General features: G+C 43.3%; 1 protein-coding gene across 1 annotated transcript; it reads right to left on the bottom strand.

Annotated features, from left to right (window-relative positions):
• Positions 1-10333: 10333 nt before the first annotated feature.
• Positions 10334-66609, bottom strand: WIPF1 (WAS/WASL interacting protein family member 1). The gene is given in 11 exon segments (XM_032114464.1): positions 10334-15164; positions 16457-16570; positions 18201-18413; positions 21147-21372; positions 21374-21909; positions 23134-23310; positions 25519-25648; positions 27097-27185; positions 45892-46003; positions 64011-64121; positions 66484-66609. Coding segments are annotated over 8 exon segments (1503 nt in total). The 5' UTR covers positions 27148-27185; positions 45892-46003; positions 64011-64121; positions 66484-66609; the 3' UTR covers positions 10334-15108.
• Positions 66610-66833: the final 224 nt, after the last annotated feature.

The raw sequence follows: 66833 nt of genomic DNA, 5'->3' as shown, positions 1-66833 counted from the left end.
GCGAGAGGAACGAGCTCCTGCCGCCTCCGGGGCGCCCCGGGCGGCTGCCGCCACCTGCCCGCAGCCGGCGCTGCGCCCCGCGGGGCTGGAGGCCGGGCACAGCCGCCGCTCGCCCCGTGGCTCGGCAAGGCCGGCGCGGGGTCGCCCCCGTTATCTGCCCGAGCCAGCGTCACGCTGCAGCTCGGCGGGGCCGATAGCGGCGCTGGCTCCCGGCAGCAGCCCGTCCCTGAACCTGCTACACTCATTCCAGCTTTGCTAGCAGCCAGAGCGCTTAGGAACAAAACGCCGTGTTCTCCATGTGCCATCGGTTCCACAAATTTGGTCCGTCAGTGATTTCCCCAGTAAAAACTGGTAACGACCAAAGATTCTCTTGGAAAAAACGAGGATACAGCTTTCTCAAGGCTTCCCCTTTGTAATGCAATTGAGGGCACAGCAGTTGCAGCTGCCCTTTTCGTAAGAACCGAGACAGATACCGCTGCTGCAAAGAGAACCGATGTGAATTCCGTGTACTGTATTCTCCTCTCCACAGCGGATCAGACGCAAACCAGCTTGCCTTACTTGTTAAGCGTGGCAGACACATGGCTACAGGTGTCCCAGCCGGAGTAAGGCACTTTTCCCGACTGCTAGAATGTGATCCAGACTGTGTGCTCAGTAGTTTCCCATTCCAAACAGGGAACCTCCGGGGCGGGGGGGGGGGGAGAAAAGGACCATTCCTCTTTCCCTTTCAGATAACACCCAAAAAAGACCAAAACAGAGCAGAATGGAGAATTATCTCAACCAAAAAAGATGTACGTGCTTGACAACTTATGAAGCACTGTGTCAGGCATGAATTTTGCCCATAGTCAGTTCTGTTCACAAGGCCTACTGTTGAAATTCTTACCAGAAACAAAAATGATATTATATAGTAAGAGCAGCAATGTAACAGAAATAACACTTAAGGGAATTAATTGTAAGTCCAGAAAGGGTTAAGAAAATCCCATAAAAAATGCAGACAGGGATAGAAACTTGGGATAAACATGGCTGTTAGAAACTTCTGGAAGGTACTATGTTGTTGATATCATATGTCTGCTTTAAATTTAATTAAAAGGTACTGATGCTTAAATTTTATGTTTCTGCACTAAAACTGTGTACACTTAATAGAACCTCAACTGACATGAAGCAGCAGTGTCAGTGCTTGACTCCTCACTGCCTCTCATTCCTGTCCACATCCTGTCCCAACTCTGGGCCAACACAGCCCAAGCAAAAGATCAAGAAGGGATTGTTCCAAAGCTGTGCCAAGGTTTATATGTATGTTTATTGCTGGAAGGTGGTGCACCCTGTTGGGTAACACTCACCCACTGTAACGTTAGGGTAAGCTTTTGTTTTGATGCAAAAACTAATAAAGAAGACTCTTTTGTTAATTTTTTCACTGTCAAAGGTTCTCTTTGGAAGCTGACAAAGACCCCTTTGAGACTGATTTGGATTTGTTTTTGGAAATACAGTACAAAAAGGTCTTTCCAATTTTTTGGCTTTCTGTCTTTCATTCTTTCCTATAGAAATGACACACCTTAGAGGAGCATGCTCTCGGCAGTAGCAAGGGAGGTGTACCAGACCATAATAAGAACTCTTGGTAAAAACATATGCCTACCCTTCTCTTGAACTGATTTTTTTCCCCTTGAAAAGATAGCTAGTGATTTAGCATTTAATGAAGTATTTAAAATACGAGAATCCTTCAGTTGTTTTCAAAGAGCATACATTTGGCAGGATAGGCTGCTCATTGACTGCTATCGATATCCACCAACCACCACCAGGATTTCCCAGGCGATCAGCAGTAACAGGAGAGGGCTGTGTTTCCATCTCAGGTCTAGCATGCACAGTATACTAAATCAGGTAAGCACACTTGACCCGAGCCTTGTGTCTTCTTTTGGGGAAAACAGAAAGTGTAATACTCAAAAAAAGTAAATAGTAAAGAACCCCAAAACCCTGAAAAAGTAAAATACTCAAAAGTATGAAAATGTAGTATGAAAGGCACGTGATAAGAAAAAAATACAATGAAATTATTATAGCTGCTGTCTAAATAAAGGAAGTGAAAGTGATATAAATAGGAGTCAATATAGCATATTTCCTCTTGCAGATTTTAATCTTTTTAAACATAAGCAGCCCAGCAACTCTCATTGACATGTAGCCTCTTCTGAGATGAACAGAGAAGAACACTAGGGTCTGACCCCTTGCCCTGTTAAGAAACATGAAATCATTATTAACCAGACCGTACCACCAGAACAGCACTGTGAATAACTCAAACACTGGATTACAGGAGCAGTTCTCCACTTGGCTGGGAAAGGTTAGGAACACAGTTTTCTGGCATTTTTCAGTCTGGATAATTAGCAATGATAACAATGTTGGAGTCAAAAAGTCTTTCTAATGCAGTATTCAATATACAAGATACTCCTGTCCATTTCCAAAGACCATACAAAGTCCTGCTTCCCAGAACAGCAAAGGACAGTATTTTCTCACTGCTTGACACCTCCTCTCTGCTCCCTCAATGCTTAATCAAAGCTCCACAGGCTCTTTTTATGAGCCACATGTTCTCTGGCCTTGAACATACCCTTGTGCTCCATGGAGCATCTTTATGTTCCAACATCCTAGCTTTATAATACAGTTTAATTTCTTTTTCCTTTTAAGATCTCTGTAAGCAAAGGGTGACAGCCATGGACATCAATTCTCGTGAAGTCTCACCCAACCCACAGAAGTATCAAAAAGCCCCCATGAATTAATTAAACACGCAAACATAGCAATGCCCATAGCTGTAATAGTGTAACTAATTCATGGAAAAGGCAAGTTTTTTGTAACAAACTCGTGAGAGGACAGGTTTATAGAGTCCATCAGCTCTTGATCACAGCTATCCTCTACCACTGGCAACTCAGCTCTGGCACTTGAGCTGTAGATCACAGAAAAATACAATTACTGGCATTGCAAAGCCAAGCTTTCCAAAAGCCACTAAACAAACATAAAACTGAAAGCTGTCCCCAAAATTTTAATTCAATCCTCTTGAGCATTCCCTTAACACTACGTAACATTGTATAATCATGAACTACTGTCCCCCTTGATTTTTGTTCTGTTTTTCACTCAAATTGGATGTTTCCATCCACTTATGTGCCCCCAAAGTAGTCAACAGATTGTATGACAGACAATTTCTGCTTTCTGATCTGGGCAGCAGCTTAACCAATGAAAAGCAGCTGGAGCAGCCATTACATAAGTCGTCCTGTGGCTTTCATCATACTCATTTACCTGCAACAATTACACGTACACAGGCTGGCCCCACACAGGAACTGCAAGAGGTTTACTTTCTCAGTGAGAGCAGGTTTCAGACAACGTGGCTTTTGAGACCTGGCAGTAACCACACAGAAACATTTTACAAAGGCATACAACTGAGCAAATGTGGAAAGGTTTTCTGGAAAGTCACGAACGTATCTTTGTACTTAGTGTGAAGGCTACTTCACTGGTAAACATAGCAAGGTGTTAAGGCTACCAGTAACCTCAAGCACTTGTTTTAAAACCTGAAATGCTGGAGTATTCTGAAGAAAAGCACTCAAGAATTTACTGTAAGCAAGTATATTTCTCCAGTTTGTTTCTGAAAATAGTAAAATTGGCTTTTTTTTTTTTTTTCCTAGCGAGCTAGAATGGAAGTTGTAGTCAAATTGTTAGGGTATGGTGATAACTGAAAGACAACATTACCTTACAATAGGAAGTGTCAGGTGAGCTTCAAAGCAGCATTATTGATTAAAAATGTGCAAAATTTCTCTAAATATAATAAAAACATACCTTTTCTAAGAATAGACACAAAAAAAAAAAAGAATACAGAATATGAGCAGACAGGAAGAACATTGGCAAATGCATCAGGATGAAATCTGTCTGGAAATTTACAGGTATAATCTCAGTGCAATTTCCAGACAGCTGCACACCTAGTTTTCAACAGCATGGAAAAATCCAAGTATCTTACCAACACAGTAATTGCAACAATGGGTAGAGACACTAGCACTTCTTAGGTAATCTCCTTATATTCAATTACAGGAAAAATACTTCCTCAATGATCCTTGGTTATTGACAGTGAGCTGAACCTTATATGAAAATTGGATTTATACCTACAGACAATGTGGCCTTGTAACTCCAGTACTGGAAAAAAATAGCCTTCTCATACTGCTCATTGTTTAATAAGTAAATGGATTATATAATGCACAAGGCAGGGACTCATGCTCAACTTCTGTTAAATTTCCTTAGCTGATTCCATCCAAAAATGCATGTCTAACTTTGGTTACCTAAAACTGTAGTTCAGGGTTCAGAAAGTTTGTTGGTTTGTGGTGTCTGCTCTCTTACAGTTGTGCGTAGGGCATTCAGGAAGAATGTGAAGTGCTTATCTATACCTAGATGTGTCTGGTCACTTACACTGACTCACATGGTTACTGGCAAATAAACTATAGCATACAATACACAGATGTTTGATGAAGTGGTTAAGCAACAAGGGAAACCTGAGGAAAATTAATCTGTAAACAGGAAATAGGCCCCTGGATTTTCTCTCTGGAGGGTGGTGTCAAATGAAAAGTGCTTGTTCCATGAAAGAATTTCCCAAACTTCTGAAGTTTAAGTACCATAAAAAAATCCAACACCTGAGAGGAATTCTGAGTGTCATGAAAGCAATATAACACAGAAACCAGGAGAATGTCACATACTGTTACCCATAAGCTCGAAGCTTGTTAACACAAATTATGAGGGATGCCCTGGATGTTTACATTTGTCTCAGTTACCTTGGAACACTTTTGTAAAAGGTCTTCCTTCTTAAGAAAGCAATTTATCAGCTCATCTATAATTTCGCAGTAGTCCACCTCATTATCTGCGTTGGTTACGGGAACTTAATTGGTATTTTTCATATAGCATCTTTTGTAAGACAGTGTGTATGTTCAAGCTGGTTTTGAAACCATGTTTACTGTACTGCACTCATTCACTTCCACCTTGTTCTGTGGCCGAGACAAGGGCATGTGTTACTGGTATGCCACAGAACTCTAGGTACAATTATAGGCTTCAAAATACTCTATCTGGAAAAAGAAAATACATGAAGCTAGTACAGTCAGCTTGCAGAAAGTCGAACTAACACTTCAGCAATAATTACATATGTTCAGGTCTGTTGAAACAGACTGCTCAAGAAATTAAGCCCAGTAAACATTGTGCATGGTGAAATTCACCTCTCTAAAGCAAAAAATAAAGAAAAGTTCAAATTAAATTACATTGAATTCAATAAAGTTCAGAATAACCCAATGTGATTTTAGTACTAGAAGTTTTTTTCTGGAATTGCTTTCAAGGGAGACAAAACAATGTTGAAGAGACCTCCTAAATGTACAAATTCCATCCTTAGTGCTAGGGCATCAGCCTTTTACTTGGCTCAGCAAGAAGGTAAGTGTGCTAAACTCAAATGCAAGTATTCAAAAATTAGTTACATAGTTAACCAGTCTGACTGGGGGAAAAAATATGCAAAAGTCAAACAAAGAAATCAGTATTTTAACTTACAGATTACAAATGCTTTATCTGGGAAATCATTATCAAGTCTTGTCTGTTTGCCTCATATTATGGTTTGAGCTGTATCTACTGTGTGTAGACATTTAAAATATTAAGTATTTTTATAATACTATAATAATATATTATTTTCACGTACTAACAGTATGTGGTCAAATTATTAAGAATAGGGCATAAGAGTTAGCTCTTGCTCGACCTACGAAAACCTATTCACTCATTTTGGGCTAGGCAGTTTATTACTTACACGTTCTCAGTATTCTGAGTGCTCAGTCACTGGAAGACTACTCAAATTTGGCATGAATCTTCAAAAAAAGCCAAAAACTTGAAGCCCCAACCAAAAAACCCAGCAGAACCAGAAGATCTATCAGTGCTACACACAAGTTAGCAGATGCTGCTTTGCTCAGGAAAACCATATTAAAGCAAGCTGCAGTGCTTAAATAAGCTGTTTCTGCTGTGTGACCTGCTGCAGCTGTTGCTTATTCAGCAAGCAACTGATTAGTAAAGAAATCCCACCAAATATACCACTCCCCTTAAAAAACCCCAGCAAACAAACAACCCATAAAAACAATTTTGGTATCACAAATTAAAAGCTTTGGAAATATTTTCAGAATATGACCCAAATCTCCATAAACTCTCTCCCCACACTAAGTTTCTATTTGTGGTCACACCATATCCCACCATTCCACATGCCACTATTTATTGCTTACACAAATATGGTTTAAATGTTGTCCATCAAATATATTGACTGCAGTGTATTGTCTTTTGCGATAGAAGTCCAATTGTTTTTTGTTTATTTATTTCTTATTCATTTCACCACTGCTACACCACTCAGTCCTTTCTGCTCCTGGGTCACAGGACTGAATTAACAAACCCTCTTATTCCTGAATTCTCCTGCAGAAAGCTATGGTACCTTTTTCTCATTATGTTCAGCAATTTGTCATTACATTTAAATTCATGGCCAATAACAAGACAAATTTCTTTCTTCTCTTAACTCTTTGAGTAAGCGTTGATTTTAAGACTGCAAAATTGACAGAGTAACTTTCTTACAGCTCCCTGTTACTTCTACTTGGCATTTTCAATTAAAAAAGGTATTTTATTTTATTTCTTATCTCCTTCTCCAGCTGCAGTTAAACTTTATTAGCTAAAGACTTTATTTATTTATGTCTCGTAGCATGCTGCTTTCTGATGAACTGGAGTAGAGCCAGGTGTATTATTCTGTTGCGTCATTTTAATGCCAATACTGGAATTTGCCTTGCCCAAGAACTGTGTAACTGCATGAAGAGTCAGGCCGGATGCACCTGGAGTAAAATCACTGTGGTGAAACAGCGCGTAGTATTCCTAAAATGCTGAAATGCGCCTAGCCTCACAGAAGGGTTTGGGTGCGAAGGGACCTGAAAGGCCATGCAGTTCCAGCCCCGCCGCCGTGGGCAGGGACACCTTCCCCTAGAGCGGGCGGCTCAGCTGTGGGTGCTTACGCAGGAGCAGCAGGGCTGAGAGCCGCGGCTCACGCACGCCGTGGAACGGCTGGACACCGCCGCTGCCCCGTGCCCCGGTGCCCGCAGCCGCCGGGGAGCCTCGCCCCGCGGGCCGGCCGGGACGCACCGCGCGGCCACGGCGACACCGCGCGGCCGCGGCACCCGAGCGGCCGCAGCCCCGGGCTTCGGGAGCGAGCATCCGCTGCACAAAGAGAATTGCCAGGCTGGGGGCGCATCACACCTGTTCCCACCTGCTTGGTTAAAAGCAAACACGAACACACAAGGCTTCTCATTTTCTGAGGCATGCTCGCACTCGGACGTAGATTAGACACGTTTGCAGCTAAAAAATGTATGTACAGTTCCTCCCCTTGCTCACAAGTGGCCAGATGTATAAGAGAGGGAGGAATGAAGGTTCTGGCACAGGGAGTAATTCTCTTACAGCACACAGCAGGGCACTGTTTTTAAATCAGCAATAATCTGGAGTAAACACACCAGTCCCACAGTTGATTGGCATTTGGATGAAAGCACAGCAGCAGTCCTGCAGGCACAGTTCAGGAGATGAAAGTATGCATTTAGAGGAAAGGAACACGTATCTCTGTGTTTTCAACCAAAGGTTCCCAGGTTTCATAAGTTACCAAAGCTCCTGGTCAAATAGCAGAAGTGAAAGTTTCTGTTTTAAGTAAGGAGAGGAAAAACTTTAACAGAAGGATTTCAGCAGTTTGCAGTGAGAGCTGGTTTTGAGACAGCACAGAAAGTACTGATGGGCTCTGCAGTCTCTGACAAACAGCACAATGATGTTATCTACGCTAGTTTCAATATCAAAATACCTATGGACAGAGGCTGGGGTATCAGCCTGGACTTGTACACACAACCTTTACCTTGTTCTCTTCACAAGTGCTCTGACTGCTTCAGCTGCCTTTTGCTCTCATGGCTTGGTAGTGCTCAGCCTTCAGATGCAGGGGCTCTGCTGCTCCACAGGGCATGCAGGGGCTCACCAGTAACTCTGAATTTACTAAAATTTCTGCTAGAAAGGAGAAGGACAGGAATGACTCATTTTCACAGCCCTGTATACACGAATGCTTCCTTCAAGTCGGGTAACAAGCAACACCCACTGCCTAAACATCCATCTTTGCATGAATACAAAAACATTTTCAGAATGGAACTGGTTACAGGCCTTATCAGGTACATTGTTCACACAAGCTTGGAGCCAAAAAATACATGCACACAGGCACATGCAAAAGGTAGCCAAAGTGGTCCCCCTTGGGAAGGGCACTGCACAGGGATAAAGCCCTGCCCCAAATGCAGAGAGAGATAACCAGTTCCTGTTTTGGAGAGAGAAAGGATGGACAGCAACCAACAGCCCCTCCATCTGCCTTTAACTTAGAAGTGCTTAGGTAGAGGTATCTCCTGTATTCCAGGGGGGAAAAAAAACAAATCAAAAAAAACCCTAAGAAGAATCCCATTTTGATTTTGAAAATGAGAAATGTATTTATGTAGGCTAAATCTCAGCATTCTTGAAGAAATAACTTTTTTATTTGCAGAAAAAGAAAGAGTGGAAATAACAAAGAGGAAAAATTATGGGAATGAGAAGAGCCTTATTGCACTATCATACAGACAGCTTTCATGATAGATTGCTATTTTACATTTTGAATGTAGCTTTTGCAGAAGTCATCTATCTTAAGCCACAAATATGTTTTAAGATTAAAGAAGATATTATCTGAACTCATGTTGTTGTTTGGTAGACAGACATACTGAACACAATGTTAGCAGCAACCACCCAATTTATTTTCTGTGTTTAATCAAAGTATTTTTGTGTCATCCTTTGCTGTTGAAATTTTTAGATATGTTAAGAGCTTGATTGCCAATGATCTATTTCATTAGTTAGCCTAAATAATACATTAAGTGTTGTACAGAGATGTATGTGCCAATATTTGGTTCCCAAATCAGTAATTTGCTGGGACTAATTTACTATGTTCAGTGTAAAACGGAGTCAGACTGGGTGAGAGGGCAGAGGGGAGCAGCCTGTGCATAGGAGGCAGGAAGGTCACTGGACATTATTGAACCATGATCAAAGGAGTTGCATATTTCTGTGTGTGCTGTGTGCAACAAACACATGAGCCTTCCTACAACTGCAGGGAGCAGTCAGAACTGTTTTACAGGGTAGTCCATGGGTTTCTTTTAAATCAACAGCATTTTTTGAGTTAAGTGAAGGAAGAACTATGTTGTGGTTATGCGAAGGTCACAGCATGCTCAGTTCAGTTCCCTCTTCCTGAAGCCAAGCAAGTAATTTGATTTCTTGAAAATCAGAAAAAAACATGTTTTCTTTGGTAAAACATGCGATAGACAGTCCTACTAGCTGATCATTAGATTCACACCTCTGTGTTCTCATTCAAGGCTATTGCCACTGAGATCTGCAAACAAAGGTCTCACAGCCTGCTGAGCCAGCTCCTTTACAGCTCACAACCTTCCCCCGCCCCACTCTCCACCATGGTTTCTCTGTTCCTGTAGCCCAGGCACCAGGACTGCTGGGTCTCCAGGCTACATGAGTGTTGGTGGCCTTCTAAGAAAGTGCTCTGTCTCAGCCAGTCTGTAAAATGAAGGTATCAACAAGCAGTCCCCAGAGATGTCAAAAGATCCACAGCCTGTGTAAGAGTAAACCTGATGTTAAAGTCTTTGCAAGACAGATGAGTTATAGTACAGAGCTTTTTAGCTCAGGGTTTTAAATGACTCTTGTAAGGAGAAGCTGGAAGTGTAGTCTGAATTTGAACCTCCTCTGGACTTTTATCAAAGGTCTTTGATGAGCCTGGTCCAAATTATCTGAAAAGCTTAACACCTATGATCAAGAACAGAGCTCCAAAGTCAAAAGGAGGGTTTAGTCTATTTCATATTCCCTGTCAGCCTTCTGCCTTGTGAGTGGAGACACAACAAACCTAAAAAATCTACACTTAACTACAGTGATTTTCCTTGTCATCTCCCCCAGCAAGTGCCTAGCTTGCCCTGTCAAGAGCCAATGGCCACAGCTCACCCAACAGCCACACACAAGTACAGCATCTCTAACCACTGCTTTTCAATCATTCTTTATCCTAAAGTAAACTCATTATTTCTCCTTATCTGCAGATGTCCTTCCTTGTATGTAGGACCAAAGTCCTCTGAGCATTAGTGCTGTGCTGCTGTGCAATGGCAGACAGGAGAGGAAGAGAACAGCTCACCCCAGCTCCTGCCAGGCTCGCTGCTACACTCCTGCTAAAGCCAACACGTGCTTTTGTCAAAGAAGTAACTGTGGTTGTCCTCAATGTAACAGTCTGCACCACCAATTAAATAAAAGTAAAATTTATTTGGTATAGGACAGAAAAATAAGGAGAACAAAATCACTTACAAAATACATGTTAAGCAAAAAATTTCACAGAACCAGATTAATATTTTATAAAAAGCTCAAACTTTAAGCATCTGATAGAAATGTTACTTTCTGCTCAGCCTGTTTTATGTTTCCCTCTCTCTTGTGTGGCTTTGGAAGTCCAAATTTAGATGTCTTCCTCTGCACGCATTAGTTTACACTAAGGAATATTTATCACAGACACCGTATTTCAAAATGGCAACACACAGAAACGGTTACTCCCTTTTTTAAGATATGTAGTTTCCATTTTTTCTTTTTTAGTCAGCACGCCCACCTGCTGCATACTCACTGAGACCATATACACATGCCCTGCTTCTGCCTGAGTTACTCCAATACTCCCCTCTTTGCCAATGCTCCAGTTTACCTTTTAACTGAATGGTCCAAACACATCCATCCTACAGGCTACAAGGTCCCTGTTTTCTTCCAATGTACATGAAGAACCATTCCATGAATTTGCACTTAATGTGCTCCTGGATATCTTAGGTGAGAGATTCTCCTTATTTTCTGGTGAATACTGTTTGAAAGATTAAAGCTCGCACAATCTGTGTTACATGGAGTCAATGTACCGCTGTAACAGGTTGTTTGCACCCAGCTGTGAGACAAAGCTGTTGACACCACTGTGATGTGGAACTACAACATGCACATTTTATACCATAATTTTTACTCTAGTACTGGTAACAACATTCAGCCAATTGGTTTTTATTTCCTTGAGCAATCTTCTCTTTTCCAGCGTCCTGTGGCCAAGGGGCCCTCTCTAGGTCTCTCAACATTTGACATTCTGCTTACAATAATCTTGGTTTGATCACTTAACTCCATTCTTTTCTTCCAAGGCAAAAAGTACCCTTTCTATTTCCATACTTCTGCACAGAAAATTGTTTTGTTACAATACATGTGAGGCATGATAGCAGTTTGGCTCCTTTATCCTCTGCTCCATGACAGATCTGCTTCTACAAGTGTCCTGTAAACAGTTGATGCTGCAAGGAGAAACTACCAGTTTTTAAAATGACAATAAAAGGAACTTCTTTCACAGTTCTGTCTTGCAGAAAAAAAAAATCCTTATGATTCTTTTAGTGTTGGGAAACGCTGGCTTTTAAACAAGAACTTTGCAATGTTATTTATTTCATTTACAGAAATATACACTTCCTGAATCACAAGCTGAGTTTCCTTTAACAACTCTGAACATTCATCACTGTGACCTCTTCACACAACAGCTGGTGCAGAAAGTCATAACAAACATAACATGTGCTTTTCTTCCAAAAATATAGAGCAGAAATTATTTTTACATGGTACAAAATTATTCTCATTTTATTTACGGAGTTGAATTAAACAAAAATGAACATCCGTGGCTGTTGTCACGCAGTCTGAGCCTTAGCAATAACATTAGAAGATGAGGTGTGAAGGTTTGTAATACAATGCCATTGAAACAAACCCAGCAAATCTGATATGCAAGCAGTGAACCAAATTTAGTTCTGTAACCTATGCAACCACACTGAAATCAGCTGGGCTGTGTGGGCAGCAGTGTCAGACACTGGTTTTGGGACAGGTCTAAATTTTCAGAGCAATCCCAGCAATTGCTTGTGAAGCCAACCAGGGCCCACATACACCTCACCAACACACACTGATCCAGTGGTCTCTCCATACACTGAGCTCCACCTGGAGTTAGCAGATCAAGCACATAACAACAGCAGGGCTTGGCTCAAACACTGTAAAATGCTACTGTCGGCACTGTTTATGTTAGGACCTGGAAGAGCAACATCTATTAATTCTTCTATTGAGACACAGAAAAGTTGACTAAAAAAGTCATAAGGCACCATTGATTCAATCTGTTTTGTATTATTCTTTTTTAACACTTCATAGTGAAATAAATATTTTAATACTGATCATATTGTAAATAGCTACTGCTACATGAAGCAATATATTGAATGATAAAAGGCTGCATTGTTCTGGAATATATCTAAGGACTTTTACAGCAAAACATATAAATGGAAACGCTGTTGTTATGTGAACAAAAATGCCTCTTTCTGCAGTGTTAAGATATTTTACATGTATGCCAAACATCTCTAAAAAAAAAAAAGAATTGCTAAAACCTAAGCAGCTCAAGATTCTTGGCTTGTTAACTGGGGGCCTTTTACATGGCACATTTTAAAGTGAAACTGAAGCTGGTTTTCCAAGTCTTTGGTAGTGGTCCAGATTTCTGGTCAGAAAACCTTGCTGAAAAGATCAAATACAGGATAATTTCTATGATACAGAGAGTTGGCAGAACACTGGGCAGCATTTTCATTGACTTATCAAAATAAAACAGTCATGTTGGAAGCAGCTAAGTTATAAAAAAGATATAATTTCTGGAGGGCTGGGGTTTTTTTTTGGCTGCATAGCTATTTGGATATTAACAAGGATTTGGCAGGTCAAGGTATTGAAAATACTGTATTCTTGAATTCAAAATATTTTTCCTTAGAAAGTTATTCTGTACTTCGGTTTTAAAATATGAATACAATAATTTATCCTTTAAGTTATTATCCTAAAAATCTTATTTGGACTTCTATTCACAAAATAATATCCAAAAGAGATAGGCACTTTGTTTAAGTGACATCCATAAAATACATATACAAATTCAGCATTGTGCCAGGTTTGATCCCAAGGTGCACCTGTCACATGGAGGTCCCACCAATATCTGTTTAAGAAACTCTTACAGCCACGATCCTGCAACTGGATGTAGATACATCCCTGCGCCTGCGCATTTAATTGCAGGTTCAAGACCATAAACAGTAACTTAAAATCGGTCATTAGATATAAAACTGTAAAAAACAGGTACATGATCAAATGCTATCACAGCTAACAAGATTTTGTAAACAAACACTGAAAAGACCAAATTAAATTTGATCTGGCCAAATCTGACTCTGGTCTCATCCCCTTCAATGCGATGTCCAGGCTGCCAGGCAGAAAGTGGATCTGCCCCTCCCCACTCACAAACAGAGCAAAAGCCCTATGCACAGACATTTCAGTAGGGTCCAGACTCTCTGGCTAAATTCCCTAGATTTTCAAGGACTGACCTCATTCTAGCCACAGAGTGTACTTAGGATCATGTCTCCCATGCTAGAGAAACATTTTCTTAACCTACATGACTAGTTTTTATGTTTTATTTTGGGTTTTTTTGAGCAACACCCATGCATGGCTGCTGACACAGGCTTGGCAGGGATCCCAAGGAGCACACTGAAGAAACATACTGCTGATGAGACTGAGGGGTAATTTTTCAGGGCTAAACTTCAGAGGTCCAATTAACAAAGAACTATCATTCACCAATATTTCAAATCCAGAATGATAATCTTCCTTAATTTCCAAAGGCATTTTATACACACTTAGATCCACTTGTAAAATTCACTCATACAATGAGCTCTTTTCTCATACACAAATTCAAAAGCCATTAAACATATTAACCACTTGTCACAATGTTAGAATACTTTACTCTGTCTTCTATTAATGTAAGCCTTGCAGTTCTCTGTAGAGACTCCTTTCAGCAAAGTTTGAAAGGACAGGCTTCGTGGCCAACTCAGAAGACCAAATCTTTCCATTTCTCTTGAACCAGTGCAGACACCAAATTTTGGATGCTCCCACTTGAATGCACAAACCTCGGACCCCCTTCAGAACATCAAAGGGCTTTCACTTAGGAACATTTTTCACCTTGGCTGCTCTACCATAATGTAAGTCAAATACAAGCTCTCTGTTACCTAAGTGCCAAGAAGCTTTATAAATCAAACCCCATCATTTAGTTGTACCAAAGAAACAACTGGAAAGCAGTCTGTGGAGCACTGGCATTAGTGATGCTTTACAGGAGGAGCCTGAAACTACAGGCTGCGTTTGCACCCAGACTACTTTCTGAGGACTCTTCACATGCAGTATCAGGCAGAGGGCATTACAGTAATCCAGGGTACAGATGACATGATGTGCGTTGGTCCACGTAAGAGTAGGAAAGAATTAGGTCACAGAACACATAACACTACTAAAAAAATAGGAAAGAGGGGATAAAACAATATACATATTTTTATGCTGATGAATTCTTCACTTGTGCTTTTCTTTGGAAGATTCTCTGCAGATAAAAACAAGGCCAGAGACACTCCATCCTTGAGGCAGGATGTGCTGTGCATTGCTTAAGATTTGCTTGACTAAGCTTAAGTGAAAAAGTTAAAGATGAACTCTATATCACCATGTAGTAGGTCTATGGCTTGCAGAAGCAGATGGGCTGAGTTAGGCATGCAAAGAAGGATCCAGGGGACTCCTGGCTATGCTTTTTACCCAGCAACTGTTTTTTTAAACATCAAATACTTTATCATTAAAATAACACAGCTACTGTACCCAAAGTGAATGAAACAGCTTCGTTCAAGCTCTATCAAATTCAAAGCCAGACCTCCCATGGAGCTCTCCAGGGGACAGGGTTGGATGCGGTAAGCATGACGCACGTACGTTGTGTAAGGTCCACAAAATGCCTGCAGTATAAGCGAATAAAACTCATAGCTTTGAGCAACTATAGTCCATAAGCCACACCTATTACTTCTGTAATAGAGACTGAAGTTTGTTCCAGCTGACAAGCCAAAAGTGGAAATCAATCAAGACAGACAACTTTCCAGTCATGTGGACAGGAGAGCTGACCCGAAGGAAACTTGAGAACAGATGTCACCCAAAGATGGGCCAGAACCCATTTCACCTTGGTATCGGTGGGAGCGGGGGGGCACCTCTTTCTTTTCGGACAGACCCACCTAAAAGAGAAAGAAGGTTTTTTTGTGTTACTCTTCCTGGAATGCTCCTTCTTTTGAAGGAGGAGTTTACATCCAAGCAATTAAGTAAAGCAACTGGTGAAGATCTACTAATTTTCATGCCTGGCCATTAAAAAAAACCAACTTTGTAGAGTTTCTGGTTAGTTTATTAAACAACATCAGAACTTCAAACACTGTAAAATAACGTTTTTAACCAATGCTGTCCCTAATGTATGGAAAACACATGTATTTTGGTCCATTGTCCCCTTCTCTAAACAGACTGATAGTTCTTGTTAGCCCTACTAACTTATGTGAACACACAACTTCTCAGTGCTACTTGCAATACATGCAAATCTCAATGAAAAGTGGCAAACTCTAAACACAGTAAAATTTCAAAGCTCTTAATGTTTTTCCCTGTATGAAGATTTTCATAGCAAACTCATAAAAGGAAACACAAAAAAATGCATATGTTACTTTGCCTTCATTTGTGGACCAGTACAAATGGGATGAAAGGTAAAAGGGCAAAGTGAAGGGTCAGAGACTAACAGGAGTCTCTGCTTCAAACCAAACCTTCATCATCTGGAAACAGGAGAGAAACATCTGAGTGTACAGATGATTACAGGATAACTATGAGCCACCAATGTCACTGGTTGTGAAAGAAGTCATTGATCCTTGGGTGTATCAGGCAAAATACCACTAATGAAGATAGGAAACATTCATGCTGCTGGAGAAGATGTTTGAAATCTGAACTGGAACAGCATGTAACACCAATTGGAAAAGAAAAAATCAAACTGAAATGTATACCTAAGCAGCTCTGATGATCAGAGACGATGGCTTGGAAGCAGAGTGTAGTACATCCGGACTGAATCAGCCCATCAAAACAAGAACTGAGAGGACTGTTGTCTTAAAAAACATGAGGAGTTTAACACACAAGAAGAGAGGGAAACTAAACTCAAGGATGATGCTGGCATGAAAATAAATGAGTTGTGCATGAATTTAGATGGGAAATGAGGAGAAAGTCCTGAGGGATTTTGTGGTTCTGGCTACCTAGAGCAGAAGGGCTGACTATAATGGCAGAGCTGGTCACTTACAGTACGTTTCAACTTCGAAACCAAACAATTCCCCACTCAAATACAAGTTTAAGAGGGCTTGTACCTGTGAAACTGCATTTAGCTTTTCCTGTGTGGTGAGGAAGAATGACCAGACTGTTAGTCGGAGAAGTCTGGAAACTTCAGCATCCAGACTCTTTCCCATCCACATTGGTTTTAGGACAATACACTGAAATTCCAACTTACCTCTACTTTCATTTCTTGCTAGTTTACTGGGATAACTTCTATTCATGGGTACATATGGCTCTGGAGGTGGCAAATCAGATATCGGATGAAAAGAAAATCTGCTTTCCCATTCATCTGAAAAAATCCCATGCAATTCAATCATTAGTTTTCTGACATAGCTTAAGAAAGTAAATTGACATTAACATCATGTTTGATGCATGTTCTATGTTGCAAAATGCTTACACAGGTGAGAATGGAACCAGCATTCTCTTAGGAAGCCAGGGAAGATGATGCTTTAGGTTAGTTTGGGAATGAAAAATTTTTAAACTTTGATTGATCAATTTGCCAATTTAATGCAAAATCTTGTATCAGGAAATCAGCCATAACTCCAACTAAAATAAGTGTTACTCTCCCTTTCATGTGTAACAGATCTGCTTTTATATATATATATGTATATGTATATATTCTACCAGAACTGCCTAGTTTCTCCTGCTTCAGAACAGTATTTTGGTCCTGGTACAGAACTTCCTGATACTCATGTGCCATTGATATATAGAGCTCAAAAGCATCATTAAAAGCACACTCCTATAAGCATGGGGTTTTCTCTCTTAATATTTATACTGGAAGAAGAAAATTTGGGGCCATTATGCTAAAGTTTATGACAGAAAATCCTATATATAATTACTGTCAAAAATGGAAAAATATGTGACTTGAAGCTGTATCTCTTTAGACTACAGAGGCCTTTTTGCTGTACTTATTGAGTCTACAGAACTCTAAAGAATAAAGCAAGCTGATCGGTTTCTCCACTGAAATAATAGGAAATGTTCCAAGAGCTCTGTTCTGCACTTGGTTTTGAAAGCCTAAGGAAGAAAGTGTGGGCTAATTTAAACTTCATCATTTCTTCACTTACTTGCTTCAGGACTCTGCAACCATAACTTTCTTGTGATATTGTGATATTTTACTGCATAATGTAATGAACAGCTGAGTAAGTTCTACCTGGCATTTGTACATGTGGTTATTTGCTGGCATCCACTTTTTCTATGTTTACTCCCAAAGCTGCAATCAGAAACTGGAGTGTAAAGGAACTGCATGTTCTGAACCCTGCAAATGACTTGTGTAGGAAAAAATATGCCTGTGATCCTTCTGCCATACCTGATGTGTAAAGATGTTTCAAAAGCGTGAGTTACAGTTTCATTTTCTGTTTGCTTTTTCTAACCTTATAAATGTCAGAAATACCAATTTTGGCCTCCCATAATTAACTGAAGGATTTATGTGTTCTATGTAAATAGAAAACAATTGAAAAGCATGATGAATCTTTAAAACACAGCAATCTTGGACCTCATCTTTTCAATAAACACTAGCAGAAATAGATACTTGACATTTTCAGTAATGTTCTGACAATCCCTTCCTTCATCTGTTTTTCAGCTTTTGAGTCATCTAACTTGTTCCAACTTCCAAAGTGTCAGTGTAGCTGTGGTTTGAATTAATATTAGAGTTGAAACAATCCCCTTCCTTTTTTGAGGGTATTTTTCAAAGGGTTATTTCGGAGACTGTATTGATGACTTTGCAACTCTGCTCTAGGTAGAATATTTATCCTGTTCTTACTTGACAGGGTTAACTGAGACTCAAGTGACACCTCTGTTGGTCAGAAATCAAAGGCTGGCACTAGAAACAAAGTCTCTATCGCAAACCTTTTTTTAGGTATTAAGGCCAAAAGCCACTACACCTTCTCTGTGGAGGACAAACAGCTGGGAGGATGGCTCACCATCACCTGGATCCTGGAAGCCGTTTCTGACAGCTGCTGAAGGTGGCGGTGGTGGCGGCGGCGCTGCTGAGCCTGGCCGGTCGGGGGGAAGCGGAGGTCGTGGTCCAGCTCTCTGGCTGTCCAGCCCTGCTCGGGAAGGCAGCTGGGGAGTAGTGGGCAAAGCCCTGGAAGTGCTTCCGTTCCTGCTTATGGGAGGAGGTGGTGGGAGCGGGCCTAGAGCAAAGCAAGAGGCAAGCACACAAATGCTGTTAACGCCAGGGGTTACTATGCCAGTGGAAAGCGACTGCCTGCATTCCAAGGCCTCCCGCTAACAAAACGGGCTGTTTTAGGACCCTTGGCCCCAAGGGGTAATGGCCCTCAGCACCCACTTCCCTGCTCTCCAGGGCTCTCTAGGGATTTAGTGCTGATTTGGAGAGTACAGCTCAGAGGAGCAGGACGTATCTAAACATAAATACACTGCAGTGTCCATGTTCCCATTTCCTGTTGGGGTCTCTCCCCCCCCCCCCCCCGCCATGTAGCCCTGGGAGAGGGGTCCTGGGGACAGACATGGGGTCAGCCTCGTTCCCCATTGGTTGTTTTGTGTTCCCCTGCGTGGGCAAGGACCCTCGGGTCCCAGGATTGAGCAGTTCCTCGGCAGAGCCCCGGCCATGCGGCTGGAGAAATAAACATCTCTGAAACATCTACCAAGAATCTGTCGGTCCATATATATTTCTTTTCCACGGGACTCCTGGTTTGATATATGCGTGTTACAGTAATCCCCGCTGTAACAATTTCCCTCTGTAGAGGTGCTGGTCCTTGAAGCTACTTTTAAACCACTCTAAATCGACAGTGGCCACAACAAGCAGAAGTCACAGCTGGAATTCAGGGTGCTGTGGAGGTCCAAACCGTAACACATTTCCTTTCTATGTATCATTGCAAGGCAAGAGGACGGAAGACACTTGCTACCCTCAGAGGCTCTTTGTCCATAGGGGTGGTCCCCTGTGGGTGTGACAGCCAGCATCCGCGGTGGTGCACAGGGGAGCTCAGCCCAGGAGTGGCTGCATTAAGCAGCAGCTCATCAGCTCACTCATTTATAAACAAAAGGGCTGCATGACAGGTTTTTCGGTGGAGCATCTCCATCTCCCTCTAAACTGGAAACAGACCTCACACATAGACTGGCATTTCCAGTGTTTGTGTATCTGTAACTGGCAAGGATGAAACAGGTCAAATGTGAAGGCACAGCCCATGTAATACAGACCCAGGGCTGTCCTGAGGGCAGGGGGAAGGGTGCTTCTACAAGAAAAGTAAATAAAGACAGGAAAGCTGCTGCTGCCAGGGAAAGAAGTGCCCATGGTTAGGACACAAGAAGGTGAAGCAGAGGGTGTGGAGAGTTACGCATGTTCAAAAGTCTCACTACCTCTGTTTGGCACAGTTGGGCAACTGACAATTATGCTAATTTTGAATAAATGCTTCCGTGTCCTGATGAAATCTATCTACAGACATGCACTTTGAAAAAGAGAGCGGTAGATATTGTGTCTCCAGCAACAAGCATTGAAACATGTTTCAAGAAACATGCTGTACTTCTTATTTTACAAATTACTACAGTTTGCCTTCAGGGAATGGTTTCAAAGAATGAGAAGCATTCAGCAACTTTCAGAATAGTTTTGCTTGCTCTCTCTAAACCTAGCTAAACTTCATTGTCTATACTGAACTACTGCAGAATAGGTGTATTTATGATTAGAATGTATTGCTACAACTTCCTTCTACTTACTGAGCCAGAAGAAAGGTAGTGCAGGTTTGCTAAAACCATCTGCAAAGAGTCAACTAGGAAAGCGCTGGTGGAAGGCTATCACAAAACAAACTCTTGGAAGTGACTGAATAACTGCAGACACTCTCTGCAACTTTGATCCATCCTCCCAGTCAACTGTCATGGGATTTCTCTGATTTATTTACTGCAGGGTGCACTAGCGTTGTGCCATCCTCTGGGTGCACAACCAGCTCTACAAAGCACAGTTTCAGGACCACTATTTTCTGTAGCTGCACAGCTGCTGCAGGTGTTGGAGATCCAGGCTGGTTCAAGGAGCTGGAAACCAACATAGATAGCTGTCTGTGGGAGTTCCCAAGACATTCAATTCTATTGTCTAGGACTGGGCAGGCTAGAGATGATTTCTGAGTTTATTTCAAAGGATAAAATGAAAGGCAACTCTATGGAGTTTCCCAGCAGTATCTTCTGTGCATTTCTCCTCCTGATGTTACAGGGCCTGACTGTGCCTAAATTCTCTCATCTCCAAAGGGACAACTATCAGGTATTAGACAGCTGAGTTATGATGTGCAATTCTTAAAAGTTATGAACAACAGCTGTCACAGAGGACAAAGTACATTATGAAATAACTCAAAGGAAACAATCCTACTTTTAGTCTAATTTCATATCTACATATGGTAAGTAACAACACTTAGTCACACTGTAACAACTGCAATTACATTTAACAACTGCTGGCTAGGTCTTTTATTAAACCTGTTTGTATTCGACTGTGTTTGTGTCTCCCAACACGTAGAGGGTCAGGTTCCGCAAACCTCCACTCGCAAGAACGCCACCATTAACTCACGCTGGTTGACTCAGGAAGTCAGATGCTGTCACCTTACCAGAAGCTTCTTTGCATCAAAGAACGTAATGGGGAAATCCCGTTTGCAACCCTTTTCAATTACAGTGACTATAATCAAAGTTACCGGATCTGCAAAAGTACACGTGAGCACACTGGTGATTCGCTGTGACTTTCCTTAAGCCACCACGATGCCCATCAACCCTCGCTTCCAACTGCAGAATCCCTAGTGCCCCCAGGATGTCATCCTGGGATGTGTTTGTTGAGCACGTGAAGCCGGTGCGGGCATGGCCAAAACACCCTCGCCCCGTGCCATCTGTCCCGGCCGAAGCACCCTGGCCCCGTGCCACCTGTCCCCGCTCCCTACCTGAGCGGCCGGGCGGGTCTCTGACGGGCGGCGGCGGCCTCTCGCCGGGCGGCGGGGGCAGCGGTCCGGAGCGGCCCCCGCCGGGCGCCGGGCACGACCCCAGCGAGATGTTCCTCTGCGGCAGCCGCGGCATCTCGTCGCCGCCGGCGGGGGCGGGCGGGACCGGGGGCGGCCCCGGCCTGCTGGGGGGCAGCGGGGGCGCCGGGGCGCCGAGGGCGGGCCGGGGGGGCGGCGGGCACGGGCGGCTTGCTGTTCTGCGGCGGCGGCGGCGGCAGAGACGCCTCCCGAGCGGCGGGCGGCCGGTGCCCGGCGGGGGGCGGCGGCGGGGGCGGCGGCTTGTCCTCCGCCGGCCGGCCCGGGGTGGGCGGCAGCGGCGGCCGACCCGAGAACGGGGACGCCGCGCCGGGGCCGGGCTGCCGGAGGGGCCCGGCCGACCCCGCGCCCCGGCTGCCCGGGAAGGGCGGGGGCGAGGGCCCCAAGCTGGGCTGCCGGTTCAGCCCCGGTACCGGCGGCGACCCCCGGTTGTGCAGGCTGGAGGCGATGGGTCGGGGCGTGCTGGGCACCGGCGGCGGTGCCGCCTCGGGCTTCGAGCCGGCGTCGGGCCTCGGCGGCGGCACGCGGCTCCTCTGCGGGTCCGGGACGGCGGTGCGCGGCCCCGAGGGCGGCCCCGGGAAGCGCGGCGGGCCGCTCGGCGGGCAGAAGGGCTTGGCGGCGGCGGAGCGGCCTCCGGGCGGCAGGACGGGCGGGCGGCCTCCCCCGGCGTCTGTGGACACAGGAGAGGGAGCATCAGCGCCGTCGCACCGAGTCTGCGGTTCCGAACGGGCCGCGTCCCGAGACTGCGAGCGGCCAGGGCGCCGCCACCCCTGCCTTGAGGCTCAGCCCCAACCCCGGTACCGCTGGAGAACCACTCCAGAGGTGCCAGAGTAGCAGGTGACATCCTGATATTGCTTATGAGGGACGAGTTAAGAGGCCACAAAGTAACACAAGTGGTGCGGCCGTCACACAGCAAGCAATAGAACAGGGAGGGAAGAAATGGTGAAGAACAAGTTCTGAATACTGTCAACGTGAGAGCAAATAAATCCTAGCTTTAAAATTATGTATAACAACAGAAGTCCAGCAAAAGGCTCTTTTTAGCCCTTTCTAGTAGCTGTGATCTAAGGATCTAGTTGTGCACATCAGGAAGAAGACAGGTGGCCCTGCAGTTCAGAAGTACTGTTCTGCGATGCCAGGAGCTTTTGTATTAATACAAGTTCACAAAATAGACTGTGACACAACAAAAAATACCAGCTCTGAGAGACTGTTTTGTACACACGTGCTGAAAAATTATGTTAGGTTATAAAATATGTAGTATTTGTAACACTCTACAACTCCCATTGCATAGTCGTTCTTCAACAAGCATGAAATCCTATGTTCTTAAACTTAAAAAACTCAGTGGCCCCAGATGTCCTTCATTTAAAGGGGCATGAGGCTTCGGGCAGCTGTTTTGTCAGCCAGAAGCACACTGCCTGCTCCAGACAAGCCTCTACCTGCAGTGTGCATACCAGCCAGCTGGGAAGCCTCACCACTCCCTAAGCAGCAAATCATGCTGCTGTGGAGCTGACACAGAAGTACTTTCCATTTGGAAAGTAGATCCTTTTTCTTGGTGCACAAGAAAGAATTAGCCTGGATCCTCCTGTGTTCCCCTCTGGTCCTGTACACCAGCAGCTAAGGCAGGATGTAATCTGCCTGACTGTACTTTGCAGGTAGCAATTCAACACTACCAGGATCTTTAGTTTTCATCAATAATGAGGAGGATGGGTGGAAAGGGAGTTTTGCTTCTCCCTCATAAAACCTAATAGTAAGAATAAACCAAGATTCAATCTGAAAATTACATTTCCTAAGAGCCTACAATACTTGATGGGTTTTTCAATCCCAGCAGGTAATTTAGTGCTATGAAGGTTTAAAGCAATGTCATTTTTTCCCACTGAAAATTCAAGGTCTTTCTTACCAGCATCTCGACTCGCAGCAGATCTGAGCTTTGGCATTCCTGCTTGAAAAAGGCCTCCAAGGCCAGGTGGTCCACCTCCACTGAAGCCACCACCACTGCCACCACCAAAACCCCCGCCACTGCCACCGCCACCTCCTCCAAAGCCACCGCCACCACCTCCACCAGATCCTTTGGGTTCTGTTGGGAAAAAAAATCCCCCATATTAGTGAAGCAAGATTGATCCTGCAAAGTCACCTCTTTCATTAGAGTAATGCTTGTAGCTGGGGAAAAATGGATGAACTTTCAAAACACACAAGGGTTGGGTCATCAGAGCTACCATCATCCCACTGCCACTGCATCATGGAGGTGGTGGTGGTGCAGTAACTGTGGTGGTGCAGTAACCATAATAACCACAGCCTCTCTGTTTTATTAAGCCATCACTTTAGTCTGCTATAGACTGGACAGCAGAGCAAATTGCTGCAGAGAATTTGGAACTGAGCATGGATGGGACTTCTGAGAATATCATGTAGTCTTTGTTAGCATCTTAGTTGCTTATTTCCGTTTCTTCCTACTTTTGCTCTCTTATCCTTCTCCTCCACTTCCCCATAAGCAGAGACAGGGCAATCTCATGGGAAAAAGGGAAGGAAAGCAGAGGGTCCTTCCTCTTGAAGGTGTCTTTCGGGATCACTGCTGGGAATGCACAGAACTCTCTCATTATTGATGACATTGCAACATATCCACTTATTTAAACAAAGCCTAGTAGGGATGGAGATGCCATTCCAGTAGGTTCAGAAGTGCAGTGACAGGATCATTAGCTGTTAATGTTTCCAACAGGCAGGAATTATTTTAACTGCCCTTCCCCTTTCTCTCCCATTTCTCTCTAATGTCAGTATTTCTGCTGTGACAGCTGAGTTGTCAAAAGTAAAATGAAAGTGTTTCCACAACTACAATACAAAGAAGAGCCCCATTCAGAGCATCACTGCAAAATGAGCAGGTGCACAGGTTGGGGTATCTTGTGGTGATCAGCTCTCAGATGCTGGGCTACATGGGCTAAGATCAGTTGCTTAATTTCTTGGAATCTTGATTTCCACAACTTTAGGTGGGTAAAAATTTCAGTGACTTCAAAGTAATTAAAACCTGTGGATGAAAAGCACTTGTAAAAATTTCCCTACGAGAAAAGGAAGATTGTATCCATGGGGGAATGTTTCACATTATCCTTCTCTTTCTTAAGCATGTCAGCTCAGTTTGGCTCTGACTCAGACAGGGTGTGAACCTCTGGAGAAATGCTGTTTAGTCTTTCATCATTATTTGTTAATTCATGTAAACAAGATAATAGGCTGCATCATTTTTATCTTAATGTTTACCCCCTCCTTTAATCCCCTCCAGCTCATTACAATAACTAGAACATGTAACTTGACATTCAGAGATAATCTTTAAAAACTAGCTGGCTGATAGCAGGATTGTATCTAATTTTTTTTAAAATTATTTTTATTTGGTCACACTCCTCTGGGCATTTCTTTCTTTCCTCATCATGTTCCTATCACAGTCCAGCCTTTAATTTCATGGCCAAACCTAGACTGAAGTATATCACATTTGCTAATCTGTCTGTAGAAGAGTCTTTTCTCCTTAGGTAATGAATGCTGTTCCTCTGTCAGCACAGGCCTATGTTCCTGTTTCTGTTCTGTCTTCCCAATACTTCCCAATCTGCTACATGGGCTTCCCCAGCCTCCTCTCGGCACCTACCAAGATGTGCTGTGAGACACAGCAGCAGCACAGCTGGAGAGAGAGCTTATTTCCATTCAGGTAAGGAGAGTCACTGCCTTGTGCAGTACTGCTGGGCAGGCTGAGCAGCAAGGCTCAGCCAAAAAGATAACACCCCTGAGTCACTCCAGGAGTGGCACAACTGCATGCAGCAGTGACACACAGGTAGACCTGTGGCTTCTGGCTCTGGTTTTGCTCTAAGTGATCCTGGAGGCAATGGTGTCATGCCAGGCATGCATTTATTCTTATATTGTTTATACAAAAGTAGAGTCTGACATTCCACTTTATTCTCTGCCCTCTCCTCAGTCCTTATGGGGGTTTTGTTTGCCCGATCTGCTGCAGGTCCTCAGCAGAACTCCTGGTAGGGCTTACGTAGTTTTCTGATATAATCAAACAGGAAAATAAACCACTTTATGAGAATTAGCAAACAAATTAGCATTCACATTTCATAAGCAGTACTTGATTTCTCAGCTGACTGTTCATTCATGATGAACAGAATTTATTTCTATGCACGCCAATTTCTGGCACTTTCTTTTATCTACTCTCATGGCAATTCATCTGATGATACACAAAATAATTTTCTGCTTTCAGATATGTAGAACTATTCATGCCTACAGAAATTCCAACATGCAGAATCATACTTACTGTCTAGAATTGGAGCACTTCTGTCATTAGTAACAGTCTTCTTGAGCTTTTTTCCTTTGGTAATATCAGATAATAGAGCATTTCTCCCTGCTTGTTCTGACCTGCTCAGAGATGGCTTTTCAGTATTTGCCTGCAAAACAAAGATTAAAAATAAGGAGGCAAAATAAACCTCAGCTTCTACATACAAAGTTTTTCTCAAATAGGAGTGGGTAGGTAGCATGTCACGTCTAGTTTTGTGAATGATATTAAAGGTATGTGGCCTTGTTACTGACTTGAAGTCCCCAACACTACTGCTATTCTAACCCACATTATTCATCAGAAACAGAACACTTCTATGTGAATTCACCTTTTTTTAACTCATGATTTAGAGTCTCTGATTTTTTAAAGCCAAGGCATATCTGTGGCAAATTGCCGTCTTGGAGACTGACCAAGAACAGCCTACACACATAACTTGATTATACGAGAAGGTGGACGTTCTTGAAAGTTGTAGTGAAATACAAATTCTAGATAAGTCAGAGCAAAGACAGACCTTTGTCTACTATTTTAGCTTTGACAGAAATACTTCAAAATGGCAATCACCACTTCAATAATATTGACCTCTCCATATAGACAAAATAAAACCTTTGGACGTAAGAGGTTTGTCTCAATGGTCCTCTCTTTTCATTTTATGTTTTGGTGACACAGTTTTTCAAGAAAGGACAAAAAACCTCCAAACAATACACTTATATGCACATATACATGCACATATATATGGCTCTTTCTTCTAGGAAATGGTTCTGGAAACACTTTCTAACTTATCAGAGCAGCGTTATGGAGATTTCCTGAAAGGTGGGAAGAGTTGTCATGGAGAGACCAAGCAGAGTCCATATACTGTTTGTGGTGGAAAATGAGGGAAAGACTCTTGAGCGACACAGCCCATTCTGTGTAATCAGCTAGGGTTTTTCACTGAAAATATCTGGGTACTTTAAAATGGCATTTCAAGAAGCCTCTTCCTTCTTGTCAGTGAGGTGGCTGACTGTTGGGAGGGCAAGCACAGCACAAGCCCTATTCCAGTTTAAGCTTAAGTCAGGTCTGATGTAGTTTCACCCACCATGTTGTGTCAGCAGTGGATCCCGTGCTCTGATACCACAGGCTGGCTGAGGGAGCTGTGCTAGCTAAGAGCAATCCTTACCAAATTTAAACAATAGGATCGAGTTTTTCCATCTCAAGTCACATAAGTACTGGAGCAGAACAAGAGACAAGGTGGGAGTACAGGTCTGGAGAAAGGCAAGGGGATAGCAAGACTTCAACTCTCCTGACAGAGGCAGCTGTTGCCTCTCCACCAGATCAGCCACCAGTGTGGGAGGAATAAAAGGATGGAGAATTAGAGTGGATAGTGACACCCACATGAGCACTGGAAGGCAGTGGAAGCGATGGTCCTTCTTGCAGGATCAGTGATCAACCATAAACAAAATGTTGGAGAGCTTTCCCCAAATATCATGGATACCCTCATCCACACCTCAGTATCTCTGGACATCCTATTCAATGTGACAAGCAGCAGCAGAGAACAGTGCATCATTTACCTCCTGTAAAACTTACCAAGGCCAATGTTGGGGGTGGAGGGGGAGCTGGAGGGGGAGGCACAGGCATGGTGGAAGGCTGAGTTCTGTCTGCTCTCGCTAAGAAACCTGCACAGCAAAACACAAACACACAAGGTCCAGAGATTAATACATCTTAATAAATAAATTTCTACTCAGCTAAAAAACATCCTTGCAGCTAACAGGTTTATATTCTACATTTCTGAGTCTAAATAATCTGTAAAAAGCACTTTATATTGTATGGAAACCAGCTGCATATTTAAACAGGGGTTCCCTACATGATCCCCACTGCCATATAAACTCATAGATACACACATCCAGTTTTGAACACTTACACAATCCATGCATTGCTATGGCAGTGCACAAAATGCAGTAACCAAATTGAACTCTGTTAAATCCAACAATCTTGTTCCCATGGAAGTGCTTCAGGATAGTCCCGTAGCTAAGCCATCAACCCTTACTTCAAGAAGGCATCATACTTTAAGATCATACTCAGAAGATGTTGACCTGTTAAATCCCTTCAGTTGCTAAAAGAGTCCCACACCTACACTGTTATGGGTAGAGTGGAAGAGCAGAGCTCTAGGATGGACTCATGCTTCTTCCTCTCTCCCTGCTTGCTCTGAAGATCCCAAGCTCCATCATCATATCTGAATGCACCTTCCTCCTCCTCAGAAGCAGCACACAGAGTCATGTTCTGGGTATTCTCCCTGAGGAGGAAGAGCAAGCAGGCAGCCTGGCCTCTCAGCTGCAGGCTACTGCAGACAGAAAAGCCTGGCTGCTAAAGCTCAGCCTTTTACAAGCTTCCCTGACAGAGACCAGGCTCCCATTCTTCCCCACCCCAAATTGAACTTTCAGCCTCAGGCAATCCTAGGAGGGTCACACCTGAGATACAGAACTTTATTGCAAGAAAATTACGGAACAACAGCAACAACAACAAAGTCCAAGTGTCAAGGACTATTTTTTCAAGTCACAAGGGCTTTTTGTGGCATTTTGGCACACAGCCCCTATCAGGGGCTTTAGGGCATTTCTAATGGGGCTATGGCATTTCAGCATGTGCTTTATTCTTTTATCTGAGCTTTCACCTGTGCTGGGCATTCACTTGAGCCACCTTTAGTAACAATGATTTGCCACCACTTTTATAATGTTTGCATAAGACAAGTAAAGACAGTGGGAATAGGAATAAGGGTAATTCTCCAGACAACCCCAGGCCGACGGCTGAGGTCGCCAGGGCAGTTATTTACAAGAATTCACAGCTCTTACTTTTTTAAGTAACTTAATTGTTTTTGATGAAACCGAGGGGAAGTGTAATAGCACAGTATCTGTCACACCAACAACTAAAAAGACCATTAGGAAAATGCGCTGACTTAAACAAAATGGCATTTGCAGTGAGTTACCACCTATGAAGTAATGGCTCTGACATGATCCATGATATCTGTGTCAGAAAAAAACTGTTAAAAGTACAGATTTATCTCATCAGATGCTCATGCTTCAAAAGAATTAGAACACAGCTATAATCCCCCTTCCCCGCCAAAAAAAATTGCTGAGCTACCTTCCTCAGAAGAAATATTTTCTGCAATAAGACTTTAATGGATATTGTGTCAAGTCTTTAGGGAGAAAGGAGTCAGACACATCACCCATAGCTCTGGCTAATTATCTAGAAAAATCATGGAGTTCAAAGTGGTGTGAGGCACTAGTGTCTGTAGGTTTTCTTCTCTTGTACTGCAGAAACTGTTTCCAGTTACTGCGAAAGAGCGAGCAGAGCAGAGGGGAAGCTGGCGGATAGACAGACTGACTGACAAAGAGGAAGCTGTGTGAAGCCAAGCCTACACAGTGCTGTGCAAATGCACACATTCACAAAGTCCTGCAAACAGACCAGCCCGCTCTCATCAGTCCTCTGCTGCATTACTGAACATCCTAAGCTCCTCCAGAGAAACAATAGCTTCATATTCAGAGCATCTGCTTGAATTAAGTTATATTCCCATCTTCCAAATTTGTAGCTCTCAGTTGTTACATAAAACTCTGCACAAGGTCCTATCCTTTCCCAATCAGCATATTCTAAATGCAATATTTGAAATCTGAAACCTATTAAAAGCACCAAGACTAATGCTGCTTTGTTCTTAAGCTTCCTGTTTAAAAAAATAGTCAACAGGAAAATTATTTCTTACAGTAGACCACAACCATCCTGTTTCTTAACACAGCCTTTTCACAGCTGCGGTTGTCTCTAGCTTAACTGTGCCATGAGGATATTTCACCAAGCTTTTAACTGCTTCATCTGATTAAAAAGAGAAATTCTGCTTTCCTGCACTGCTTTGCTAAGAGGTCAAAGCAGTCTAGATAATGTACCATGAGTCTCCTTGGCACTCCATGCGTCACAGGAAAGTTTCTGGAGCAGGCAGAATACAGTTTGGTTTGATATCAGACTTTTAAACGAATCCCTTAAGGCAGCAGACCTGAATGCAGCAAGTGAGCCAGGTGGTCTGTGAAGCGCTTTCTGACTTGTCTACCTCCCTGTCAGTTAGAGACTGTTTCCTGCTTGGGCTGCTCTGTTCTATTTTTCTTCCCTTTTAACTGGGTTGTTTTAGATCAGCTTCTTAAGGAATTGGTGGCATAAAGAGGAAGTAAGGTGATGCTTGAAGCCTGAGTTTTCTAAGGGGAAACCACCACCCACAGACACATCCAGCTTCTCCAAAACCCTCCCTGCACACATTATTTGCAAGGAGGCAGTGGGGAGAAAGGCGCTAGGTGTTCCCTCCTTCCCTATCCCATCTTACATGTACCTGTAGTCAACTGCTGCGCACTAGCTAGCACTTCCGATACTGAAGGGCTCTGTCAACAGAACTGCCATGGAAATTAGGTACACACTGGTGAGCTTAGCATTTTGCTACTGTTGAACAAGCCCTATGGCCCTCAGAGACAGGCTGGAAAACAGCGTTTTGGAAGCACAGGACAAGCTTCTGTAATAAACCGAACTCTAGCAAAACTGGCCTGAAGTTTAACACGAGCATCCTGAAGGGTTGTTTACTCATGGTATTCTAGAGCACACACTTCCTTTAGGAGCCATCAGAAAAGAGATCACATGGTGTGATGGAGAAACGTGTGTGCCCACACAAAAACATTTAATGCATAGACTTACAGAGCCCGTAAAACACCCTAGATCATCAAATTTTAGTTTAAAACCAAAGCTTCTTCACTCTTGTCACTCTGACTCTGCTTCTGCTGATAAAAAAGAAATTTTTAGAAACTCAAGCTGAAACTTTGCAGGAAAAAACAGCACCTCTGTCTTCGAAGCTCTAACTCACCCTTGCTGTTCGGTTGTTAGATTTTGTACAATCTATTTCTTTGCCTGACTTACTGTAAGCAAAAATAAAAGAGGTGCTCTCTGGATTTTAAAATTTGATCACTATAAGCCTATATGAAGAATAATAACGTTCTGAAGAGATGCAGTGACCTGGTGACTTGCTGCCACAGCACATGGCAGTGCTGGGGGCTGCCCTTGGGATGAGCAGCACCTCTTGGGCTGCAGAACCAAAGCAGCTGAGTCAGCACACTGCTGAACTCAAACTGTGCAGCTGCTTTCATAACCAATTCACATAACACAGGATCACTCTTTCTCACAGAGCATAGAGATGTCTTGAGATGTTAAGTGTAACTCTGCAATTAGAGGAAAGCTTTGGTTACTGTTCTACACTTCTGCAATGGACTCGGATAATTATTTGTTCTTGGCCAATGAGAAAGAGCTGAATTTAAGAAACAGACATTATGTTAAATTGCTAACAGCTGACACTATAAAATACCCGAAATAGTAACCAATCCACCTGCTAATAAATGTTACCCACCAAATCTGTTAATAACCAAGTTTCTTATAATGCTTGGTACTGCAGGGTATTGGAAAGGACCTGGTTGCAAAAGACCAAGGCTGAAGACGTATTGGTATTTGGAAACCGAGGACACATGTCCTAGCATATTTTCTGGGCAGCAGTGTAAATTATCACAGGTGTTCAGAAGCTCTTTAGAAGTGTTACGTCTAGGTGAGTGTTGGAGGTGCGGCAGAAATGATTGCAGTAACTAACCCGTGGATGTACACCGCAGCATCAGCCACCGAGCCCCAAGCACAGAGCTCTGTACCGTCAGCAAGAGAGAAGGATTTCCACAGCTGGCAGCGGCAGCTGCTCTCCCACCGTGTGGCGGGTGCCAGCAGCACCGTGCCCAGTGCTGGTTCCTCCGAAGATCCAGCCCACCCACTCGCTCTGGGCTGCCAGTGCCATGAACAGGCACCACCACTGCAATCCTCACCCTCCCTGCCTGGCCTTGGCCATAACTCCGGGGCTGGGGCAGCCTGCTGCAGCCTTCCCAAGAGGGGAGTGCACAGAGCCCGTGTCTGCTGCCTCTGGAGAAAGCCACCCTCGCTGCTAGCAAATGAGAGGCTCCAAAGCTGCCCAAGTAAATACCTGCATAAGAAACTCTAATTTCTGCAAACTACCAGGCACATGCATAGTCGCCATCAGGAATGATATTAAAATGCTATGCTATGCATCATGATAAAGACTCCTTTCTTTTAAAAACCAAAATAGAGGAGAGAGGAAGTATACATCGTGTTCTGCAAAGAACCCCTTGCTCTGCAAAGCAGTCCATAAAGAGCAATGAGCAAAAACGGCACTACACTGAATCTTGTGAAACACAAATTTTGGGCACTTCACATTTAATTTGGTATTTCAGAAATCATTCCAGGAGCATTACAAATGCTAAGAAGAAACATGACCTTTATTGTGGGATGGACAGTGTGAACAACCAGAGTGCAAGTGCATGGTTTGTATCTGGTCAGCTGTTTTGAGCTGCTTGAAGGCCCTCCCTCTTAAACATTGAGTCAGAGGCAGACAGACACCCACTGTGATTAATCATTTCCTGCATGATTAATTTCCAAGCAAAAAAAAGAGGAAGGAACAAACAACTGTAGAATTAGATAGAATCGATAAATTTAAGGGGAAAAAAACCTGAAGTTGCCAATTAAAATGCTGACTGCTCCCCTATGCAAAAGGACCCACCTTCCAAACCAGTGTCGATTCGGTCCTTCCAAAATGCATTACTTTCTCCGAATCAAAGAAGGGTTTGTTTGGGTTTTTTTACATCTGAATTTGAGGAAATTGGGTTGCATTACCAAGTACTTTAGTAAGGTAGCCCTCGAAACAAAAAGGACAGCTAACTGTAAACACATTACAAAGTAGTTGGAAAATCACTTACAGTCAGTTTTATACAGACCACAATATTTTTCATGAATCATTTTTTTAACAGAGTACTGAGCTATTAAACTTTTTTGCCAAAAACAGTTACAGTGACATCAGGAAAGTTGATCACCCCTGCTCCCACTTTCCTTGGCAGACCTGAGTGATTAGGAGGTCTACATGTCCCACATTCCACCACCACATCCTCCCAAGGCCAGAGGGGCTGCCTGCCCCAAGAGTCAGTCCAGGAGTGTGGCACAGTGTGAATGAGAACTTTAGAGGATGCTGAAGGTGCTCCTCCCATGCAACACCATGCCAGTAAATCCCCCCTGAAAAATCAGGTATTTTTCTTCTTCTCTTTTTAGTAGAGTTTCTAAATATATATAAATCTATAAACAAATCATACAGATAGATGAATTTAAGTCCCTAAAGAGTTCAACAAGGGTACCAAACCAAATTCAGCTGAGCATGAAGTTACCAGAAGATACTGAAGAAGAATTCCCTTATAGGGTGAAGAAAGACTATTTAGAAGAGTCTCTGGCCTCAATCACTTGCACATGGAGGAGTGAAAGCCTGTCTGGCACTCAAGTAACCTGATACAAGTTTTAATTGAGATACTGGGGACTGCTGTATAACGAGCCTATACTCAGCAGGAGAGCCTGGATTGTCATTGTCCTGAGACAAAACTTTTGAATCTGAGGAGCTTCTGGGGAACAAAGTGACATCTAAAATGTTACTGTCAGTATTTTTGGGTCCTTTAATACCAGTGACTGGTCTTTTAAGAATAGTTTTTGGCTGAGAAGACAATCCTTTTGGTGCAAGGATTATAAGACTTTGTGCCTGAGACAGGACATTGCAAGGGTGTGAGAATGTAAATTGTCCTATCCTGTCTGGAGGAAGCTGTGGTAGCAAAAGGAGGCACTAACTTCTCACCCTTAAAACCACTTGCAGAGATCTGGACAACCAAAAGAGAGACCAACAGAGAAGAAGTTACTCTGGATGTCTGAGACCCAGGGAAATTCTGGGGAGCTGCCGCTGCCAGAGAGAGGAAGCCTACTTTATTGGGGACTTTTGGCATTTCAAGGAAACTCTCTGCGGTACCCGAAATGAGTGGTTTGAGCATGCCTTTCCACCACACTGAAAAACACCACCCCTTACACACAACACCAGGACAGAGGAGCTGTACCAGTCAGCAATGGAGAGCTCTTGCCTAGACCCAGAGGTGCCCTTCTTTTTCCACAAACTGCCATTGGAGGGATGGTGGATGATAAGCTTTATTCACATGCACATGTGAAGTGGATGCCGCCTACGTGGCCCTGAAATAGGATTTGGCCCAAGCTGAACAACACACAGGAGGATCTTCCATAGGGAAGCAGACCTTTCCCAGTTTGGCAGTGATTGATGTGGGGGATGCAACACCATCCTGCTGCAGGCAGGGACCAAAATGGGAGAAGCAGAAGGCAAGAGACTGGAGGTCTCTGGCAGAAGTGCATGGGGTAGTTCTTGGGAAAGAAACAGACATCAAGCTAGTCTCACACTGAGCATTTTTTCTGCCCTGTTCAGGCTTTAGAGAGAGGATATGTTTTTTTGTTTTGTTTTAGACATACCTTCTCAATAAACTGCAGAGTTAGTTTAGCTCAGTTACACTGCTGTAAGAGGTGTGTGAAAGGTGCAGATGTTGGGGAGCTAGTGAGGACCATTAAAGATAAATAACAACAAGAGCAAACAAACAATATGACTAGTTAGGAAAAAAAATGCGAGGATGCTGTGAGGTGCTTTCACACCTCCCTGTGTGCTATCCCAGGTCCCTGTGCTCTGTCAACCCTACAGCATCTCCATCTTCCTCCACACCCCTCATGTTCACCTCCCTCGTCCCAGTGCATCCAGCCAAGTGCAGTGATCCTCCAGGCAGCATGGTCAGCAGATCACACTGGGCAATTCCCCAGAGACCTAGAACCCCCTAAACACTTTGCAACTACTTCCTACCGCCACAGGAATACAGTAACAGAGCAGGTTACTGTGTGTGTCAGTGACGAGTCAACAGACCCCTGAGCCAGCACATGACTACGGGGTGCCAAGGGCAGTAACAGCCAGATGCACCTATGATCCACAGCAAATTGCATCCAGAAAACCTCATCTGTCAAACACAACCGAGAGTTATATGGAGAAAATCCAGTGGTGCTGCATCCATGGAAAATTACAGCTAAGAAATAGGCTGCTATGGTGTCAGAATGTTGTTTTAATCCAACTATTTAAAAAAGACTTTTATTTTCAGTGAAATATTTTTCAAGATATGCAGACAGTCACAGGCAACAGCTAGCTTTGGAGGACTGCCTCTGGTAACCAATATAGTCCCTGTCTGGAAGAAACAGCTAAGCTTTTGGTCAGTTTAAGTGTTTGGATGTTGACTTGAGAGAAGCTGATAATGTAAGAGCAAACACACTACAGCAGAAAGTATCTGACTCACTGAAAACAGAAATTGCTTACATCTAATCCATACTCCTATAATTTCTTTCAGCTAGTGTGCTCAGAGGACTTGTACAAAAATATTCCTATTTGCTCAGACAACAAGGGTCAGGTCACATTCCCCACCACAGCGACCTGGTCCTGGGGAACAGGACCTCAGCCCTGCAAAGGACACCTGGAGCAAAGCCCTTGCCCCCGCCACCTCAGGAGGGAGTCTCCACAGCGTTTTAAAACAGGCATGTGTGTGTCATTCCTCAGCAGGAGGCCAGGACCAAATCCAGCAGAAAAGTCTAGTTACTGGGCTGTACCCCAGTCCTCAGGACAGGAGAACACATGTTTAGACACTGCAACCTCTGACAGCTCCATCCCCATCCCCACTGGTGCCCCCACATCAAAAAATGAAGAGCCCTTCCTCCAACCACTCCTCAAAAAGCCCTGCAACAAAAAGGCTTCACCTTCTCTCCCAGACAGAAGTGATGGTTAAGGACGAGCTGTTTGTGCCTGAACTCTTCTTCAGCTGTCCAGAGCAGAGGTGCCCACAACACTCCACCGTCTACCATCCACAGCAGCCTTTAGTCAAGCCGAGTGTTGGAAACAACACACGAGGCTGTTATGCAGGCACACTGCCCCAGCACAGCCAAGGAAGATTCACCCGGGCTGGAGGTGACCAGAGTCAGACCTAAAGAAAGGGACACTTGACTCCTAGTGCGCTGGAGAGGCCACAGGGACAACTTCTCCACACAGGGACAACATACTTTCAGCAATGAAGGACCTGATGTCTCTCTCCAGCTTATTCCTCCTCGTGAGCATTTTGTGTTCACAAAATAGCATTCCTAACATATAGCCCAAGAGCCTCTCTGCAATGGGGCTCCTTTTCCCAGTGTCTCATCACTGTAGTAGTGATCACTCAGTGTCATGTGGCTGCTCAGTACTGCACAGCTTTCTCCCCAAAACATGAGGCATTTTAAGCTTGAGGAGCTGGTGGTAGGGTGAACAGGCTCGTTCGGAAATTGAGGATTTCTGGGTATTGCCTCCAGATTACTCAGTCCTAACCAGAACAAAAAGAGTTGCACTTAAGAACAGGACTTTTTCCACCATCTTATCCTCACACATGGCACCAGTCATCTCTGACCAGACAGGGTCACTCACGGCCTGGCAGTGGCAGGCAGCAAACAGTGAGGGGCAGGACAGGATGTTTCCCACAACCCACACCTGGTGACCCAGAGGCAGAAAGACATGGTCTGGCCCTTGGAATCCCCAGCTTGTAACCATGGGAAAACAGCTTTTGTTTACATGAGCATATCCACCCTTTGCCTTTCCACCTATTGCTCCACTTTTATTTCTAGATTGCTACAGCTCTGACCACTGTTTGCTTTGTGTTACATGGCAGCAATCCTGCTATTTGAATCAAATGGACAGACCTGGAGAATTTTTTCCCTTCTATCCACTTTTTTTTGTGGCATGACAGGCCAAAAGTATCATAAATTAGTCTGAATCGAGGTTTTTTTGGACATTTGAGCTGTTGCAACTTTTAGTATGCACAGAAAAAAGTCAAAAAAGCAATCAAATATGGAGAGCAAGCTCTGGGATTTGCTGGTAAACTTCTGCTGCCCACAGCTGCCAACTGGTGTGCTGCAGTCCCCCTCAGAGCAGTAGTTATAAGGAGAGGGGCTTCTCTCTGCAAATCCTGAGGCTGAGATGAAAAAAGACAGTTTGGAGCCACAGGTTATATCACGGGAGCTACGGGACACCCCACACCACGCCCTCTCCTTAGCCAGGACACTAAATTAATAGTGATGTGACCTCCAAAACACCATTGCTGATGGTGCCTTCATTCATCTTTCTCTTATCAACAGGATGACATGAAGCTGCAGTCAAAACCATTTTACAATAATGGATACTTATAGAAAAGGATCAAGGATCTCCCACAGTGTCAGATTGTTTTATTTCTCAGTAGGTGTAAGTTTAGAATTCAATTGGCTTCAGCATTCAAATAGGCTTTTTTAACATAAAGTATTTTCTTCATCACAATCAACTAAGTCTTACTAAACAGGCAGTGAATTGTGGCTGGTCTACTAAAGGCAGCATCTATAAAAGGATATTAAAATAGTAACTGCCTCTAAAGGGGAAATCTGAGGCATATAAGGGCCAGACATGTGGAATGAATTTAAAGCACCGTTTTCCAATCCCTGTCTCTTATAAATATTGCAATATTCCTATAAGAATGTTGAAAAACTACAGTGCACAGAGATCAGTTCAGATTTCACATCAAAAGCCCAAACAAAAAGCTAAGTGGCCTGGGCAGTCATCAGGGAAAGACCAACTGCACAAGCAAGAGTGCATTAGAGTTTTTACAGCCCAGGTGTTGACGTAAATTAGAGTAACTTGAATACCTGTCATTAGAGGAGCAATCAAAGACTGATCTGTCTGGAGTGTGGGAAAAACAAAACAAAAGCCAGCCCCAGATCTGCATAATGTAAGGGAGCCTGCTCCACCATAGACAGTGCAGAAAAACCACCACCTCAGAGCCAGGTTACTGTCAAATAAGCCTCGGTTCAGCGCAGCAAGACCCATAAATCAGTTTTGTGAGAAACAGGCAACCAGGTCTCGTAGAGATTTTAATTTTAAAAAAAAAATCTAATTTTCCATTCTGAAAGTTAATTTTGAATGATTTGAGGCTGCAAAGTGCTCAGAAACCTCCACTAGACTGGGTGGAGATGGAGAGCCTGAATTTATTCTCATTAGAGTTCATGGAAAGGCTCAGGCCAGTCTTCAGAGGACACTGGATGAGACTCATTGTACCTTCTGATTTTGCTGAAGCATTAGAACTTTTTGAGATCAGACTTTGAGATTAAGAAGAGTGCATCCTGTGAAGTCCCTTGATGTTCTCTCCTATGCAGGGATTTGTACTGTAGCTTGGGGTTAGTCATTAAGTCAGATCATTTGTGAGGCATCAAATCTATTTGCACGTAAGTAATGAATTTGAAAAGTGTCACAGTCAGCAAGCAAGGCTGGCATTGACTCCCACAACACCATCCTTTGGATCAGGAAGGCTGGTGGAGCAAGAACCACATCCACAGTCTGCACAGAGATGCCACCCCTTGTGTTCAGCACTGCTGGTACCTTGCTCCATGAACTTGGGGAGAGGAACCAGCAAGATATGCTGTCATCTGTCTCTAAGGATCACAACCTATTGAAAAACTTCCCATAACTCACCCTCTGTGCCCTGCTCACAGACCACAAACTGAACAGAAACTCACATCACATCTTACTAACTGACTAGGTACTAAATGAGAACTCATTCTGCATATGACTTGTATCCCCAGTGTTCACAAACCTTCTCTGATCTCCACTCCAAAAAGCTGTAAAACAGCATTTGATCTGCAGTTTAAATGCTTATTTCAGTAAGGTAGCCAGGAAAAGTGAAGTTCTTTGTAGACTCTGCTGGGCTGCTACGAAACAGTTACTTTTTTACAATTCACATTCCCTAAGGAGTTAGTACAAGTTTGCAAACAAAGCAATTGAAAAATTTCAGTTTACCGAGTTATAAATGAATATACACAAAATATACCAATACTTTGCATACTTTTAGTATTTACCAGGGTAGGTATTTTATCTTAGATCCTCCTCTGAGAACAGCTACAAAATGAAACTCTCTCTTACAAATTTTACATGTTAGCTTACAGTAATTAAAAATACCACTTTCAACTCCCCAAAATGCTGACATACATGAAGCTGGGCAATGTATGCTGGGCATCCACACATGCAGAAGCTGGACAATAAAGCACCCATTTGCACAAACATCCAAAGAAACTCTCAGTATCCATTTTTCCTCGCTTGGAAAAGAGCCTCTGCCCTCTGAGGTTTGGCCTGCTCTGCAGCTCATACTGTGTCTCGGAAAGCTTTCAGATGGGCTGCTATGGTTTCAGTAATTATTTTTAAAGATTCTCGGCAATACAAAAACAAATCTGTGGAAGAGACTTTAAAATCAGGATGGAAATAATAAAGGAGAGGGAAAAGAGGGGACAAAAAGTAATCTGAAGCAGAGAGGGTTTTTCTTGAGCAAACAACCCCTCCCCAAACTCTGGGACTTCAATCGCCCCTTCTTCACATTGGAGCCAACCTTAGCTCACCTCAAACTACTCAAGATACTGTGGCCAAAAGTTCATCATCTGTTCTAAATGGTCTACAAAACTTTAGAAACTGCATCCAAAGCAATCAAAAACCCAACCAAAAAGCAAATCAAGGATAAGAGATTAAAATTAATCTTAAATGTCTTACCATACACCTTTTGGTTTGAAAAGGATTGATTTAAAACCAACAAAAAAAAAGCAAAAGTATTACTGAAAACACATTATTGCACATGTGAAATTACATGATCACCTAATATCCTGGCAGTACTGGCAAACAATGCCTTGTTCTAATCCATATTAAAAACAAAGCCAAAACATTATGTTCCTGCACCACCAAATTAGCTGCCTGACTGGAATCCAGCAGTAAACTTCTCCTGCAACTTCAGAGATATAGATAGAGGAAGCAATATATTACTGCTATTGAAAAATGTTCAGTAAGACAACTCAAAAACTATCTTTAGATGGGTTGCTCAAAACTAACAAACCAGATAACCATTAAGGAACCATTAAGTTAAGTAGACTGAAGGTTGCCATTATCTCTACATTGTCTGGTTCTTTGTATCATATATAAAAATCTACTACATCTGACCATCATTTTCTCTATTTTAAAAAACAGATTTTATACTCATATTAATTGTGTTGGAACTACAATAAGAAAAGCTTATTTTTAAGAGTTTAATTTTTTAATTAAAAAAAAAAAAAAGAGTATCAGCTGTCCTTAGCTGATAGGAACTGCTTCGGTTTCATTCCAGACCTAAGAAGTCTTCTACCAGAGGAAGATATGATCCAAAAGTAGTAACCTGTGTGACAAATGGTGAGGGCTGCCAGTTGAAGCTCTAGGGCTAAAGCAGACTACCTGCAGGGACAATAAAGATTCATCTTTTCCTCTTGAGTACTGAACTGCTGAATCCACCATATGTCTTATCCTGAGCTGACCAGCACTTCCCTGCCTCCAACACCAGCTCCTGGACAAAAAAGAACTGCTACCTAATGGAAATATGTATAGAAACCCTGCAGAGGATCTCCTGCAATAGATTCACTCCTTGGGAAGAGCAGCTCCAAAGGAAATTAGTGGCCTGGTGAGTGCCCTGCAGAAGGTCAGCTCCAACCTAGGGGCTTTTGGAACCTGTGGACTGGTGTTTAGAGAGATCCCCAGGCAAGGAGTCAGACACCCTGGTGGCTGCCCGCTCAGATTCCCATCCACAGCTGAAGCAGTGGAAGGACAAACCTGAAATTCTTCCTCCTCTGTTTGGATTTAATTTGTCTCTTTGCAAAGCAGTCAAAATCTAACCCACAGCACACTGAACACCTCTCCATGGGTAATAGGAGAGATCTTAGCCTTCAGCATCTGAGTTTGCATGTGTGCAATCATCAGCAATACTCATGTGCTGGTCCTATCACCGGCAATTTCCATTTGGTCCAATCTGGAAAACATCCTGAGTAATACAAGGATGAATTTTTCTGTTAAGTATTTCCAACACTCCCTTTTGGCAGGAAAAAAATGTCAAAAGTCACTTGGAAAAGAAAGGTACAGCTAAGAGACGTTTCAATTATTTCATAAATAAGCTGCCAAAATGCAAAGAACAAAATCCAGGCAATACTAATATTCTTCATATTTATACCATTATAAGCCAAGCTGAGATCTAAGTATTGACCAACCACAATTACACTTTGTTTCATTTACTAGAACAGAGCTACAATAAAAATTTTACTCAAAATAGCTTTGTAAAGCCAATTTTACATAAATCCTTTCATCTACTTTTGCAGCAGGACTTGATATTTATGCAATATAGACATTTATGGAATATAGTGAGATAACACTGAATCGGAGGCTTCAGATTATACACTTGGGCCTTTAGCTGAATGCTCAGTGATATTGGGACTATGAAATTTGCACATATGCATCTGAGTACACAGCACACATCTGCAGCACATGATGCCAATTTAAACACCTACAGTAAGGGCACACAGTTAAGTTGTCTATAACTAATCCAAGGTTTCATCGTTCAGTTGGAAGCCCTATAAGTAAAGATACCTTCTGAAGATTTCATTTATGAAATAGGCTGCTCTACTTGTTTTGGCAATTATCTAATAGATGGCAAGGTACCAGTTCTTCATCAGCCTGCGGTTTTTCCAAACTCAAAGCAATTCTAATGTTACATGAAAGACAATGCAGGAATTTAAATTCCCTGAGTTACCTGGAGAGGCACTAAAATTTGTGTGTGTTTAATAATGTGGGGAAAAGAGAGAGGGAAACTATTTTTATGTCTTGTCAAAGTTTGAGACTTGGAAAGGTTTCTATCTTAGTAAGGAATTAAAAAACAATGCAATCATTTTGTTGTTAGAAGTGCAAATTTTAGCAGATTCTATATTTGGCTTCAGGTATCCTGGATTTCTTTTAAAAGTTAATTTTAGAATTTTTTATTCATGAAATTTAAATTTTGTGCCAAATTCACCTTTGATCTCAGGGGGGAAAAAAGGTTTTGATAAACTGATGGTTTTAATTAGAAAATATTTTCAATAAAAATGTCCTCAAACACTGTAACTGCCAATCAATAACTTTGGTATCCAAACTACATTTTCCAACTTAGGCACCTAAATCCAGTTGCTAGATGCTTATGTTTTCCAAGCTTCCCATATGTATTGACATGGCACTGCTGAGAGCCCAGGGCTCTCTGACTGATGCTGACTGTCCCGATTATCCTCTGGTCCCACGAGGGACACGAGCGAATGGGTGCTGCTCCAGCTAAGACTGGCAGGACACAGAGGCAGACAAGCAAGGGGGCACACAGTCCTGTAAAGGGCTCTAGTTCAAAGCATGGCACAAATCAAACGAAAAGCAATCAAGGACAACAAATTGAAAACACCCTTCTGCTTTCCTACCCATCTCCAGTTACAGAAGTTTTTGCTCCAATTTAACTCTCTTTGGAAACAACTTTTTACAGCTGCACATGGCAAGTACTTAGCTAGTGAGCAAAGAGGAGAAGCTGGAAAGAATGATTTTTTTGGCAGAATCCATTAATAACAGGCAAGGCAAAGTCTTTCACAGCTCAGGACACAAACTAGTTGATTTTCCCCTACACAAAGAGGAGGCATGTCCTGCACTGCCTTCCTGAGAGGGAAAACAGCACAGTTCCATTGCCTATTGCAGCTACCCAGGCTGGAAACATACAGCACCCCTCCACTTAATAGTTATGAAACTGGTTCAGTCAACACACATTAAAAGAGAGCGTTTGCTCAAGTCATGGTGAGTAAAAACCAAGAGCTTCCATTCAGTTATCTGCATTTTATTTCAAATATTTTTATCTCTTAACTGTTTTCTATGACCTTCAACAACCAAATATTTCCATGCAGCAAGTGTAAGCAAATGCAGTGTGCCAGGTGGGTGCCTGCCCTGGAGGGCATGGCTTTACCAGGGGGCTCAGGCCATTGTAGTGACATCCCACGTGAGGCCACATCTAGTGACTGCATGGGTCAGACCCAGGCAGACGTGCCAGGAAGGTGAATATGCCAAGAGGGACAAATCCACATCTTGCCTGAACTCGGTAGGAGCCGCAAGCCATTGCTTGAGAAGAGACAGGGTGCCTCACCCAGCTGCTCCAGGGTCAGCAGCGGCTCCTGGCTCTTGCCAGTGTTTTGGAAACAGTGCCCAGTCAGCTCAGCACTTCTGTGTTAGCTGCAGCTCTGAGGCAGCCTGCCACACAGGTAGTGCAGGAACTCACTGGGACCCAGAGAACAGCCGGGTTTGGAGGCTGTTGGCCTCCATTCAAGATAGCAGGTCTAGCTGAGCTCCTGCTGGTATTCCAAATGCAGGTTTATTGCATAAAAGTAGTAGTTTCGTGTAGTTCAAGCTAAAAAAATATATGTATGACATACCACTGCCATGAAAACATACCCACAAAACCAAAAGCAGCCACATAACATCATTCAGCACTTGCATTTCCTCTTTAGAACATTCAAAAAATAATCTTACTCCACAGGACTGCTCCAATTTGTCCTTGCTAGTGCCAGTCTACCAGCAGTTCAGAGGAGAAAACAAATTGGTCCCTGCAGGCTGTAGTGCTTAGTGCACATGCCCTGAAACAGCAAGTACTGGAGGGTGGCAACCCATTTCCCCTTAAATGTATTTGTAGAGTCGCTGTCACAGTTGTTGAACCCTAGCTAAAGTTATCATCACATCTGCTGAATCCTGCAAATACAGCCAAAACCCTGGTCAAACTGGCTGAACAATTTGGTTAGCTTGCAGGGGTAAAACCAAACTTTATTTTAAGTAAATTTGAAGGCTAGGTTTAGCATATGGCAGACTGACATATAACTCCTAACATCTTTGCTTTCAAAACCAGAATTTGTAATTAGATGGAGAGTTAAGAGCCACTTCAAATCTGAGGCCACAGGCTCCCAGATAAAAAGAAAATTTTTTCAAAACTCAGAGAGCTGTAGTATCTGGATCAAACTCACAGCTGAAAGGAAGCTTTGTATTGGTTTTATCAGGTCATAAGACATTATTACTCTCATGAAGTCTACTTTCTCTTTTAGACTGCCGCCCTGATGACTGGCAGTCCTCAAAAAATGATGGTGCAGGGATCATTGTTTCCTTTCACATCTGCCAAGGCCCTTGTGAGCAGGCAGGCTCACAGGAGGCTGGGTCACAGGGAGTGCCAGTGCAGGCACCACCACACAGAGAAAAAGCCCTGCTTCTGCACAGAAAGGGTACAGCTGCTGCGTGAACAAAGCCTGAAGCCAAATGCTTCTTCAGGTGAGCCTTGATCCATCAAAACTTGCAATTAGGGAATGCTGTTCAATGCAGACCAAGCTGGTTTTGCACAGCCAGCACGAATTTGAAGTTTGCCATTAGTACCAGACTTTTGAGAACTGTGATACAAATGAGCAGTTTTCTGGCTTCCCACAACTGTTCACCTGAGAAAGCAGCAGGGCCTGCCTTTTCAGGTCTCCCTCTTATGCCAGGAGCAGACCTGGTCCTTACCTTGCCAGCTGCTAATGATAACTCAATGCTTTCGCATAGTGCAGAGTATAATGCACTCATTTATCTGTTTGCTTCCAAGAGAAAAATCAGAAACAGCATTTTCCATTCCCTCCCTGCAAAGTGGAGTACGAAATATACTGTACCATCCATATGGAAACGTTTATTGCCTTTAAAACAACTATTCAGCTTTCATCAATAACCAGAAAAATTCAACGTCACTGTCAACAAGGAGAACGAAATACAGAACAACAGGAAGCAGGGCTGGAAGAAGGCATCTACTCTTGCCCTGAGTCACTATGGATTATATCATTCCTGGCAGTATTCAGCTCTTTTTTCTCTAAAAATCTCCACTGATGGAAATCCTGCAATACCCTCAGTCATCTGTCTTGTTATCCTAACAGCTAATGAAGCTTTTCCCAGTACTTTATTTAGACCTCCATTTGCTGTGATTTCATTTACTATTTTTCATACTATTTACAAGTGATGCATTGAAGAATTAACTCCTCTCTTTTTCACGACATGAAAACCGGTTACATGTCTCTTTGAACTTCTCCTCTTTAGGCTAAGCAATCATATTTCCTCCAGTCTTTCCTCACAGGTGGTATTTGTGCTGTCATCATTACTGCTGCTCCTGGGACCTTCCATAATCCCATATCATATGTAAAATGAGTGAGACTGACACAATGCACCATCTTTATCTCAGTATTGCATTGTAAGTTTATAAATGTCAGTTTAAAAATACTCGTATTATCCTTATCTGCATGTCTCCCTTCTTCGAACAGGCCATCCCTCCCTACCCAAACAGGTATGTTTGACTACTGACCACACAGTAGTTCCATCTTTTTTGGTCCTGTGGAACAACTCTCCAAATAATAGTCTTTGCACCAACCCTCACCCAGCAGCAGTCCATCATGCCTGATAAGAGTTATGGATCCATGAATGAAGTGAGACATTTGTCTGCTCCTGGGGCTAGCTTTTCCCTCTCACATCTCCCAAGCCTGGCACTCAGATTTCTCCAGACTGTGGTTTCCAAACAAGTGCACTGCTGAAGCCACACCAAAGCATCAACCCGCATGGACCAGCTATAGACTTTACATAGAAGAAACCCTGAATGGTTTTGTGCTCATGCCTACAGAGAACCAAAATCCCAAACACCTCTGGGACCCTCCCAGCATCATAGTTTCTACCTGGCCCACTAATCTTAAAGAAGCCACAGCTGGAGCTTACAACACAGAGCATTTGAGATAGGAAATACTTGATCTGCTGCACTGCACCTGCTCTAGATCAGTACATTGCAGCCTATCTACAGCACATGCTTTCTGATGGAGCTCCTGCTGCAACAACAACAACCACCACCTAAAAATTAAATGAAAAAATAAAATTTAAAGAAAAGTAAAATCACTGTTCCTTCTTTCTTATTAACCACGTGTCTCAGTGAACCTTTTCATACTATACCTGTTCATCAGCACCAAACTGTAAACATTGCAGGCTTCACTGAGCAGTTTTCAAGTGTAATGTTATCTGCTCTAAGTCAGGACAACCACAGATTCATCGTTCCGGATCATAACATACCTTAGGTCTCCTGGCCTACTTGCCGAGCCTTAGATCCCTTCACTGTTAGCCTTGTACTACTGGAATGGAAAAAAAACCAAACAGAAAATAACCCACTGCACATGTTAAAAGCTTATGGATTTGGCATAAAATATGATGTGACCTAAGGCACCTAAATCTGACATGAGGAAAGGTGTGGCACATCAGAGCATGCCCATAAAAATCTGACATGAGGAAAGGTGTGGCACATCAGAGCACGCCCATAAACTGGCACTGCCATTAATCCTGCCCTGGAGAAGAATGACTCCTGTATTGTCACACTGAAACCTAAGACATTCCAACGCTTACAGGCCAGGAAGGACACCAGAGACACTTCTGTGCTGCTGCTCACACCATGACTCCCACGCACTCCCATCCCTCAGTGCAACCCCACAGGCTCTTACCTGGTCACCAGCAGGAGATGCTTGCATAGAAAAGGAAGTCTGGTCAATTCAGTCCAGAATACACTTTCTGAAGTTAATTAAATTGCAATAACATTTCCCAGGTTGCACAATCCTGCAAGGAAGAACAAAAAAGAACTATTAACTGTGAACTGTTGGGGATCACAGAGCCTGAGCATGTGTCTATCATGTATTTCCTTGCATAAGTAGAAATTCTGCATGAGAAAGTGGCAGCGTACTGTAAAGAAGAGTCCCCCTCCTTCTAAAGAGGAATCGGAACAGGAAAACACACTGGCTGGGCTTTCCATATCACTCCCTGAGGCCAAAGGATCCAGTTTGTTCTCAAACAAATTTAAGACAATTCTTCCAACTTCAGCATAGAGTACATAGTAAAAGTCAATATAAATGGTGGAAGGAAAACAGAAAGGCATAAAAAGCCATGGATGTGATGGTAAGACTGAAAAGAGTTATCCACTACAACAGCTGCTCCCTCGTAAGAGACATGGTTCAACAACTAGCTTTGTAATAAGGAGGTTTCTATAGTTTAGGCTAGAGACAAATGCATGCAAAAGCTGAAACAAATGTGTGGGGGGAAGAAAAGGGGAGGGAACAGCCTGGAAGATGTGACAAATGTGCTGCAAATAATGTCCCAGCAAAAAATACACTTGTCCATTTAGTATTAGAACAAAATAAAACCTTTAAAAATCCAGTAATTTAAAAATAAAATGTAAGAACGGTAGGCATTTAGCATTCTACAGATTTACTTCTGTTTAGAAAACAGTCTCAAGACCCCAGTCCCTCACAGTCACGCAACCTTTGCATACACCATGTGGTGAAATGAGACCCACGAGGGGACTCTGCTATAAACTCTCTGAAGCTGGCCTATGCAGTTCACGTTTGCATTAGCTGGTGTTGCACATCTTAACTCCTACTTTTTCCCTTGCAGAGAGTAGAATAACCCTGTGCTATGGATCCAAGTGCACAGTGGACACAAGTCCAACAGTGCAATGCAACTGAGTAGTTCTCGGGGAATAAAACCAGCCAGTGATTAAGGTGACATTGAGTGGTTTGTTCTATTTATTTGCAGAATTAAAGGTCCTTTAATTATGAAGCTCCCTCAAATCAATAAACTTCTATATTAACACTGCTGAAGGGAAAGAAACAATTTAAAAAATCATACAGAAAAATGAATTTTTCTTCCATGATATATATGCATGAATACATGTACACAGTCTCTCTTCCTTCTGAAGTGCAGGAGAAGAAAAGCCTTTTCTTCCTGAGCACAGAATTTGTCCCCATCTGGTTCCATTTTTAATTTCTCTTTTTGGTTTCCCTCTTTCTCATTCCAATGCATATTTAAGTCATTTTTGTTTAGTCTGTACTGTGTAGTCCCTTTCCTCTTTTTGCAGATTTCCTTTTTAATCTGAGGGAGAAACATTCTTTCTCTGGTTTTCGTAATACAAGCTGCTGGAAAGGGCCCATTCAGAAACCCCCCCCCCTTCAACAACTCTCCTGCTCTTTCAATCCTGGTTGCCTATGTTCACTCCTGGTAGCAAAGTAGAAGTGTTAGGGTTTATTTATTTAGGAAAGTATATCAGTTTATTTTTTAATTCCATTTCAAATACCTGGTACAAGCCACTGCGTGGAGGAACAAATATATTATTTACGAGCCATTATATTTAGCTTAAAACAACTCCTAATCTATTTGAGATGAGCCGCTATAAGACAGGATTAGGCTGAAATGAAAATGTCTGCAGTGGGATTTTACTAAATTGCTTTTAAATCACATTCCTAGTTAAACAGTGATCCAGTGAAGGCTATAAACCCTAATACATCAGAAAGGCTGACTTGGGGCAAAACTTCAGCTCTCTGAAAACTTGCTGGTTTTACAGAAGCAGAGGAGCCCAGCTAAGGCCAAAGCCTTCTCCGCATATAAAACCCTGAAGCTCGAAATATGAGAGCAAAGCTATGCAAGGCTGAGCCACAGAGCTGTTTAACTGCCCAGACACAGGGCCCTGCTATTCCCAGCTTGCCAAGACCCTCCAAGCCCTGCAGCAGGGCCAGGTGCAGCATCCAACTCCACGTGCAGGAGGTGATGGCAGCCTGGTCTTCCATGAGCCACTGTGTTGATCTTATGCAGATGTTTCTACACGGCAATCAGGATGAATGCACTAGGTGGCATGAGGAGGGTGAAAGAGCTGTGCAACTTAGTCTGGTTTTCTACATGATCAGGGAAATATTTTTAAAACTATTTGGAAAGAAGTATGGGCAGATTTAGGACTACTTGCCTGCTGCTCAAATGTCCGATTTTAATGCCTGGCACGGCCTTGTTACAGCCCTGTCAACCCCAGCAGCTGCATTTCGTGCTAGATTGCTGCCACTATCCTTGTCCAAGCTCCTCTGCCTCACTAGCTGTGACCCTGGGCAAGCAGGAGGGTTCTCTGTGCAGAGCCAGCACCTAGGCCTCCAGCCACCACTGCTGGAGATGGCTGTGGGGCCATCACCTCCTCTTCCCCATGCTGTCCCAGCAGCACGTGGATCACACGCTGGGATTTAATTTTAGTTCAGATTCTGTGCACTTACTACTATATTATACATTTTATCATCCTGAACATTGTTTTCTTTGTAACTTTCACTCCAACTTTGCATTTAAGATTTGTAATTAATCACAACTGTCTAGTATTTAAAAGTAACAAATATATTTTTGTGCAGAAGTACAAAACATACATCCCATTAAAGAGTCTCCCTCTGAGAGCTCCCAAATTCTCCAGCACCAACCCAGCTTCATTTCATTCCTGATGCAATGTGCTCCCAAGTCAACAGCCCCCAGCACAGAAAAGCTGTGATGCAATTTCTCAACAGAAATCAACAGGAATGAGAGAACACCTTAACAAGAAATTACACCAGTAAAATCAAAGAGAAAAGCTATATACTTGGTACAGCCAAAACAAACTAAGTGAAGTTTTCACTCATTAAATGATTTTAACCTGTGCTTGGAAAAGTGCTGTCTGGTATTTATTAACACTGAACACTTCTATTAAAAATCCAGACCTTTAACTTATTTTATGAAAGTCTTAACAAGATGGAGAAGATGTCATTCACACTTATGTGACTCAGGCCCACACTGCTGTTGTACTGCAAGGCAGGCTCCAAGCTTCTCACAAACCAAACTAACCCGCAGATGAGCTTCCTATTTTTGCCCTGTAGAGTTCTGCTCTGAAATCCCATGCTACTAACTACCTGCTGCCACAACTGCCATATAGACCACTCCTTATCCACTGCTGCAAAAAATCACTGAAAATACATGTGCAAAACCCCTGTAGGACAGCTAAAGAGATGTTTTGAGAGAACTAACCTGTGCTATTTGAATCTGTTGGAGGTCGCCCAGTTCTGAACTTCCTCAGCAGCTTCAGTCTCGTTTCCTGTAGAGGAACATGTGACACACACTTCCTCCCCGCACCTTGCTAGACTCACTTTGCTTATGTTTTAACATAGATGAAACAACTAACTGTCCCTCACAACGTGTTAAAGAAATTTCTGATCTAATGTTGAACCACTGACATTTCTGCATAGCCAGAAATCCCTCCTCTACTGCCTTCTGAGTCACTCCATGATTCAATGGACCTTTTTGTACTATTTCTTTATATTAATACCAAATGCTGAATGTGATTCTGTCACAGTATGCTCCGTGTCCCTCCCTCCCTTATTTTAAAGGGGAAACAAATGCAGTAGTGGAGAATGTAATTACACTGCAGGCATGGGAAATTTCAGTTCAAGGACATTTGTTTATCAAATGTTCAGAGTAGTAATGAATTGATGAATTCAAACAGATGCAGTCATCAGAAATACTTTCATTTGAATACAGCAAACAGAAGTTCCAGTCCTATGAAAAGTAGTCTATGTCTTCAGAAGAGTAGAGATTTTATCAGTTGTAGCAGTGTGCATCCACATATTGTTATCTAGCACTGGGCAAACAGGCCTGAACATATATCACAAAAGGAAGGACAGTAAAGTCCTGGATTAGAGCAGTATGTTTACAGGACTAGTCAATAGGTGGTGCTTTATCAGTATTTATTTTTTTTTAAAGACACATGAATTTTGGAAAGGCAATCTAACCCGAAGAGCATCACCAGAAGAATACTGACATAGCCCAGAGATAAAGTTTGAGGACTATCACATCAGAGTAGAGACAGAATGGTCACACCAGACTCAGCAAAGAGATACTGCTCTGCTGGAAGATGCTCCTTGTGGAAAATGCTAAACACTCTTCAATCAAGCTAATGGAGGGGGTAAAGATAAAAGCCACACTCCTTTATTTAGTGAGAGCTGAAATAACAACAGACCTGTGCCTGGAGGACTGATCAGCCTGGCAAGGCCTGCATGAATGCGGTGGGTTACAAACCCAGAGGGGTTACCTTACAGACTGACTGCAAACATCTGTGCTGGGGCACAGATTTGCTTTAGCTGTACCTAAGTGTGAATGTGAAAACCTTTAAGGCAGGAAGAGAGTGAACGGCCAGTGATGCTGCAAATTTGCGATGCAAAGCTTTTGGCAGCAACACTCATTCATGGCTGTCCTGCCACCACCATTCAGTTCTCCCGCTGTACCCCACAGCTGCCTCAGGTGTGTTGGCATAGTGGTTCCACAGCCTGTGCCATGGACCACACTGAGGAGCTGATCTAGTGGTTGAAAGCTCATTAGGTTTTTTTTCCCCCCTTTTTCTCAGGCAAAACCAGACAAGTGCTAGCAGGAAGCTGGCTCTGCCACTACCCAGGCTGTCACACAAAACCATGGCTACGGTGAGAGATCCAGAGCAAGCCAATGGGAGCTGCTTCTTTGCCCATGGGTGGATGAATTCCATGCAATTTCTACATAAATTAAGAAGTTTTCACTAAAATGTCATCTTTAAAATTAAACTGTGCCAGATGAAGCCATCAAAGTTGGGAGCAGCCTCCTGGTGACCACCAGCCAGGGATTACATTCCCACCTCCTGCCTCAGGGCTTCTTACCACCGCTCACTAGTTCATTACCATCAAATACGCCAAACTAGCTCAAATAATTTTTATCGGGGGTTAAAATAACTGGAAACAGAGTAATAATGGTTTTGAAAATCCCTCCTACCCACAGAGATGTGAGAGCAGTGACCTCTGGCAAAAAGGCAGCAACACACAGGATTTACAGAGAAGCAGCTAAGTATTAAACAAATTACCCCCAGCTAATAAAAGACGTAAGTGTTTTACGTGTAAACATGCACAGGACACCCATGCAAAAGGAAATACATGCATGACTGAAAAAACCCACAACGAACTAGCCCATAAAATGGATGCTTTTGCATGAGACTCACACACACCCCCTACTTGTGCACGCACCTCTGAGCTCCTGCAGCTGTAGTAGGAAAGCATGTGCAAACACATGTCTGCAGATGCACCTGCTCTGCCCCCGCTGAAGGTTTTGGGCCAAATGGCCATGGTATTATTTACACTGGAAGACACTTGAGAGCACTGTGAGGCTCATGCCGCTTAAGCATTTTCCCCTCGGTAAGCGTGCAGAGACATGATATGCCAGACCCCGAGCTTCAGAGGCGCTGAGGGGAAGTTGAAGAGTTCAGGAAGTGGCCATGCTTGCTCTCAGCACACTGCCTCTTTGTCCTCCCCCAGCTGCTCCCCCAGGAGCTTTCAGACAGCCTGGATCCCTCACAAGAGATGGGTTATTTCTCTCCATTTTAACAAGGGGCTACATTTACAAAGTCACTTTTAATGTGTCAACCTCTCTGTGAGGAACTAGTCACACATAATGGACTGTGCCAGAGCTGTGCTTGGAGTTGCTGGTGGGGCAAATGTACTTTCATATCCCCCTCAGACATTTGGGGTTGTTCAAGATGGGAGGAATTTGCTCACCCAGCAGGTAATTCGCAGCAGCCTCCCAGCCACTTTTAATCCGCGCCCAAAGAAAACAGCCTCCCAGGGTGCTGCTCCAGCCAAGCTCCGAGCCTCGGCGCGCCCTTCAGCGGGGCCATGGAGAGGCACGGCAGGGACAGCAAAGGCAGCTGTGTGACACCGCGGGACCCACCGTGCCCAGAGCTCTCGCACAGCGGGCTTTGCTGAGTCACCACTGACACCAGAGCATTTGTCAACTCTGACTGTGGACCACTAAGACAAGAAGAGAAACATCTAAAGCCTGATAAATTCCATCCCCTGTAAACAAACCATTTATTTCTCCATCCTTGTCACAGATGAGAAATCTGTTGGCTGGCATCTTTCAGAGGAACGAAGCTCCAACAGGGATTTTTGGCAGTCATCTTGTGTAAGCAAACCACTTGCAACTAATGCTATGTCTCGGCTTACGCGCATATATACATATATATATATATATATAAATATATGTATATATACACACACAAGACAAAACCATCTCTTTAGCTTCTGAGTGGAAAGCATACCTGAAGCTCTCCTTTATGTACACCTGGGTACTTAATGGAGACGTGTGTTAGTAACCCTGCAGATGGCACAAGTTGTTTTTAAAACCATAAATTGACTTTCCCTCAACTTGCCATGGGATCAAACGGTATTTGATTTAAGAATTAAGGACCACCCCAGCAGCAAGAACAAGCTGCACAGTGGCCTGACAGATAAGGTACAGGGGGATGTTAATAGACACTGATGTAAAGCTATTTACACAAATGATTTCCTCGTCCTGTGCTACAGGGATAAGAATGCAATCATGGGCTCTGAGGTTTTTGGTTTAGAAACTTGCACTATCTACACATCTGAGTATACTGGACACAATGATCCAGACTAACAGAGCATGCTGAAACCCAGCATTCAAAACCCACACATACTTTTTGCCTTATAAAAATGGGCCATATTTATTCATGATATGAAAACCCACCCCATTCACCAATATGGCTATGACTATGCACACACACACACACAGAGAACAGTGGATATGGTGGGGACTATTTTCTATCTGGTACCTGTCACCAGCAAATTTGAGCAATTAGCATCTTAGTGCTTGGGCAAAATGATCTGTACTGCCCCGACTCTGAGCAGGCACAACGCAGGCAAGTGCAAGAGTAAACCATCGTGTGGAACTGTGAACGTGCAACTACAAATAAACCAACCATGCCCAGATCTGTCAGCCAAATCACCAGAGCCAAGCACTAATACAGAGGTGTTCAAACTTCAAAGCAGGAGCACAGTCGGCAAGAGTTTGTTGAAAGAATTACAGCCAGAAACTGGGACTTCTCAGTAGCATATAATCCCTGCTGTTTCCATTTCCTCTTTCTCATTATCGGCACAGACGGGGGCTGAAGATTAGTAAACAGTGGGTGTTTGGGGTGAATTAGAGCATGTGTGATGTAGAGCTAGGTATCCTGGTGGCATCTGTGTGACTTCGGAGAGATGTAAATATTTAATGTCGCCCACTACATTTCTTCAAAATGATAAAATATTAACACATTCCTTGGGGGTGGGAGAATCATACCAGATAAAACAGGGAATCTATTTTGTCCTTCATCCAGGATGTGGACAAAATCTGATCATCAAAAATGTTCTGGCAGATTCCCACTTTCTAGTCATGTCTCTATGGAAAATGAAGAGTTTTTACACTGTTCCAGTCCTGTCTGAAAACAGTGAACCCCCTCCTCACAAACTCAACAACTTCTGGGCCAAAGCCCTTTACACAGCTATGTGCATATGAGATTACATTTTCAGCTAGCACTCTTGGGTTTAGCCACAGGCTATCCTTTCAGAGGACAGCCACATAAATAAAAGCCATTCATAAGAAAACGTACTTTTGCCTAGAAATGCCTATGTATTTCTTGAGTAAAAACTGCTGAACTAACAAACCTCGCTCTCAAAGTTACTTGTCCTCCCTGCTCCTTAAGCATTGACATTAACAGACTCTTGAAGAGGAGTTCTGCAGTGCATAGGTATTATTTCATACATATATATAATTATATATATTTCTAAAATGAGAACTCTGCATGGAAGTCCCTTCATATCATTATACATACTTCTAATAACCTTAGTATGTTCTCAGGAACCAAAAAGGAAGTTTTAATAAAAGTAAGAGTGCTGGTTGTGGCTTCCAATACTTATTTTCACATAAAACCTGATTTCTTAGTTTGTAGCTTTTTTATTCAATAATCCTGGGACACAGTTTCTCTTTGACCTATCAAAGAATATGGACTTACTCAGCAGGTCAGCCAAGAGAAAAACAATCCATGCTATCTTTCCAAAGGGTATTTCAACACTCCTTGTCCAGTAAAATCTGTGTGGCTGTTTTTCTAGAGCAGTGTTCGCTATACTTTTCCAATCACATGTCTAGGCTTCAAGTACCTTTTCTCAATACATGAGAATTGCTATGATGGCAAAGTTATTTATTATTGAGAAACTTGTCTTCAGCTATTCGCAGGAGTCAGAAAATTTTCAAAGTATTCAACTGAATATTTGATGACGTATTTTTATATACTTGGTTATTTCAGTAGAAAACATCAACAGTTTTAAAAAGATCACACTTGAATCTGAGTAATATTTTATATTCAAACTTCCCATTAACATTTGTGTACATATATGTACATGGATACATGCAAATAAAGCTAAACAAACCTACATCTTAGAAGTCGTGATTTGCCAGAACATCATACATTTTAAAGCCACACAACAATATTCATTAGTAAGAGCAATTTTTCATCTGACACAGGCCATATAATTTCAAGCTGTTACTGATGCTTAGTTTATTTCCACTTTACATTCTAAATCTCCTAGCCAAAGCTCACACCCTTCTAATTTTTCTTTAAAGGGAAAGCAAGTCCCAATCTTTGGGAACTTTAGTCCATTTCTTGCATTCTTCCCATGGGTGATATATTCCACATTAAGAATAACTGGAAGCCAAATATAGCCACAGATGGGAGCCTATGCATAGCTGCTGGGTGATTACAAAATAGAATCAGCTTCTCTGCTTTATAATGGATGAAATTTTATTCTTTGCTTAGCTACAAGTGCCAGCAATCCCATACTCATCTGAACTATATCCAAATAAGGTAAGCAAGACCAGGTCATGCACAAGATCAGATCATGTGGTTTTGTTTCATTGATATTTATCAACAATTATATTCTCCCAAAAATAAACAGGAGAAAGGGAGGCTCAGTATATGAATATGTATATACACCACATACCATGTTATCATTTAATTATCTGTGCAATTACTATGAATTAGGAGAGTTTGCCACTATGATTTCAGAGAGCAGTAGTTAAAAAAGTGACAGAGAGTCCATGAAAAGCATCCAGATTAACAGCCTTGGAGACTAACATTCTCTGTTTCCTTAGACAGTGAAAAAACCTCAGCCCTGTTGTGAAACCCTACATCCTGCCTGCATGTGAGGTATCACCACATGGGACACATCCAAGCGAGACTGCTCACACCACTATGCCCACCTTGGGCCCTGGTCCAAGAGGATCACTCATGAGCCATCAGAAGCAGCCCAATTCCTTGTTGACAATCTGACTGCTTCATGATGGCTTTCAGCATGAAAATCATGCAATGCCATTTTGAGCAGGAACTTTCGTCTTGCAGACCTGGAGTTACCAACTCATTGCACGTAGACTACGCTAGATCTGGCAGAAAGCAATGTTTAGCCACAGCTCACCTGGCTTAGGGAGTAAACTGCTGATTTAGAATAAAATGCCCTGTACTGCCATTCACCAAAACCTGGGTTCATCAGCTGCTGAAACTGAGTCAGTTGTCAGGAGACTGCACTCACAAGACAAAGCAACACCTCTACCTCAAAAGGGTATGGGAACAGCCCACTGTACCCACAGCCAGACCAATAAAAGGAGCTGGACTTCTGATGCAGATTCTGATGGGAACTGACAGTCAGGATAACCCAAATATGCAGGTGGAGCTTGAAAGCAGAGGCAGTAATATGATATTCTGGCTCAAAACAGCTTGGCACCTGGTCTCCCTCATTAGCAGAAGTTCAACACACAACTATCACTGAAGATGTAATCATCTGTCTGCATCCCACTCTACATGTGTTTTGTTTCTTCTTTTCTCTCCCACTAGCAAAAGACCAAGTACACAGCAGAGAACTGAAAAATTAAATTTACAGCTAAGTTTATGGCTTATGGCTCCAAGGGCATTACCTATGCTTAACAGAAACCCCAGACTGTGTACTTTGAAGCATGGCTGCCTGAAAGAGTGCTGCTAACAGAGCAGCAATACCTTACAGTCCAATTTCTAGACTATTCAGCAAAGCTGGCTGGCTTTCCTGAGAGGCTACACCACAGCAGTGACTTAAGAGAACAGCACAGAGGAAAGCAGCAAAGACCTCCTAAAAACCCTCCTGCTTGGCCTGAAAACTTAGAGCTGCCCCAGAGTAAGTGGGACACTACAGCATCGGTCCCTTCGGGTAGGAAAGATTAGTCATGGGCATTTTGGTAGAGTCCAATGGTTCCAGTTGGTCTGTGGGCCAAGTCCCAGCAGACCCAGCACAGTTCCTTACGGAGGATGAATTGTGAGCTGATACTCCTGGCTCTTGTCAGCAATGCCTCAAAGCATCCCCAGGCACTGTGGGAGTCTAAAGGTGTTTCTTCACCTGCTGCCAGTCAGCAGGGGCTCGGCTGCACCAGCTGTGATAGAGGCTATATATACCTACTTGAGGTTTCGTGATGGTACTAGTTTGGATTTAAGTGAACTTAGTGACATATTTAACTTCGGGCTTTTTGCTGGTAAATGGGACAAGGACTGTTCTATCAACCTCAAATGCCAAAGCCAGCACTTTGCATCACTTTGGGAAATTCTGATTTTGAAGACCCTCGGTTGTCCCTAAGGCTATATCCATAATTATACCCTTAAGAACAATTTAAAAGTTCTCTTTTACACTTGTCCTATACCAGACATTATTCCTTAGAGGCAGGGTCTGAAATCCTGAACTGATGCACATTAGAGGAAATGACAGTGATACCAGGGGTCACATGTTCCATTGAGAAATTAAGAAACCAGAACCTGCACATGCCAGACTTTAATACAGAAACTTTAAGCTGCAATTTTTGCCAATGTCACTTGACAGAACTCAGGTTTATGCACCAAACAAGCCTGTAGATAATCTGGGCTTTTTCCTCCCCAGCACAATCACATAACAGTGACCCTGCAAAACTTAAAAGCAAAGATGTCAAGGGCACTGGAGCTCTAGAGCAGAAGAAAGAGTGATCCTGCCTTGAGAATGGTGATTTCCAAAAACAACCAGCAGTGTCTACCAGACAAGAGAGGGAGCAACTCCAGAAGCCTAAGAGAAAACAGCTCAGAGGAAAGTCCTGGAAAATGCTGTCCTGACCTTGTCTGGGGCAATCCTGCTCCACTGGTGTCATCTCAGCACTGATTTTCCAAAGCAACCTCACATCAAGGGTACAACTGGACCCAGGTTACACCTATCAACGCTACTGCTAGTTCAGAGTGATTTTTTTGTTTATCTTTGTTCCCACTTCCTAGGGCACAAAGCCTTGCCTCATTAAGAAATGGCAGTGCAGTTTTGGGTTTTTTTGGTTTGTTTTTTTTTTTTTTTTTACTTTCCTTCTTGCAAGTTTTTCCATTCTATTTTCATTTGCTTCTATCCACATCTCACGGTGGATGGCCTGGAGCAAAGGCCTTGGAAGCTGTAAATGCTGTGGTATTAGATATCATGTGGTATAATTACTATGGTTTCTTTAGTGCCTCCTCAGTCTGATCAATTAGTGAGTGGATGGTGAACAAACATTTTTTGAGAAGTAGAAAAGCTTTCAAATAAAAAAGAGCAGTCATAAACCATTATTACTATAAACTCCATTATTCCTCCTAAGAGGAAACTTTCTTGAGGAACTTCAAGTAACACAAAACAGAAGACAACAATGACAATTCTTTCCCTTGGAAACACAAAATCCCTCAGTGTTCTCATTTAAGTACTGCACATGGTGACATCCAACTGGGTTTTACCCTGCAATTCACTCGCATTATCAGGGATGTTCTGCTAAACAACTGGCACATTTTAGATTAATAAAGAGGGAACTTGTCCAGTCATCTCAAGCTGTTTGTCAGTTATGGAACACTTCATTTTCTAGTTCCCTATAGTAGCTCAAGTTAATTTGTCTTCCTCTTGACATCAGTCAGCATGCACACTTTCTTTAAGGACGCACAAACAAAAAAAAAAAGGAAAAGCTATAATAAAACTTACAGACACTGATCCTGCAGAGAGCTGCTAGGAAAAGGATAACCACTAAATGAGAAAATAAATATTGCTCTAGTTCCACCTAAGGATACAAGTAAGTGCAAGTATGCAGCAACTCCTCAGAGTTTCACTTTGAAAAGCATTATCCAGTTTTGTTTTAATTTCAAATGAGATAAGAACATGAGTTGTTCATTGACACCCAAGGGACACTGGTCAATTCAATTAAGAATAATCTATTTCAAGTAAATTGTGCCAAGAAGCAATTATTTGGCACCTCACTAAGTCACCTTTTAAGATCAAATGAGGAACTTTTATTTCAAAATACAGTAGGAAGTTCCAAGTGATAATTATTTGTCACTTGTTTCTGCCTACTACTAAAACAAAGTTTTGGGGCTGCCTGCTGCCATTTGAGAGTTTCAGATTCCAAGATGCCATCAGGACTACAGATTGGAAAAGCCGTACTTTTAAGAAATATCTTTTTCTGTTTCAAAGTAGTCTTAGTCTGGAGTGGTTTAAAATGTAACCTGCAGACATACACAATGATCTACCAGTAGGTGTTGCCTGTGTGCCTCAGTTGAATGGCATTCTCTCTAAAACTGAAATAGTCACACGTGGATACCTTCTTTACTACCACATTGCTAGCATTTGATTTTTCATTTCATCCCATTGTAATAGAAAATGTATTCTACAGGGCACTGCTCAAATGCATTCCCTATCTCAGCAGTCTTAAAATCAAAGACAAGGCATACGGTCATATGAAATACACAAAGGAACATCTGACCAAACAGAGATCCATATAAAGACAGTCTATTTGAGTCATGCAAGCTCACTTACGGTGAGCAAGTGGCTTCTTTACTTACAACACACACAACACAGCAGCCTTTATGGTTTACATTTAATACTTCCTTTAAAAACTGTCTTCAGTAACTTCAAATGTGAAAGTAACAGTGAAAATTCTCTATTTTGCATTTCCATGCCAGAAAAACAGTTTTGGGAATATGTTAGGTAAAGTAGGTCAGTCAGTGCTGGGTAACCAGGGCATAATGAGAGCAATGACTGATGTGATGGTAATCATGATGGAGGACTGATGAGTTGGGGTAAATTGAAGAGCGATCTGTAGAGCTCAGTACTACATGACTGATGCTGTCCATGTTTGCCAAACTGCAAATCAAATTGAACCAAAAGAGCATTGATGTAGTATCCTTTAATTATTAGCTGAGGAAGCTTTCCTCAGGTAGGAGGCAAGGGGGGGAATAAGCAATCCTCCCTTCCCCTCACCACCAAATACATTTTATCCTCTATGTCTTTCTGCTCAACAGCTACCTAGCTGGTGCTAGTTACAGTTACCATCCTGTTCAGACTCCTAAAAAAGGTTTCTGATTCACGCCAGGCTTGCAGCTCTAAAGTGCTACTTCAACTGGAGCTGCAATCTGCCTCCAAGCACCTACAGCTTTCCTCAGGGACCAAGGCAATTTGAGGACAGCTAAAGGTCCCACCATTTTCAGAGCCTGCTGGTGAGGCGAGCTAATGAAGCACTGACTGTTGTGCCCAGCAGAAACACCACTAATCTGGGGAAGCACCCTCACTTAACTGTTCATATCACTGCTTTAAAAATGGCAGGGAAAAAAAGGGGAGGGGGGGAAGGGGAAGTAAAAAAAAAGAAAAAATATACAAGGGTTGGGGGAGAAAAGGGAGCTCACCTAAACTTCTCTTTCAGTTCTTGAAAGAGGGGATGGGGCTTAGTTCTGAGCCACAGGGTGCATGGACTGGTCTAGAGGGACACTATCTGCTGAAACTAATTTTACCTTCTTAATTTCCAAGAACAAGTATTGTAAGGATCATATTTTGGTAACATTGTATTCACCTTTTCAGAGTCTTTCTTGCCTGTGGAGATTTTTAAACCAGCAAAAGAAAAGATGAAAAAAAACCCTGAAAATAAAGCCATAGTCTGGACCAGAAAATTCATTACATACTTTGTGACTTAAAGTCAGAACCACAGGAGATTAAGTTCTCTGTAACCTCAGGTTCAGTGGGAAGAAATGCCCCCTGCTAACCAAATCCTGCAATGTGCTGAGCCAGTATCATAAACCTGGGGGCAGAGGCTGGACCTGCCAGCCTTGTGCTGCTGCTGCCAACACACATGTGCACTGCAGGTATTTCCCTTGCTAAGACATTCCAAGTTCTCAGCTCTATATGTGTCCCCATTGTAAAGATGCCTTTTCTAACGCTTAAAAGAGACTGCTGTACTCAGCCATATCACTAAGCATGGCTAATTTGGGATACATTTGAGAGCACTCACACTTGCCTTGCTTCCACAGCAGCCACACATAGTGGCCATGCCCATCTTCCAAGCAAAGCTGCCCAGACAAAACAGGTTTATGTAGCTGGCAGGCTCAGCTGTTGCAGGGCATTACTCAGACACACAGCTCTCTTCAAAGACCACCAAGGCACATGTCTAACTGGACAGCAGGTTGTGGCAACAATAAAATAACGCATTGTCCTACTTGATTTCTATTACTTAAAGGATTTCCCAACTTGCCATGCTTGCTGATGCCCTCTTAACATTTAGGGATTTGTGTCAACTGAACTACACAACTCATCTGTTGTTGAGAATAAGCAATGGATAGATCTGCAGAATGATGCAAGGCTCCACTGACTTTTAGTTATGCTTATGCAACTCCACAGTTCCACAGCTGCTAATAATTAGCAGATGACCTGCATAAGTGCTAGACAAAAAAACAGAATCCTACTTCATCACTTAAAAAACAAGCTACCAAAACAAGAGTAATGATTTTTTTCATCTGACATGATTTTCTTTTTCTCCTCTGAACAGAATTCAAACAAATGCAGCATAACGAATTCAGCATAACTTATAACTGAAGATCTGAATGGTGCCTTGTTCGTAGCATTTGGATTTGAAACACAGATGCAGTTAACTCACAGCTTAACTCCTTCCATGATGCTCTTTAAAATGCTGATCTGTGTTCTTCTCAGCTTCCAGATTTTTAAGAGTTTTCAAGTGATTTTTCTCTTTTAAACAAATAGAGGTTCAAACTTGGATTCAGTGTACAGCTTTGTCTGCTATTTTCTGCTCTTACAAAAAATTACGAGATTAATTGTTGTGCAACTAGCTGGGAATAACATCACTTTCTAAAAATTTCCTTTGCAGCTCTTGTCTTTATTTCACCAAATTCTTTTCCAGATAAAATTTTCTAGGTTTTTGAAAAAGTCAATGCACTACATTTTTCTTTAGTACTGAAACTCCCTATGAACATGACAGATAAGGCAGGGAGAAAAAAAAGAAGAAGATATCTCTCAGCAGGTAAGTGTAGTCTCTGTTGCCAAGTGATCTGAAAATAGTTGAGTAGGGAAAGGAAGTAGTTTTATGTGTAAAGACAAACTCTTTTAGCTACCAAGGCACTAGTCTGCCAGCCAGGAGATTTATGATTCTCTCCCAGCACTATTACTGACCTGCTGCTATGAGACTTTGGGCAAAATTACTTCCTTACGCTATGCTTCTCTACATACTTCAATTTTTGAAGTCTTTCTTCAGAATTCTCAAGGCCATTTTCAGATATTTGAAGACTACATTTATTCCCACTGGTTTTGGGGACAGACAAAGGCAGCCATGCTTCCCCCAAATGCAAAAACATGGCACACAGCCAGCTGAATGGAACTGCTGGATCTCATCTAGCTCAGCGCTAACCTGGCTTCAAGCAGATTGCTCAGGCCTTATCCAGTTTTTAGACTATTTCCAACAACAGAGACTCCACAATCCCTCTGGACAAGCAGTTTCAGTGGTTAGCCCCCTTCACCACCAAGGACCTTATTGGAAATTTTTGTAGGAAGTAGGACAATATGCTAAAGAATGCAAATTTCTGTTTAGGGCTCACTTCTGTCCCTGTTAAGTCAGGGCCCAGAAAAATACAGAGAAGCCTGCTCCACACTGCCTGCTCTTCATGGCAAGAGGATTTCAGCATTCAAAATATTACGGAGAGGGAGGAAGAGGGAATCACCCCATTTCCTGAACTTATCATAAGAGAAACATGCAGAAGCTATTTTGGGCTCACTGAGGCTGCTAAGACCATTTATTTTAACATCTGTACTACTTCCCGTTAAAGAATATCCTGTAGTTTCTTCAGCAGGAGTTATGTGCTCAAGCTTAGCACAAACAGAAGGAGGGCTCTCAGGAAAGCATGCATGGGCAGACTGGACGGCCCTTCGCATTATGGGCTTTATCCCAAGAAGGAAATGGTGGGAAATACATACATACACACACTGAGGAGATTAAAGATCAGGGGTGCTACATAAACACATTAAAACGTAGAAACTTTTGCTTCCATAACACTGGTAGTTTAAGGAATTACAGAACTATATATTTTAACTCCGAAGCAGACCTATGTGTAATTGGATCCAAATTAAGAACACTAATGAGGTTATGGCTGCGTTAAGTGTTACAAAACAGACTCTCAAACTACTACTCATGCTTCCCATTTATCTCCTTCCAGGAATTAGGAAAAACTTTCTATTCGGAACTCCTCTGATCTCTCAGTTTTAGATGAAACTGCTCCCCCGCCACTTGCAGCTCCAGCCTTAGAGACACTCTTCACTGATCTTTGTGAACTGTGTTGGACGAGGCCCAAGGACAGCTGCACTTGCAGACTTGTGTGCCTGCAAGGATGAGGAGCAACTCCAGTACTTTTCAGGGCCTTGATGTTCAAGGTTATTGCCACTGAAAAAAATAATCCTTTTACTATTCAGATTTCACTCTCAGCTCAGCAGCAGTGACACAGTCCTCACAGAGAACCACAACGGAGTACTAACACAGTAAACAGTTTGTTACTTCTTCTCCTTCCCCCTCTTCAGATACCCAGATATTTGCATACATGTATCTGGTGCTTCATGAGAGCACTACGCTATCATTCTGGTCACCACAAGCACACAAAATACTTCAAACGAAGCCTTCTACTAAAGCAGGATTATAGACATCTTTATTAAATTTACTTTTTAATAATGCCTTTTCTGGGCTATTTGCCAACTAACAGTTCAGCAGTTATTATTCAGTAACAGATTTTCACATGCCTCTTTGAAGTAAGAAGCTAAACAAGTAGGTGTTAATTGCACACAGGACAGACAGCTGCCTTGAAGATTTGTGGCTACTTACAGTATCCACTTCTTTAGTACTACCAAAATCTGTTCTACCATCCCAGAATTTAATTATCTCCCCATATACTGGGTCTCCACACCCCTACTCAAATAGCAGCTAGCACCATGGATTTTGAACCAAGACAGTAAACAGTCCCTTTTTATAACAGATCCCACAGACCAAGTGTTAGAGTGCATCACATGAAGAAAATGAGAAAGTGTTGGAGTAAAGAATAAGAGAAATCAGTAGAAAGATCACAGACATATTTAATTAGATTTGAATTTTGATAACACTTCATTATTATGAAGAAGCCATAATTAAGATATGTTTACCATGGTAAAAGCATAAACTTTAAAGAAACCCTCCCTTCTGCTGCATCATTATTTCATATGGTTTCTATACACAAGTCCATTAACCAGATGGAGATCCAATGCAGTTAAAAGCACAGAACATTTCTCAAAGCTGCTGCATAAAGACATTTTACTAAATTGTACATGTATGCCATGAACAATATATGTGCTCCAAAGGAAGCCTATGCCTTCCTGTCAGGTCACAATTGTCAGACAACACCAATATACACTCTTTTCTCCCTACAAAGCAGCTGGGTGTTTGTACAAGCAGGGCAGAAAATTAAACAGCTGTTAGAACTTTATGCAGTGTAGGTATTGGAGACAAATACTGCAGCATGCTCCCTTCTCAAAGGGATTAGCATGGCTTGTGCTTCTCAGTGGCCTTTTTGGGGTCTGGAGATCATCAGATGTAAAGGTCATACCTGTTATCGCAGGTGGGAAACTGCTCCTTCTATAGCCAATACCTTTCCTCAGATGCACACTTTCAGTAGTACACAGGTAAAAAAGCAGTGAAACCCTGCTGGGGTAGGTAACTGGGTTTTCCATGGGAAAAAAAAAAAAAAAAAAAAAAAAAGGACGTTTAGTAGTCTTGTAGCCATGCAGTCCCCAAAGACAGGGCCTTACTACCAGATGCCATTCAGAGAGTAAACCAATCCTGGAGAAAGTTAAAAGTGTCATTTCAGAAGAAACAGCAAGGCAGCAGCAGCAGTTAGGACAAAGTTAGAGAGCTTCAACTGCTTTAATTCCTAGCTGTTGAGGTGAGGGATCTCAAAGTAGGATGCAGGGGAGAGTCAGCACAGGCCCGAGAGGGTACTTCTCTACAGACAAGGGAGTAGCTGCTCTCTTTTACTCCTTACTCAGACTTCTGAGCTTTTCAGCACAACCCCACAGATAACTCAGAGAGGCTGAAGCAGATGCAGCACAGGCAGAGGAACAGGTGAACAGCAATAAGACATAAGGGTGGGAGAGACAGGAGCAGAGGGAAGAATCCCTAAGCTGCCAAAATAACACATAGAGTAACCACAGCCTCCAGGCACAGCCCCTGTCCCAAAATGCCTGCACTCCAGTCAAGGCCAGCCACAGGAACTGGCATGCCTCTTGCTTCACATTCCTCGGGAACTTGCCTTAACCAACTATGGAAATAATAATTTCATGTACAACATGGAGAACTACACATTTGACAGGCAGATGCTAAGGGCAACATCCTGCTCAGCTTGAGGTCAGAGGATGCTGAAGAGCCTAAAGAGTGAGGCAGAAAGACACACATAATACTCAAGGAAAGAAAAGCCACACTTTCTGGAGGAACAATGACAGGGATTCGAGATACAATTTCATAATTTTAGGCTATTTGCTCTTGCTAAACAGATCTTTAAATAAGATTTGTGCACATATAAAGAGCTTTTCCTTTCCATTTGTAGCTTTCCTCTCTTCCCCTCGTCCCTCCCCAACGCCCCATACTCTCTTCCTGAATCTCCCTTTCTGCGTCTGTCCTCCCCCCTCACGTGCTCCCGCTGGACAGAGGGCAGAAGTGCTCTGGAACAGCTGTATTGCTGTATTTCCTCCCTCATATGCGCCTTCCCCTCACAGCAGAGGGGAAAGTACATGCCAGCTCAGCTTGCCTCGTGCTTGACAGCGCTTGAAAAAGTGCACAGCCAGAGCAGCACTGCCATCCCTCCTGCCTTCACTGAAGGCAAGGCTCCCAAGCCGAGGCTCTGAGAGGACGTCTTCTGTTTTATGTGGCCTCCTGGGTCTCTGCACTGTCCTCCCAAATTGGGCTTGGAAGAGCTAGTGGACAGAAGAAATTGAGGGGAAGGCTGACGGACAGAGTTAAAAAGGGTGTGAATGAGAAGAAAAACACTGCCCATCCTCTGGAGGTCAAAACTGAGAACAGCTGCTTATCACAGCCTTGTCTTTGAGAATGCACTTCAGGAGTAAAGGAGCAATTTGGAAGAACCTCATGGTGAGCTCCCGAACAAGCACACCTTAGTGCCAGAGACAAGTGCTGTTACCGCGTTTGTTTTGGAGAGGCCGCTCAAACAGGGTACATGCTAGCTGAGGAACTCCCTGGGAAGGCACACAGGTCTGCACTCCAGAAGGTGTTCATTAGAAGATGAAACACAGCCATTAGAGTAGCAGAGGCAAACAAAATGCAGGACAAGCTAAAACTTGAAGACTGGTTACTTGAGGTTCCCTAAGTTGATTCCTTCAAAAAAGCCCCCAAGAGCCAGCTCAGAGGGCAGAGACCTGCTTTGTTGACTCCACCATAAAGCCTAACTACACGGTCTGCCTCAACATTCGCTGCAGATGAAAGCACTTGAGGGAGGCTGCAACACAAACACCTGCGAGTGTGCCCTGCGTGGGTGCCACGCGTGTGGGCAGTGGTGTGTGCCACGGCTCCAGCGTGTGCCACAGCCCCAGCGTGGCTCTCCCCACCCTGACATGCCCGCCAGGATTTCACAGCCGTGGCTGTAGAGCAGCAGAGATGGACAAGGATGCCATCGGGCACCTCCCTGGCAGCCCGGGCAGAAGCACGGTCCAAGCTGCCAAGAGGGGCCGGGGGCTGCGCCCAGAGGCCAACACCGGCCGCCACCGCGGGCACGCGCCCAACCCCGGGGGAAGCGGGAATGCGAGGGGGAAGCAGGGAGCCTGCCAGCACAGCTTCGGGAGGCAGGAGGAACGCGTCCAGCCCAAGACAGAGCAGTCTGGAAGAAAAGAGAGAAAGAGCAGACAGGCACGAGGCGAGACTCAGCTCCCGACCCCTGTACCCGCAGGGCGCTCATCCCGTGGGGCCGGGGGTGCCGAGCTGCCCCAGCGCGGCGGCCGCTGGAGCCCTGCCCGTCCCAGAGACCCGCGTCCCCCGCCGGGAGCCCCGTGCGGCTCCCGCAGCCCCCTTACCGCGCTCCGTGCGGGCTAGGCGGCGGGAGGGCACGGCGGGTCCCGCCGGCGCTGCAGCCGCTGCGGCGGCCGGGACATGTTGGGCCGGGCGGCTATTTATAGCGGCAGGAAGCGGCGCGGCGCGGCTCTGGGGCGCCGCTCCCCCGCCGCCCGCGCCGCCGCACATGCCCCGGCCCCGCAGAGCGCCCGAGGCCGGGCCGGGCCGCCGCGGGTGGGTGTCCGCCCCCTGCCCCCGCTCCCGGGGCTGTGCCCCTCGGCCCGGCCGGCGGAGCGAGGCTCCCTCTGGGGTGGTCCTTCCCAGGTAGCGCGGGGTGCCGGTGATGGCCGTGCCCCCATCCCTCTGTGCCCGG

This window comes from Corvus moneduloides, chromosome 7, assembly GCF_009650955.1.
Source record: "Corvus moneduloides isolate bCorMon1 chromosome 7, bCorMon1.pri, whole genome shotgun sequence".
Taxonomy (NCBI): domain Eukaryota; kingdom Metazoa; phylum Chordata; class Aves; order Passeriformes; family Corvidae; genus Corvus; species Corvus moneduloides.
Note: the sequence above shows the minus strand (reverse complement) of the source record. Positions and strands in the feature narration are given on the sequence as shown.